Consider the following 72,089-nt stretch of genomic DNA (forward strand, 5'->3'; position numbering starts at 1 on the left):
GTACTAATTAGACTGTTCACTCCATTCAACAATTTTTGTAATTCTCGTTCTTTCATAGCAATGTCATCAGCGAATCTTATCATTGATCTCATTTCACCAGTATCTGTAATTCCACTCTCCGAACTTCCTTTTATATCCATCATTGCATCACTGGGTATAGTTTGAACCATAGGGGCGAAACACCACACCCCTGTGTGCAGAGCACTTCGTTCTTGATTTTCCATTCTTATTGTCTCCTCTTGGTTCTCGCACAATTGTCTGTCCCTACAGCTGACTTCATTTTTTATCACAGAATTTATAATATCTTGTATCATATTACATTGTCAAACGCTTTTTTCATTTCAATAAAATCTATGAACGTGCATCGGTTCTTGTTAATTCTGAACCTCATTAGCCGTCGCAACATCAGGACAGCCTCTTTGGTGGCTCTACCTTTCCGAAAGCCAAACTGATTGACAGATTTTCGGCTATCGTTTCTGTTCTCCTGTAAATTATTCTTGTCAGTTTGCTGTTCTTGTTAACAGTGAGTAATTGTACGAGTAATATTCTGAGCCAAGAGAATTAAATAAAATTTACAGTGAACCTCAAAAGTAATAAGCCGTACCTAAACGTGCAAAAAGCATGTCCAATAAAAATCATTCTCTGAAATTAAATACAGTTCTCACACGTATGTAATAAAACATGCGTGGAAACAGAAATAGATCCAGTTTTCGCAATGAAGTGATATTTCAATTCCACACAGCTCGCGTAGGATTATAAACAAACCAGCCACAATCAGGTGTAAGTCAACTGTTAATTTCAGATACCACGTGCGCTGCAAATTGCGTTCTCGCCCTATAATGGAGGTTGCCAAGCCTACTCATTTCAGAAAAATATTTTTATTATCTGAGCAATCAGAGTCTACAAAATGTGGTTCATGCACTGAATAAGTTGTAGCATGTATGAGTATACTTTTACAAATAATTATAAAAATTGCGGAAACGGATGTGGAGTAAACACTACATTTATTTGTTAATACCGCTGCTGTGACAGACTTCTTCTAGATCGATAAATTAAAATATTATGACTACTACAACATTTTATTCTAAAGCGGAAACAGGTAATACATTATATTTGCAATCTAGAGCCTGAAACTTATTTAAACTTTTTCAAAAATTTCCGCTTTGGATACACCTTTCTTTCACTGTAGGTTGTCAATGACGCGCTATGCTGGTATATGGAAATTCTACGTTGAAAATAATGTCAATAGGTACGTTACACAGCCGTACGGTCGCAGCTTCTTCGTGAGCTCCATGTCGTCTGAACCATTTGAAATAAACAACACTTACGTATTTACGAGATATATTTCTTTATACAGTGTTCTACTCCGAGGCATCCGCGAAGCAGTTTCAGTTCAGTGTGTGATATGAGACAGTTAAAGGCTTATTCATATCAAAGCGCAATCCCAGAAACGTTGAAACCTAAAATCATGCGCAGGTATTGTTTCACCGAGAAATGTAGCACATTTTCAAACATGTCAATTTAAACGAAGTAAATATAACAATTAGGATAGTTAACATAATATGCATGATGTAGTTAAGGAATCAGAGAGTTATGGTGCAAAACCGAAAGGATAGTATGAAATTTTAAGCAAATTTGTATTTAGTAACTCTATTACCTATTGTGCAATTTAATTTAAAATTTTTCACGTTACTCTCTGTGTGCAGAACATGTTTATGTATACAACACCCATTTTCTTGTTATATACATAATTTAAATAATGGATGTAGAAATCTAAGTTAGTACATTATATTACCTAGATAACAGTGCCAGTCGAAAACGATTCCTAAAATGCCAATGTTTGACTTAAAGATGCTCTGGGAACTCTATACATTATTATCACAACTTTTGAACATTGATTTCAGATGGGAGGCAGTAACTTCCAGTAACTACTCCATAATAAATGTGACTCAACACTAAGAAACGGATTAAAAAGTAGTATTATCCTGTCTTATTTCGATTTATGTCCCCCCACTCTTCTCTTCTCCATGCATTTCACATGGAAGATATTGAGCCCCAAATTTTTTTGTGAGAACGATAAATTCGAAATATAGACACATTTAATACTCCCAGAAAAGTTTTGACGGTTCAAAACATTTGATAGTATTTGACATTATGGTAATTTTGTGCCCTTAATTTGTTGACTCAGCACGTGGGTGTATACTGTCATAGAAAAAGTGTTTTTCATGAGTCATTATAAATGTTTACACGTATATTGTTATTAAAATGTATATCGAAGAGTGGCACTGCAAACTTATGAATCAATTACCTACAACATAGAACCAGATTTAGGGGCAAAGGCGCTACTGCAGGCGGTGGCTGGTCACTAGAAGATGAACTGACACCCACCCTTAGTAATTTTATTCTAATTGTTAATGGCAAGATAGTGTGTACGTTTGCTTGTTTTAACTATTCGAAAGACGTTTAACATGGGTCTTACTGGCAGTATCAGTCGTCACTGATCTTTCAGCATTCGCATTTGAGCTTTGGGTGCTCATGGTAGGTACTGGTTATATATGTGTAGAAGTCCATAGGTAGTCGGGAGCAAATTTGCAAGTGTGGTGAGTCACGCGTAAAGAGAGTGATTACCAGGAAACTGCGTAGCTTCTAGAGGTTAAAACCACCAAAATACGGTGGAGTGGTTCAGAGTATCTCTGTCGGAAATGATTTTAAATGTAGAATAGCACAGCCAGTATGGGAAATCTTGCTGACTTGCATTGAGCGAAGTATTGATTCAGTTGCAAGATAGTGTGTTAAACAGACACTGTAGAATTTAAAACTGAATTTCCCTTTGGTCAGACAGTGTGAGATACCTGATAATTCACAAAAAGCTTTACGTGAATTAATGAACAGTTGCACCCTATCAGAAACATTAAGCGAGCTTTGTGCAGAATTATCATTACTTGCAGAATTTTTGGTGTGAGTGACCATTTATCTGGAAACGTTAGTGGGACGTATTTTTAGACTCTTGAAGAAGCAGAATTTTGCTTTCAGTTGGTCTAAAATGGTGGTGGCGTGTAGGACCTTCGTTTGCATTTTTCTTATGATTCACTAACATTGTCATTTGAGAATCGGTTTTGCTGGCATTCGTTCACAGCGAAAGACAAGTTAATGTAACAAAATAAAAATCAAATGAAACCTTGATTAGTGAAAATTTAAAACAGGGATTCGGACTATTTATTCTGAAGCTAAGTACACTTTGTCATTTATTAATCTTGAACCCCAAGGAGAGAATGAATAAAAGAGAATATATCTTAGAATTACGTAAGGAATAGAGAATGCAATGACATTAATATTTTTCTGTTAGGTATATTAGAGAATAACAGTTCACAAACGCAATTCACTTGTATTATGTCTTTCTAGATGGTTATTATCTGTTAATCTCTATTTGAGAAAAAGAGATACATCTTAAATATAATCAGTCAGTATAGGAGATATGTTCGCAACTGCTAAATAACAGAGATGAAACTAAAATGATATCGCTGATCCGGCGCTAAATTTGACATTTCCTTGAAGTTAGAGAAAAAAAATACGACAAAAGAAGGAAGGTCTCTAGTTATTTCGTCCATGTCTAGTAACTACGGGTAATCTAAATATTGTAATCGAGACTTACTCGAATAATTCACATTTTTGCTTTTGAGACACGAGTGACGGATCATATTGCGAGTGTTAATAAGAGGTGATAATAGAAGCGCATGTCGGTGATATAGTTTGTATCGAACTGTACATGGTGTATAAATAATCTTCAAATAACTAAATATCAAATGTTACTGTGGCATTTCGCATAATTATTATTGTTGAGTCATAAGAAGTATAAGAAATTACGCTTCAGTGACTTGTTATTTGAAATAAGCATGAACGAAACTTGCATAACAGGTCGTTAATTTATAGCAATACTAGTCTTTACGGTGAGGTATTCATGTGTTAGAAGAATATATTTTGATATCTCAATTCCTACAAATAATTAAGCTGGAAAACTAAAGATATTTGCATAACTGTTTTTGAATATTAACTGAAAGATATATTACAGGTGTGACTAAGTATAAAGAAGAAGGAACAGTACGAATAATTCGCACTGGAGTCTAGGTTAAGAGAAATACGCAATTCAGTATCATAAATTCAAACACATACACGCAACGTCATAACGATATCTAGAACTTTGTACTAGGTATAAGTTAGTCAGATGCTAAACTGTGTAAGGTTGCGTGAAAACACATAACTAAACGTGTATGTGAAACAAATGATGTCGGCTCGATACTAGCAGGACTTCTAGTACCGTTTACGCATGTAATTGTTGTTTATTTACAGAAGTGCTCCAGACGCTGATATACACAAGAGATATTCAGTAAATGAGGTTTTGATTGAGGTCATGCTTTGCTTCATACATAGTCCTTGAAGTACTAGTCCATTCTACGGACTATTACTTCGTTTGTGACGGTATAAAGAATTTTGACTACTGTAGTAATTTATAATATATCTGCACCCCCTCTAATACTGACAAAGTTGGCAGGAGTATCTTGTAAATTGATTACAATTACAGTTAACAATCATATTATTACGTCACCGTACAAAATGTTTAAAAACTTTGAAACGTGTCTACTATTACGTGTTGGAATAGAAATATTATGTGTTTGGTCACATCTACAATGTTACGAGTGTTACATTTCTTATTTCTCTTTTATTTATAATACATGTTTTGCTGTACCCAGAATGTGATCGGCAGTGTCGGATATGCGGAAGTGTTGTTGTATCAGCTACCTCTACAAATAACGAGGATAAAAACGAGTAAGTACTAAATTTTTGTATTCATTCGATAATTAGGTGTTAACACTGAAAGTGCCAGCACCAAATGGATTATTAATGTGTGCATAAGACAGCTTACAACATTTTAAGATAAGAAAGCTTTTATCATTAATTAGTGATGGAGACGTTTTCTTAGTCAGTTTAAAAGTTTCATGCATTATTGTTGAAGGATCTAGAAGTGAAGAAGCAGTAGTTCTCTAAATTGTAAATCTCAGTTTAGATACGTTTTATGAAGCACATTTTTACCACAAGAAACAAATATTAAATAGCGTTGATCTGCGTCATTTTTGAAGTAAAGTTTTTTAAGCAAATTCTTAATATTTTTTGCACGCTTAATTCAGAAATTTAACTCATTTTGTTGAGTCATGTTTGGTTTTATTGCTGTTTGACTTTTTTAAATACTACCCTTAACTAACTCTTTTAACGCGTTATATATGTTGATTATGGTTTTACAACAGTCTTGCGTTTGGAGAACGTCTAAATTATAAGATCATACATTAACATCATTTTACGGAATAATAACCCCTTTTCAAGTACTTGAATGTGTTTTGGATCTGAAAGTCTCTCTTGAGGCGCAACAACAGTCCACAAGCGCTTTCACGAACCAACAAACCTGGTACCTCTCTTCCATCACTGTAATATCTCTGTGGAAACGCTCAACCTGTTTTTCAGTATAATCTTCAAAGTTGGTAGGGAAGTAATCTAAATCTGTGCTGAAAAAGTAAATCCTTACTAACAAACGAGCACAAAGAACCTTGAAGTTCGACAGAAGTTACTCGACAGAAGTTTCATATTGTGGGCTCCTATAGCTGCCAAGAAAGTTATTTATTATTGATGACAATGCTAACCAGGCATTCCTCTCCGTAGCCTCCAAACTCTCACCGAATTGCAGATCTTTGATAAACTCCCTGATCTGACCACCATGAAAAATAAATGCATTAAGTTGCGGCCTCACTGACACGTGGAAACTTCTGTTTTAAGAAAATAAAAGCACTATTTTACTTGTTCACTGCCTTTATAAGGGATTTCATTAAATCAAGTTTAGTGTGCACTGGTGGAAGTAGAATTTTCTCAGGATCGACGAGAACTTGTGGCTTAATGTTGGACGAATGCGGTGTCAGGACAGATCTTTCTTCCGAGAGGCGTTGTACATAATGTTTATTAATTGCCTGACTGCTCCATTACCATAGGAAGCGTGGGTATTTGGTGTAGCCATTTCGTAAACCCATTAGTATGGTCACGACCTGTAACGAACAGTGTTAATATGTACGTCTGTATTACAAAACTAACACATTAAGGATACCGTGCACGCAACTTAAAAATATACCACGTATCTTCCAGTTGTGACGTTCATGTTTCACAGCAATTAACAAACGTTTCATATTACTGTAGATTTTACTCATTTGTACTGAACGACCCCTAGAATAGAAACAATACGTTACAAATTTGGAGTAGTACGGTTATGGAAGTTCCACTTGATGAATCTATGAAAAGGTGCCATTCAGTAGATATATACGTTATACCGAAAGCTTCAGCAAGACGGCCAATGTTATGACGGTAAACGTGAGAATACCGCCATCCTTTCTGAAGAACTGTCGAAAGTCTTCTCCAAGACTAAGGGCCAATAGAAAGTTGTTCCAGGAGCATACAATCTATTTTCTGAAAGACGTGATTCTAGGAATCGGAAAAATTCTTTGAATAAGGACAAATCGCGCCTCTGAACATTCAGTTCAGTTTAGGTTAAGGGTTTTGATTCGAATGAATCTGAGTGGGCCTGTTGTATATTACCTGTATCCCCAGTATCACCTTTATGTATTTCATGATGTGGGTCAGAAAAGTCATTCTGGTTATCCAGGGGTAATTCCTGGCCCATGGTGCACTGACCTTATGGCAGACGCAGATGGAACATCTGGTTATTTTACACTCCCTTTGCTTTTTTTTAATTTACACCTAAAAGTAAAGGCAGGTACATTAATCGATTAATTCAACTAAGATACTAAGTCTAATTAATTTCTGAAGTTTTGATAAAGAGATATATTAAGTTCATGATAATCTAAGTCATTAACTTACCCCGTATATTTGTCATGCGGAAATAACAGTCGTAGTGTGATCGCTTCCTTCCCTCTAAATCACAGGTACACCAAAATCGAGACACTTTTGCTATATTATCTCCAGTAGCGCAGACTTTCAATACACGTTTTGAAATGTACGTATGGTACGAAGGTCAACATGACCAATGTTAACTCCAAAGCATGCATGGCACGTTTTCCTCACAAAAAGAATAATTTTTGATCTCCTCTTTGGCATGATGACTTTGACACAAGTCTAGCAAAATCGCTGATGATGATTCTTGCACTTTCGATTCATTTTGAAACAATTTTGCTTTCACTGAGACAGCTCAAGTAATACTAGCCAACAGGTTGCTACAAGGTAGAAGCAACGTCAGCTCAACCCCTGCCTCTCTCTCGTGCAGAGTTGCCACCCATATCCCTGCGTACAGAGCTACCAGCTGTGACTCTGCCTCTAGGGTAATTTTAAAGGTCTTAAAAATAACGCAGATTGTCAGAGGTATCTTTTATCCTTGTTAAATACTTTCATTTGAATAGCATATACACTACTGGCCATTAAAATTACTACACCAAGAAGAAATGCAGATGATGAACGGGTATTCAATGGACAAATATATTACACTAGAACTGACATGTGATTACATTTTCACGCAATTTGGGTGCATAGAACCTGAGAAATAAGTACCCAGAACAACCACCTCTGGCCGTAATAACGGCCTTGATACGCCTGGGCATTGAGTCAAACAGAGCTTGGATGGCGTGTACAGGCACAGCTGCCTACGCAGCTTCAACACGATACCACAGTTCATCAAGAGTTGTGACTGGCGTATTGTAACGAGCCAGTTGCTCGGCCACCATTGACCAGACGTTTTCAATTGGTGAGAGATCTGCAAAATGTGCTGGCCAGGGCAGCAGTCGAACATTTTCTGTATGCAGAATGGCCCGTACAGGACCTGCAACATGCGGTCGTGCATTATCCTGCTGAAATGTACGGTTTCGCAGGGATCGAATAAAGGGTAGAACCACGCGTCGTAACACATGTGAAATGTAACGTCCACTGTTCAAAGTGCCGTCAATGCGAACAGGAGGTGACCGAGACGTGTAACCAATGGCGCCCCATACCATTATGCTGGGTGATACGCAAGTATGGCGATGACGAATACACGCTTCCAATGTGCGTTCACCGCGAAGTCGCCAAACACGGATGCGACCATCATGATGCTGTAAACAGAACCTGGATTCATCCGAAAAAATGACGTTTTGCCATTAGTGCACCCACGTTCGTCGTTGAGTACCCCATCGGAGGCGCTCCTGTCTGTGATGCAGCGTCAAGGGTAACCGCAGCCATGGTTTCCGAGCTGATAGTCTATGCTGCTGAAAACATCGACGATCTGCTCGTGCAGATGGTTGTCTTGCAACCGTCCCTATCTGTTGACTCAGGGATCGAGACGTGGCTGCACGATCCGTTACAGCCATGCGGATAAGATGCCTGTCATCTCGAATGTTAGTGACACGAGGCCGTTGGGATCCAACACGGCGTTTCGTATTACCTTCCTGAACTCACCGATTCCATATTCTGCTAACAGTCATTGGATCTCCACCAACGCGAGCAGAAATGTCGCGATACGAATAACCGCAATTGCGATAGGCTACAATCCAATCTTTATCAAAGTCGGAAACGTGATGGTACACATTTCTCCTGCTTACACGAGACATCACAACAACGTTTCACCAGGCAACGCCAGTCAACTGCTTGTGTATGAGAAATCGGTTGGAATCTTTCCTCATGTCAACACGTTGTAGGTGTCGCCACCGGCGCGAACCTTGTATGAATACTCTGAAAGGTTAATCATTTGCATATCACAGCATCTTCTTCCTGGCGGTTAAATTTCCGCGTCTGTAGCACGTCATCTTTGTGGTGCAGCAATTTTAATGGCCAGAAGTGTATTTAATGTAACTATATGAGAAGGCCATAATTCGATTTTATGGTAATGAACATAAAAATTTCAATTACTTAAACGGGTTATATATGTAATAGGCTACTGCCTGAATGTTGAGGTAGCGAAGAAGCGTGCCCTGATTGGTCAAAATGTTTTACATTTCATAATTCAGCGTGCACTAAATATAAAAGATCGCTAAAAACACCTTGACCTCGGCTAAATGTTTTGATACGCCAACTGTTGTAGTGCTCTGCTGCTTATAGTTTCGGCCTAGCGCCAGTGTTGAATCTGCATTTGTGGCACATTGACTCACTATTAATACTCTTTAAGATTTAAGATTTCCCAGATTAAGATGCTAGTTTGGAAGTAGTTCCAACTGGGTAAAGTACTAAGTAATAGCTGCTTCTCTTATTAAAATTACGTCTTTTATGAAACAATAATTCCTGGAAAAATAGATTTTCGCTTGAGAACAGCTACGAGACAATGCAATGCCGGTGGAAGCGTGTGTGTCAGAAGGCAGTGGTTGGCATACAGTATAAGAACCAAGCGCCGAGGCTGGCGCTATTTTTAATGCTGCTATCTCCACCTCCAACAGCGCATTCTGTTATAGCAAGAGCTACGCACGCGGGAAACGCTGTCGTACGCACACACGGCGTACGTCAGATCGCTCTCGCCTATTCACCCGTAACGACTCTCTGTGAACGCTTCCAGGCGCGCGTAGCTCAGGGGCTGTTTGTGCGCCTGAAGAGAGTCGCGTACGCACGCAGTTCAGAGCGCTCCTTCCTTGTCGAGCACACAGCAGGTCTGCGTCTAATGCGGGCGCCGCTCCTCCACGCCAGATGTAAATTTCTGGTAATTTATACGCCGCAGGGAGCCTGAATCAGCAGGTCTGCTCTTGTGCTCTGCGCCTACTTCAAACGCTGCATTCCATATGCTCCAGAGTTATCGCGAAAGTTTCAGAGGTAATTTGGGAGATGGTCGTGTCTACGAAGAACAGTACCCAATCAGATGAGTGTAGCTTTGTAAAAAGTTTTATCAGATCACGTTGATGAATAATTATAACGATTTTACAGAATAGCTTCCATTCTGTTATTGCTTTGACGGGTCATTGATGGAAGCCGGCCGGAGTGGCCATGCGGTTCTAGGCGCTACAGTCTGGATCCGAGCGGCTGCTACGGTCGCAGGTTCGAATCCTGTCTCTGGCATGGATGTTTTTGATGTGCTTAGGTTAGTTAGGTTTAATTAGTTCTAAGTTCTAGGCGACTGATGACCTCAGAAATTAAGTCGCATAGTGCTCAGAGCCATTTGAACCTTTTTTTTTTTTTAACGGAAAGCAGAATGTCATGAGTGCGTTAGTGCAAAATAACTAAACTGCGATTGCTCGTCACTTAATGCATATTCTGTAACCAATAAATCTATGTCTCGGAACAATGTCACGTGCCACTCTTTCCGTTTCGGTACACAACATCTGAAGATGTTTTGCCACACCTCATATCCGTGGTTCTGTGCCAAATGTTAGAATACTCAATTTGTAGTCTCAAGTGTGATACTTGTTTGACCCTTAGGTTCAGAATTATAATGAAACCTAATTAAAAAGCTACTTTTACGTTCTAAAACTATTATTTGTAAAGCTAATAAATTTAAAGGGGAGAAAATATTGACTCTGTGATACACCCATCTACTTACACAATGCCCAGGATAAATGCATATCTTACAGGATACTGATTGGCAGCCGACGCAAAATATATATGATGTAGAATGCATTTCCTTTTTCATATTTTCTACCTCTTACGTCTACTGAATCTAAAATGATTTATTACTCTTAGTTAAAATTACTGAGACAGGTCGAATAGCACAGCGAGATTATGAACAGAGGATGAGAAAATAAAGTGAAATAACTTCCATATATATTAAACTTGAAAAAGGGGCGTTTGAACTAATATTGCTTGGTATTTTTAGAGGGCATAAAAATCAACCTATTCATGGTCGCCAGATGAGAAGTGTGTGTCTTTTTTAATATAACATTATTGAGACTACAGACGAGGAACGCCGGAAATCTGGGGAACAATTTAAAGCAGTTTATATCCGCATGACGTAGTCTCCATATTTTATAAAAAACATATATAGATCTGTATATACATACGCTATGTGATCAAAAGTGTCCGGACACCTGGCTGAAAATGTCTTACACGTTCGTGGCGACCTCCATCGGTAATTCTGGAATTCAATATGGTGTTGGCCCACCCTAGTCTTGATAACAGATTCCAATCTCACAGGCATACTTTCAGTCAGGAGCTGGAAGGTTTCTTGGGGAATGGCAGCCCATTCTTCACGGAGTGCTGCACTGAGGAGAGGTATCGATGTCGGGCGGTTAGGCCTGGCACGAAGTCGGCGTTCCAAAACATCGCAAAGGTGTTCTACAGGATTCAGGTCAGGACTCTGTGCCGGCCAGTCAATTACAGAGATGTTACTGTCATGTAAGCACTGCACCACAGTACTTGCATTATGAACAGGTGCTCGATTGTTTTTAAAGATGCAGTCACCATCGTCGAATTGCTCTTCAACAGTGAGAAGCAAGAAGGTGCTTAAAACGTCAATGTAGGCATATGCTGTGACAGTGCCACGCAAAACATTAACGGGTGGAAGCCCCCTCCATGAAAAACACGACCACGTCATAACACCACCGCCTCCGAATTTTACTATTGGCACTGCACGCACTAGCAGATGACGCTTACCGGTCATTCACCATACCCACACCCTGCCATCGGATCGCCACATTCTGTACCATGATTCGTCACTCCACACAATGTATTTCCACTGTTCAATAACGTTTACGCTCCTTACACGAATCGAGGCATTTACCGGCGCGATGTGTGGCCTATGAGCAGCCGCTCGACCATGAAATCCAACTTTTCTCACTCTACCACCTAACTGTCATAGTACCTGCAGTGGATCCTGATGCAGTTTGGAAGTCCTGTGTGATGGTCTGGGTAGATGTCTGCCTATTATACATTACGACCCTCTTCAACTGTCGGCTGTCTCTGTCGCTCAAAAGACGAGGTCGGCCTGTACGCTTTTGTGCTGTATGTGTCCCTTCACGTTTCCACTTCACTATGAGATCAGAAACAGTGGACCTATGGAGTGTGAAAATCTCGCGTACAGACATATGACACGAGTGACACCCAATCACCTGACCACGTTCGAAGTCCGTGAGTTACGCGGAGCGCGCCATTCTGCTCTCTCACGTTGTCTAATGACTACTGAGGACGCAGATATGGAGTACCTGGCGGTAGGTGAAAGCACAATCCACCTAACATGAAAACCGTATGTTTTTGGGGTGTCCGGATACTTTTGATCACATAGTGTACATGTTCAACATCTGCTCCTACACTATTGGGTCGATTCCTACCAAGCCTTGTATACATATCACTTCCTATGTAGAAAGAAGGATTGTGGTGCTAGAAACCACCACTCCGCTGACAATATGAAACATCCCTTCAGAAAAATTATGCATTACTTTGCTAGTAAACCCCTTACGTTATTTGATTTTTAAACAACTGAGCAGAACTGAACGTACTCAGACATTTCTCTCTTTACTTATTCTGATCAACAATAAACTGACACACAATAATTTTAGCCCAACGCAATCTACCTTTCAATAATCCCTACAAAAGAATGGCCCCGACTAACAACATGTCCTACAAAAGAATGGCCCTGACTAACAACATGTCGTTACCAACATAAAAATCTAAACAGCCTACTTAAAATATTCATATACAGAACTAAATGTGTGTGCAAAGTTATATCACTGTACGGCGCATAGCTCAGGAGACATGACATCATACACAATGAGATGTGTAAAATTCGGTCGTGCAACGCATGACGTTAATTTATTGCTCCTTTACTACTAATACCATTCACGGCACATTTCGCAGACAGTATCTGCTGGTAGTCTTGTAAGTAAATGCAAAACAGTACCATTGTATGACAAATAGATCAGGACATATGACGGTATAAACATTGAGATGTGTGGAAACACTGCTGCCATAATGCGCAACGGTTTAATTTATTACTGCTTTACTATTAACTGTACTCGCAACGCATTTTTAGCATACAGTATCTTCATATACCATTGAATAATGCCTAAAAATATACATCATGTAGCTATTTTATACAGAGGAGTCGGTGATTTACTAAAACCTGTTCCTACCCGAAAAAAGTACTGTAGGGTGAAGAAGGAGCAACATCCGATAGGGGTGATAATGAGAAAGGGGATGATACTGAAGTATAGCTCAGCGACGCCTGGAGTAAATTCAGCCAAATGTAGTATACAAAGAGTAAATTTTTGGTAGTTGGTTGTTTGATTTGGGGGAAGCGGCAAAACAGCGAGGTCATGGGTCTCATCGGATTGGGGAAGGATAGGGAAGAAAATCGGCCGTGTCGTTTGAATGGAAGCATCCCAGCATTTGCCTGAAGCTATTTTAGGAAAATCACGGAAAATCTAAATGAGGATGGCACGAATGCGAGGCCAGGGCGTTAACCATGCACCACCTTGCTCTTTCATTTTTTGTACAAAAATGCTGTGGGAGAAGGTTTCACTACTACTTCTAGGGGTCGGGATGTGCTTGAGAGGGGGTGACGCAAAAAATTTCGAAAGCAACTTGTTGGTCTTTATTTCCTGTATTGGCTTTACCTTGATGGTTTATTCATTCTTTTATTGAAAGTGTTCTCGCATGAACATGCTCCCCAGTTATATAGAGGATGCAGGGATTTAACAAAGCATAACTTACCATGAGTGATCTGCAGATGTTTGCTTAGTCAAATGAAACTAATCATCGCCTTTTAATGTTTTGTAATTATACGTGATCTAGACAGTGAAAAAATGATAATTCCTATATTTACTTGCCATGAAATGGAATACTTTCGAAAGTATGAAGTGTTATTTTTCTTTTATTTGTGTTTCTCAGTATGTCAATCAGGTTGCCAGAATGAGAACTTCAGTAAGGTAACAATTTCGCCAACGCGTTTCGGGACCTAAGCTTAAAACACGCGGCTGAATACCATGGGAGAAATTTATCCTCTCTCGAGTCCCAAGCTGAAAAACATCAGAGAATCAGACATATATGTATGCTTCACATACGCATATGTTCAAAATCTCCTTAGAATTTGTTGGATCGAGTTCATCCAAACTTGGTACAACTACTACATTCTAACGCGGAAGGAAATTCTGTGTGTGGGAGGGGGGAGGGGGGGAGGAACAAACGTTGCATTAGGGTGCGAGTGAGGGTGATAACGAGATGATGAACCGAGAAGGGGAAGGAGGATATGCACAGGGAGAAGGGGTGACGAGGTCACTGTGGTGTCACCGCCAGACACCACACTTGCTAGGTGGTAGCTTAAATCGGCCGCGGTCCATTTAGTACATGTCGGACCCGCGTGTCGCCACTGTGTGATCGCAGACCGAGCGCCACCACAAGGCAGGTCTCGAGATACGGAATAGCACTCGCCCCAGTTGTACGGACGACATTGCTAGCGACAATACGGACGAAGCCTTCCTCTCATTTGCCGAGAGACAGTTAGAATAGCCTTCTGCTAAGTCCATGGCTACGACCTAGCAAGGCGCCATTTAGCCTTACCTAGTTTGAGAGTTATCGTATAAATGTCTAAAGAAGAACGTTGTACACCAACAAAGAATAAAGTTAAGTATATTCCAAAGCTACGTATTTTCTTTATAGCAGTCATAACGTATCCTGTTCCAGACTTGACGCCAGTCGGCGTGTGTGTACGCGTGCCTTTCGGCTCCCTTCTCAGTGTGGCGTAGCTAGCTTGTTACGCCACAACAGTCACTGACATAAAACAGGGTGGAGATGGATACAAATGGGAAGGAAGAAATGGACAGTGCCGGGGGGTGGGGGGGGGGGGTGGGGGGGTGGATGGATAGAGGGGAGAAGTGGAGGTGAATGGAGAGAGGAGGAGAATGAGATAGAAAGGGCGGGGGAGGGAACGTACAGAGAGAACAGGGAGAAGGAGATAAATTATTAGAAGACTGGAATAAATAAATACCTTGACAACACTGGCATTCTCAGCTGGTACAAAACAGAACCGAAAAACTTGGATAGGGCTAAGCAGTTATTGCCTTGGAGTTGACAGTAGCAGAAACAGTCTCTCTCTCTATCTCTATCTCTCTCTGTCACTCTCACTTTTCCTCGATCCCTATTTGAAACCTATTCGAATGGAGAATAGTCAGATCATCGTCGGCTGACATGAAGTGTACGTTGTTTACCGTAAAATTATATCAGATATGTTAGATACGTTGAATATGAGCAAAAGTAAACCAGCACGTATAAATCAGGCGAGAAGGCGTCGCATTACAGTGCCTCATCTTCAGGTGGCCAATTGAATATTTGCAGTGGGGTTGTCAGAAACAAGAGATAAGACCATCCGGAAAAGGATGTGGAGGAGATGCGCATGAAATAGGACGCCGTCTTTATATCGAGAGCGTAAAAAGAAATCCAGAGGTCCTGCAATCTGTACAGATAGGCTGTAGCGGGACAGACACGTAGTTCCTCAGTTTACTGATTTGCCGCAATTTCCTAGCAGTGAGGTGAGCTTCTCAATAGTTCCGAGCCTCCAGTGGGCAGATACTGTTCCAACGTTAGATTTAGGCGATATAGCTTGATGTATCAAGGGATATGAGAATCACGTTTCTTTAACGGGACCGTGTATACTTTTCTGTCTTGTCTTGGCCAATGGATCTTGATTTTGACAAGACTTCAATCCTACCTGATTTTCATCACACAAATTACAAGAAAATCCCGACTCATTGTTTTTCACACGGTGTTTTCTAATAACTGATATGGTGTCTTCTTTGTCTTTCTTGGAGATTCAAACTAATATAAGAGTCTCTGGTACGCAGACGATCAAGTTCGTCGAAATGGTGCGACATTTGGTGACCATAAATCTCGTCATCGACTGACGAAGAGCCGAAACTGCCTCCTGGAATCCGAAGCTGTGCTTAAGTTAACTACGAAAACTATGAAAATTCGCCTGGAGAAGTATGTGTAAACAGATAAACAGACAGAGACGACTGTTTTACAGATTTATTACTGGTACAGATAGTAGGAAAGTCTTTCGAAGCGCAATAACTATAAAGGATATTGGCCAGAAAGTATACTCCACCAACGGCCTTGCATCAGTGGTAACACAAGTTCCTGTCAGACGGCCGAAGTTAAGTGCTGTCGGGCTTGGCTAACATTTGGATGGGTAACCATCCGGGTCTGCCGAGTGCTGCTGGTACGTGGTGTGCACTCACCCACTCACTGTGAGGCTAACTGAGGAGCTACATTGAAAAGTGGCAACACCAGTGACGAAAACTGACAACGGCTGGGGGAGCAATGTGCTGGCCACATGGACCTCCGTATACACACCCAGTGAGTCTAAGGGCCGAGGATGACACGGCGGCCAGTCGGTACCGTTGAGCCTTCAAGGCCTGTTGGAACCGTGTTCATCTGCTTTTCAAGGTATACTGCATTCTCTCTTGTAGAGAGAATGTGTGTGTGTCTATGTGTGTGTGTGTGTGTGTGTGTGTGTGTGTGTGTGCAGTTGATAAGTAGACTATATTTTTTGTATCCAAACACCTACTTGTAAGCTGCTTTATTCACAATAATCGCTGCCCATATATTAAAGAACAGGACGTGTCAGGAAGTTCTCAGGAGGTCTGATCTACTTGATACCTGTATGCGATGAAGGCAATACATTATACCAGGTATGTCGATGGGAGCTTGTCCAAATAAAATCAAAATGGTTCAAATGGCTCTGAGCACTATGGGACTTAACATCTGAGGTCATCAGTCCCCTAGAACTTACAACTACTTAAACCTAACTAACCTAAGGACATGACACATATTCATACCCGAGGCAGGATTCGAACCTGCGACCGTAGCGGTCTCGCGATTGTCCAAATAAAGATTCGACTTGAGATAGAAAGTGTTCAGTTAGTTCTGGTCGCATTAACTAAGGCCTTTGACAAAGGATGGGTTATAAAATGGAATTTGAGCATGAAAACCTGAAATTTATAAATGCCTTCGGGATTAAATATAATAGAAGAGGACTGGAACTCACCTTTGATTGATATTCAAGAAATAAACATGAAAATTTATTTAATGAAACTCCATACTTAATTTGTGACGCCACGTGGAACACAAGAACACAAATTATTATTATTTAAGTGGGACAGTAACCTGCACTATGACACATTAACGGATGAGTTAAGGAAAGTCCGATATTAGTCCTTTAACATGGAATAAAGACTCTAGATCAGAAGAACAGGTTTAGTTTTGATCCCAAAGAAAGCACATCTTTAAACTTGCAAATTATTTACCCTGAAATATCAAACCCAACTACAGTAGTAACCAATGTTCTCACCGTAAATTCCTGTGTTTTGCAGCGTAAAAATGGCCATCAAAATATAACGCCAGACAAAGTAGTCGAATATGAACGAACAGAATAATTAAAATTACAGGTAGCGTCCTCACGATATGACTACCCCAACTAGCGGTAAAATCACATAAGTGGTGGTGTGACTTGTGACTTATCAAGGACTCACGTTTCATATTTTTGATTTCAAAATTAATAAGAGCTTTGAGCAAATGCCTGCACCATCTCTATTGACGAAATCTAGTTAATGTTAACATTCTGAGTGGAAGTTACTTGAATTATGATTGTCATAATGTATTCACGAAAACCATTTATGTATCAGTATTTATTTCCTATAATTGTAAGTGTTTATTGTCATTGAATTATACTGTTGTTTACTCTGTTATTCACTATTGTGAACCAGTGTTTTCTAAATAGAGAGAGAGAGAGAGAGAGTATTCGACACATTGTTGTATTATATAAATGGATTACTAGTAGACGTACAATGCGCTATTTTACTGACAGGGAGTGGCTATCAGAAGAAGAAAGACTTTGGAGACACACACACACCCAAACTCACACACACACACACACACACAGAGAGAGAGAGAGAGAGAGAGAGAGAGGGGAGAGAGAGAGAGAGAGAGAGAGAGAGAGGGGAGAGAGAGAGAGAGAGAGAGAGAGAGAGAGAGATTACCCACAGCAGCATGGCGTGAGTTATAATTGCTTCCCAGTGTATATTTACTACTAGACGTCGTCATTTTTGTTGGGAACAAATGAACACACATTATAGAAAAATAATCTAACCAAACAATTCATTTAAAGTCATAACAGTCTGTAAACAGCTAGCAACTTACACTCCGGGAAATGGAAAAAAGAACACATTGACACCGGTGTGTCAGACCCACCATACTTGCTCCGGACACTGCGAGAGGGCTGTACAAGCAATGATCACACGCACGGCACAGTGGACACACCAGGAACCGCGGTGTTGGCCGTCGAATGGCGCTAGCTGCGCAGCATTTGTGCACCGCCGCCGTCAGTGTCAGCCAGTTTGCCGTGGCATACGGAGCTCCATCGCAGTCTTTAACACTGGTAGCATGCCGCGACAGCGTGGACGTGAACCGTATGTGCAGTTGACGGACTTTGAGCGAGGGCGTATAGTGGGCATGCGGGAGGCCGGGTGGACGTACCGCCGAATTGCTCAACACGTGGGGCGTGAGGTCGCCACAGTACATCGATGTTGTCGCCAGTGGTCGGCGGAAGGTGCACGTGCCCGTCGACCTGGGACCGGACCGCAGTGACGCATGGATTCACGCCAAGACCGTAGGATCCTACGCAGTGCCGTAGGGGACCGCACCGCCACTTCCCAGCAAATTAGGGACACTGTTGCTCCTGGGGTATCGGCGAGGACCATTCGCAACCGTCTCCATGAAGCTGGGCTACGGTCCCGCACACCGTTAGACCGTCTTCCGCTCACGCCCCAACATCGTGCAGCCTGCCTCCAGTGGTGTCGCGACAGGCGTGAATGGAGGGACGAATGGAGACGTGTCGTCTTCAGCGATGAGAGTCGCTTCTGCCTTGGTGCCAATGATGGTCGTATGCGTGTTTGGCGCCGTGCAGGTGAGCGCCACAATCAGGACTGCATACGACCGAGGCACACAGGGCCAACACCCGGCATCATGGTGTGGGGAGCGATCTCCTACACTGGCCGTACACCACTGGTGATCGTCGAGGGGACACTGAATAGTGCACGGTACATCCAAACCGTCATCGACCCCATCGTTCTACCATTCCTAGACCGGCAAGGGAACTTGCTGTTCCAACAGGACAATGCACGTCCGCATGTATCCCGTGCCACCCAACGTGCTCTAGAAGGTGCAAGTCAACTACCCTGGCCAGCAAGATCTCCGGATCTGTCCCCCATTGAGCATGTTTGGGACTGGATGAAACGTCGTCTCACGCGGTCTGCACGTCCAGCACGAACGCTGGTCCAACTGAGGCGCCAGGTGGAAATGGCATGGCAAGCCGTTCCACAGGACTACATCCAGCATCTCTACGATCGTCTCCATGGGAGAATAGCAGCCTGCATTGCTGCGAAAGGTGGATATACACTGTACTAGTGCCGACATTGTGCATGCTCTGTTGCCTGTGTCTATGTGCCTGTGGTTCTGTCAGTGTGATCATGTGATGTATCTGACCCCAGGAATGTGTCAATAAAGTTTCCCCTTCCTGGGACAATGAATTCACGGTGTTCTTATTTCAATTTCCAGGAGTGTAGTTGTCCTGTTTGTCTGGGACGGATTTTTTTTTGCTTTATGTGTTTTCTATTTCCTCTTTGTCTGTTATCTTACTGCAAGGAAAGATCATATGTTACTCTAGAGTTAGTAAATACGAATATAATATATAAAATTTTAACATACGTAATTTCAAACGAGTTAGTACAAGTAAGCATTATGTTGTTCAAGATTAAAAAATTCCATAAAATCCATAAAATAACTACTTCATAAAACAAAAACACCAACAATTTTACAAATTTACGTAATACTCATCTGGAGCACAGATTTCTGTTCTTCTGGAATCCAGAAGGCACAAGCTGCTCTACTGGTTCACTGTACTAAGCTTCATTTCTACATTACAAATTTTGTGGATTATAGTTCTAGACATCACTATACTACACAACACTACACAGCGCTGCACTGTACCTGATGTCAAAGCGAAACTTAATTCCTTCCGTTATCTTAATAGTCAGACCCCGCCACACCTCAGGATTGACAGAGGCTGTACTCAGAACTGAGACGCTACACAACGCTTAACGGACTGCGAGATGTCTGTCAGCGTCGCTGGAGAAAGCTCTGCCGTGTCGCCATGACGTATGGCCACTTCTTGGTTGTTTCTCGGCCATGTAGGCTTGTGACTCGTAAGCTGATATTTTGGCTGTCAGTAAATTTAGTAAGTGCCAACTCTGCTGATTCCTTATGACTTTGCACACACATGTATGGCCAAAGATGTACCTATACTGGTGTCTAACATCTTTTCTGATGGCACACTCCCAAATGATGTGGTCTGGAGCGCCGATTTCTACGTCTGAGGCGGGTTGCCGTATGTGTTAGATCATCAATTATGATTCGATGAACTTTTCAGCTGTGGACGGATTTGTCAGCAAACGCTTTTGTATATCTCTCTCAAGTGTATGAATGGAAAAAATAATAAGTACTGGCTTAGTGCATGTGACATATTTATGATATTTGCCCAGTAGTGAACGAAAATAATATCAGTTTAGCAACATATGTACATTAAAGTGTTGCTGCTAAAACTTAATAAAGGAAGGAGATGAACGTCGATAATAGAGAGGGTAAAATGTGCAGTCAACTCAACTATACGTCTTGTGCCAAGTATTATTTATTAATATATGGAGTGTATAGCATAGACATTTGTACTTAACCCGTGGATGTTTACAGTCAGGAAAGTATCCAGCATTAATAAGTGACCATTATTTGTGTCAACTAACTATTAACTTCAGAACTTGGTTTCTTATACGTTTTCGACTGTCTTTCAAATTGACGGCAGTTCTGCTGAATACAAATACTGGTATCACTCGTTTCACTAAATGCAAAGGTCTTGCTAACTGCTAGGTCTTGCTAACTGCTGCTATGGAACAGGCACTAAATGAACTTAGAAGTGGTTAAACGACAACAGTTAAGTACTCGTAACAAATTCCAGTTTTCAGAAATGAAACATTGGGCTTTCATACCACTTAGCCAAGTCCTTGCTTTCTCACTAAAGTGTTTCATGACTCTGACGTCAAAGAACATATAAATCACAAGGACTTAGAATTAATCTCAATTACTGTAAATATGAAGTTTAACAGTAATATCTGTTTCATACTAATGATTGTTATATCAACAAAAGGCAATTTTATTTTGGGATTTGTACACCGATTTGTGGAAAGGATATTTTAGGCCGTACATTGATACTGACTTCTTATGTCTCACAGATATTTCCTGTTATCTTGAAGTTATGTGGACGTAAGATTTCCTCACACCAGTCACCATATTGATGCTTTACGCTATAGGCATTACACAAGTCACCTTTATTTAGCAGTGAAATATTGTTTTTGGTCTACAAATATTATTAATCTGTTATGACATTCATTATCCATTGAATAATCTAAAAATAGGATCGTCTCCATCTCAGTTTTTTCCATATGCAAATAATGATCTTCAAGAATTATAATGGAACGGATGGAGCATTAAAGTCTCACCGTTCACATGGGCATACTAACTCAGATCTGAACTGTCACCAGGTAGGGTCAGTAGGGTACCGCTCCAAAGTACCGCAACGGATAAGATTTCGCTGTGCAGCCAACCACCTCGACTTTCCTAGAAGACTAAACAGTGCTTAGAGAATTGTTGCATCTCGCCAGCGACTTACAACTCGCATAAAGGCAAATAATGTGTAAGACGTTTTCGAACAGGATGCTTTCATGATCTACAGAAAGTTTTCACATTCAACAAACTGCATAAACGAAGACGGAATACATGAGAGTGGAGCATATCTATACTGGCTTTGTTTTGCTGATGGCAGAGTACTGTTCCACTCTAATACAAATATCGCAAGGTGTTTCACCTCCTGAATACGTTCTCCGTGCCGAAGTTCCCCTCACAGAGTCCTTGTCCTTGATTGAAAAGCTTTTAACGAAGAGGTTATAACCTTGTTTCAATACGCGCGCTCCTCATTTTTAGTTAATAAGGAATTTGTTGAACCAATTTACAGGGTTGCCAAGAGAAGTCATTTGTCTCACTATGTAGTCAACTATTTTATGGAAGATTTTGCAGGGAAGGTGAAGGATGCTGCATGTTATAGATCTTTCCTCTTTTCCTGTGTGTGGATGACACGTAATGGTGAGTCCAAGTGGTGGGGAGAAACATCGTAATGTCTTGGATTACCTTTGTGTCATTCATAGGAACATTTAATTTACCATAAAGCTGAAAAAGGATGAATGCTTCCATTTCTAGGATTCCTGGTTCATCCTAAAGCCGATGGCGCCCTGAGATATGGTGTCTTTCGCAGGCTAACGCACACGGACCTGTACCAGCAAGTGGATATCTGTCGTCACTTTGCGCAGATCAGTGGTGTCCTAAATCCACTAGGACACAGAGAACATATGACTACTGACATGGACTTTGTCTACAGAGGAATTTTGCTCACCTAAAAAAAAATTTTAGAAGATAATGACTATCCACCATGGAACCACCGCAAGGCTTCCGAATACAAACCGATGGTAGGTGCCCCTACTTCCCCATTCGTGGGGAAATTTTCGTCTGAAATAGATGGTATCTTCTCTGAACATAAAGTAAATGTTATTATTCTGCCGTCACCAACGACAGGCATATTGCCTGGCTCCGGACAGGGTGACATGTTGCTATAGAGGCAGGCGTGTGTACGATTTCTTATTGGCTTTGTCTGTCGTACTTCCGACATACTTCGCGCACAGTTGAACAAATTTAAACAGAATATTGATGCTTTACCCTCCTGTTACAGCCTGACCAATCTGCACTGCATGCAGGCAAGGGACCATAAGGACTAAGAGAACTTCCATACCTTACCACTGAGTTATCATCGTTAGCATTTGAGTTTTCAGGGGAGTTATTGGAATACGTTTGCCAAACGATTATTGAATCGTAATTATGGTTTTAACCCTGGCAAAATGAAAAACCCACAAACAACGTACTCTCCTTTATATACCAGTACTGAATCACTTACAAATGCGTACGCTTCTTACTCAGTTATGTACGAGCTGTGTGTGTGTGTGTGTGTGTGTGTGTGTGTGTGTGTGTATGTATGCTTCTGTGGTTTGAGAAATATTCCTATGTCTTGCAGTGTACAACATTTCTGCGTGCTAATACCCAGCGATATGTGTCTCGGATTTTACTTTTGAAAGGCGGAAACAAACAAAAAAATGCAACCCACACAAAGGTTACAAAAAAGATAAGAAATCTGTTACTTAATATGAAAGTCGGTAAGTAAAAAGTAACAGTCTCCTCACACCCTCCATATTTCCATAACCTTCATTTAAACATTACACCAGCACTTCTTGAGATCGCGTGAAAACTTTCTACAGATAACTCAATCTCATATTAATTCTATGTCTATTTTGTCGTCAGCTAACAATCAAAAGCCATTTCAATATCTCTTCTGTTTCGGTGCGACCCCAATTGACAAAACAACTGAACTGTGACAGCTTCGCAGATACAATAACCGCCTTTTGATTTGCGCCCTTTTACTGCATCAATTGATAAGCATCTGCTCTGACTGACGTCAAAAATTTAATTCATACAGACATTACACCATAATATGTGAAAAATAATCATTCTTCACGGAAGACTGACGGCAGCACGTATGTCTGCCACTTGTCAAGTATTTATTCCACTATAAATGTCCGTGTATTCATAAGCACTGTGTTCGCCTTAACGATTGGTGAGGTATGCGAGCACTTTGCTGTCAGTCTTTCTGCTCCATTCCTAAGATGGCAGAACGGTGTGAAGCCGAAACACTGGAATCATAGACAGCGTTATTATGGCTGAATTTTTGCATTTTTACGAATCACAATTAGGTAGCAACGAGTACCATAATTTGTCAGAGATTGTCAGAAAACCTGAGAATTAACTATGACAGATTAAAATAATATGTAACAGAAATACAGAAAGTAACACTGTAAAACTTAAGACATAGGGCCACGTGATGAAAATTTTATATATTGTATTGTTGTAAACGAAACCAGAGGATGATGATGTGAGGTGGGGATTTCAGTCTAAAAGCAGATTTATGCTTATGGCATTGATTCAAAGCCATGTCATTACGTTTTGGCGCCATCCGTGGTGGCTGAGCGGTTGTAGGCGCCTCAGTCCGGAACCACGCGACTGCTACGGTCGCAGATTCGAATCCTGCCTCGGGCATGGATGTTTGTGATGTCCTTAGGTTAGTTAGGTTTAAGTAGTTCTAAGTTCTGAGGGACTGATGACCTCAGCTGTTAAGTCCCATAGTGCTCAGAGCCATTTTTGCTACTGTCGTGAGCATTTACTAAAAGAGGTAGTAGAACCGTGAAACTATCATTAGGTGCTAAATGGTTGGACGTTCACGACTCTTCACAGAACGTGAGTTTCGGAGGCTTGTCTGCTCTGTAAAATAGGACAGATAGTGATCTGTGGCCTCTCTGCTGGAAGAGCACAATTCTGGTGCACGCACAAGTGTTTCAGAGCACATTGTTCATCATATATTGTTAAAGAAGGAGCTCTGCAGCAGACCACCACCACGTGTTAACATGTTGACCCAACGACGTCACAGATTACGATTTCAGTGGCCACAGGACCTTCGGGATTCGACGGTCGATCATTAATAACGGATGACTCACATTCTTGCTGCACTAGGTCGAGGGTCTTCTCCATAAACGCCGTTACCGACGTGAAAGGCGGCTCGAAACGTGCAGCCTGCCACGGACGCAGGCTGGTGGGAGCAGCATTATGCTATGGCAAGCATTCTCTTGGGCTTGCAGGGGCCCTGTCGTAGTAATCGAAGAGACGCTGACAGTTGTGATCCCTCAGCATCCTTTGATCTTGATGTCTTCCTCGACGACGACGTCATCTTTCAGCAGTATAATTGTCCATGTCTTGAAGCCAGTGCCGTGCATCAGTGGTCTGACGAGAGTTATAGCAAACTCGTGTTGATATTTTGGCGACCAAATGCGCCTGACGTAAAACCTATGATACCCATCTGGGGTGTTCCTTGGTGCCATCACAGCGAACGCAAATCAGCAGCCCGTTATTTACGCGAGTTACATGATCTCTGCTTAGACAGATAATGATACATACCTCCACTAACCTAACAATAAACTGTCGGAGGTTGCTACGCCGCCGCCGTTGGATAAGCAGCTGCCAGCAGAAAGTCGTATACTCCTAGCTCACTCATTTGTTACATAATTTAATTCTTAATTTCTTCGCGTGTTTTTGGTACTTGCATTGTTTAAATCACAAATTTCTGGCGTATTATAGTATTTGAGAGTTGTAACATCGCGTTTTGGTACCTGAATAGTGTAAAATCGCGTAGTCGTCTGTCTTCTGTTTTTGTTTTGAATGGCAAGTGTCGGTTGGTCACAGCCAGTGCGCTCCCTGCCGCCGTGGATAAGCAGCTGCCAGCAGAAAGTCGTATACTCCTAGCTCACTCATTTGTTACACAATTTAATTCTTAATTTCTTCGCGTGTTTTTGGTACTTGCATTGTTTAATTCCTAAATTTCGGGCGTATTATAGTATTTGAGAGTTGTAACATCGCGTTTTGGTACCTGAATAGTGTAAATTCGCGTAGTCGTCTGTCTTCTGTTTTTGTTTTGAATGGCAAGTGTCGGTTGGTCACAGCCAGTGCGCTCCCTGCCGCCGTGGATAAGCAGCTGCCAGCAGAAAGTCGTATACTCCTAGCTCACTCATTTGTTACATAATTTAATTCATAATTTCTTCGCGTGTTTTTGGTACTTGCATTGTTTAATTCCTAAATTTCGGGCGTATTATAGTATTTGAGAGTTGTAACATCGCGTTTTGGTACCTGAATAGTGTAAATTCGCGTAGTCGTCTGTCTTCTGTTTTGTTTTGAATGGCAAGTGTCGGTTGGTCACAGCCAGTGCGCTCCCTGCCGCCGTGGATAAGCAGCTGCCAGCAGAAAGACGTATACTCCTAGCTCACTCATTTGTTACATAATTTAATTCATAATTTCTTCGCGTGTTTTTGGTACTTGCATTGTTTAATTCCTAAATTTCGGGCGTATTATAGTATTTGAGAGTTGTAGCATCGCGTTTTAGTACCTGAATAGTGTAAAATCGCGTAGTCTCCTTCCGCCGCCAAGCAGTGTGTCAGCAGTGCGCAAGTAGCAGCGTTACTGCATTTACTAGGCAATCTTGTATTTTAATAACCGTTTAAATTTTATGTCGATTTGTTTGCGCTCTCTGTAGATTAATTCAGACGTTCTTTGCACAACAGTTTCTAGCATGGATAGGGACTGCAACTGCTGTGTTCGGATGCAGGCTGAGTTGGCATCCCTTCGCTCCCAGCTTCAAGCAGTGTTCGCTTCGGTCACACAGCTTCAGCTTGAGGCTGTTGCCAATGGGCATCACTGTGGGGGTGCGGATGGGGGTTTTTCGGGAACGGCCAGCTCGTCCCACGCATCCCCCGATCGGACTACGGCTGGGGCTGCCCGGGATACTGCCCACATTGAGGCTGATCCCTCACCTGTGGTAGAGTGGGAGGTCGTCTCGAGGTGTGGCGGGGGGCGAAAGACATTCCGGAGGGCTGAACGGAAGGCCTCTCCAGTTTGTCTGACGAACCGGTTTCAGGCTCTGTCTCAGGCTGATACTGATCTTCGGCCTGACATGGCTGCTTGTCCTGTTCCAGAGGTTGCCCCTCAGTCTGCAAGATCCAGGCAGTCGCAGAGGGTGGGCTTACTGGTAGTTGGGAGCTCCAACGTCAGGCACGTAATGGGGCCCCTTAGGGATATGGCAGCAAGAGAGGGGAAGAAAACCAATGTGCACTCCGTGTGCATATCGGGGGGGTGCCATGAAGGGTACAGGGTGCACCCATCTGCAGGTGGTCGCTCATGTCGCCACCAATGATGTGTGTCGCTATGGATCGGAGGAAATCCTCTCTGGCTTCCGGCGGCTATCTGATTTGATGAAGACTGCCAGTCTCGCTAGTGGGATGAAAGCAGAGCTCACCATCTGCAGCATCGTCGACAGGACTGACTGCGGACCTTTGGTACAGAGCCTCGACTTGTGCCATAGGGTGGTGGGGTTTCGGGTTCCGCTGGATAGGTCAGGAGTCCACTACACGCAGCAAGCGGCTACACGGGTAGCAGGGGTTGTGTGGCGTGGACTGGGCGGTTTTTTAGGTTAGATGGCCTCGGGCAAGTACAGAAAGGGCAACAGCCTCAAAGGGTGCAGGGCAAAGTCAGGAAATGCGGGGACCAAGCAGCAATCGGTATTGTAATTGTAAACTGTCGAAGCTGCATTGGTAAAGTACCGGAACTTAAAGCGCTGATAGAAAGCACCGAAGCTGCAATCGTTATAGGTACAGAAAGCTGGCTGAAGCCAGAGATAAATTCAGCCGAAATTTTTACAAAGGGACAGACGGTGTTTAGAAAGGATAGATTGCATGCAACCGGTGGTGGCGTGTTTGTCGCTGTTAGTAGTAGTTTATCCTGTAGTGAAGTAGAAGTGGATAAAAAATTGGCTCTGAGCACTATGGGACTTAACATCTATGGTCATCAGTCCCCTAGAACTTAGAACTATTTAAACGTATCTAACCTAAGGACATCACACAACACCCAGTCATCACGAGGCAGAGAAAATCCCTGACCCCACCGGGAATCGAACCCGGGCGTGGGAAGCTAGAAGTGGATAGTTCTTGTGAAATATTATGGATGGAGGTTACACTCAACAACCGAGCTAGGTTAATAATTGGCTCCTTTTACCGACCTCCTGACTCAGCAGCATTAGTGGCAAAACAACTGAGAGAAAATTTGGAATACATTTCACATAAATTTTCTCAGCATATTATAGTCTTAGGTGGAGATTTCAATTTACCAGATATAGACACTCAGATGTTTAGGACTTGTGGTAGGGACAGAGCACCGAGTGACATTATACTGAGTGCTCTATCCGAAAATTACCTTGAGCAATTAAACAGAGAACCAACTCGAGGAGATAACATCTTGGACCTACTGATAAGTGCAGAACAGGCAATCAGTGATCATAAGGTCGTTGCAGCATCCCTGAATACTGAAGTTAATAGGAACATAAAAATGGGAGGAAGGTGTATCTGTTTAGCAAGAGTAATAGAAGGCAGATTTCAGACTACCTAACAGATCAAAACGAAAATTTCTGTTCCGACACTGACAATGTTGAGTGTTTATGGAAAAAGTTTAAGGCAATTGTAAAATGCGTTTTAGACAGGTACGTGCCGAGTAAAACTGTGAGGGATGGGAAAAACCCACCAAGGTTCAACAACAAAGTTAGGAAACTACTGCGAAAGCAAAGAGAGCTTCACTCCAAGTTTAAACGCAGCCAAAAGCTCTCAGACAAACAGAACCTAAACGATGTAAAAGTTAGCGTAAGGAGGGCTATGCGTGAAGCGTTCAGTGAATTCGAAAGTAAAATTCGATATACCGACTTGACAGAAAATCCTAGGAAGTTCTGGTCTTACGTTAAATCAGTAAGTGGCTCGAAACAGCATATCCAGACACTCCGGGATGTTGATGGCATTGAAACAGAGGATGACACGAGTAAAGCTGAAATACTAAACACCTTTTTCCAAAGCTGTTTCACAGAGGAAGACCGCACTGCAGTTCCTTCTCTAAATCCTCGCACAAACGAAAAAATGGCTGACATCGAAATAAGTGTCCAAGGAATAGAAAAGCAACTGGAATCACTCAACAGAGGAAAGTCCACTGGACCTGACGGGATACCAGTTCGATTCTACACGGAGTACGCGAAAGAACTGGCCCCCCTTCTAACAGCCGTGTACCGCAAGTCTCTAGAGAAACGGAATGTTCCAAATGATTGGAAAAGAGCACAGGTAGTCCCAGTCTTCAAGAAGGGTCGTCGAACAGATGCGCAAAACTATAGACCTATATCTCTGGCGTCGATCTGTTGTAGAATTTTAGAACATGTTTTTTGCTCGAGTATCATGTCGTTTTTGGAAACCCAGAATCTACTCTGTAGGAATCAACATGGATTCTGGAAACAGCGATCGTGTGAGACCCAACTCGCTTTATTTGTTCATGAGACCCAGAAAATATTAGATACAGGCTCCCAGGAAGATGCTATTTTCCTTGACTTCCGGAAGGCGTTCGATACAGTTCCGCAATGTCGCCTGATAAACATAGTAAGAGCCTACGGAATTTCAGACCAGCTGTGTGGCTGAATTGAAGAGTTTTTAGCAAACAGAACACAGCATGTTGTTATCAATGGAGAGACGTCTACAGACGTTAAAGTAACCTCTGGCGTGCCACAGGGGACTGTTATGGGACCATTGCTTTTCACAATATATATAAATGACCTAGTAGATAGTGTCGGAAGTTCCATGCGGCTTTTCGCAGATGATGCTGTAGTATACAGAGAAGTTGCAGCATTAGAAAATTGTAGTGAAATGCAGGGAGATCTGCAGCGGATAGGCACTTGGTGCAGGGAGTGGCAACTGACCCTTAACATAGACAAATGTAATGTATTGCGAATACATAGAAAGAAGGATCCTTTATTGTATAATTATATGATAGCAGAAGAAACACTGGTAGCAGTTACTTCTGTGAAATATCTGGGAGAATGCGTGCGGAGCGATTTGAAGTGGAATGATCATATAAAATTAATTGTTGGTAAGGCGGGTACCAGGTTGAGATTCATTGGGAGAGTCCTTCGAAAATGTAGTCCATCAACAAAGGAGGTGGCTTACAAAACACTCGTTCGACCTATACTTGCGTATTGCTCATCAGTGTGGGATCCGTACCAGATCGGGCTGACGGAGGAGATACAGAAGATCCATAGAAGAGCGGCACGTTTCGTCACAGGGCTATTTGGTAACCGTGATAGCGTTACGGTGATGTTTAGCAAACTCAAGTGGCAGACTCTCCAAGAGAGGCGCTCTGCATCGCGGTGTAGCTTGCTGTCCAGGTTTCGAGAGGGTGCGTTTCTGGATGAGGTATCGAATATATTGCTTCCCCCTACTTATACCTCCCGAGGAGATCACGAATGTAAAATTAGAGAGATTCGAGCGTGCACGGAGGCTTTCAGACAGTCGTTCTTCCCGCGAACCATACGCGACTGGAACAGAAAAGGGAGGTAATGACAGTGGCACGTAAAGTGCCCTCCGCCACACACCGTTGGGTGGCTTGCGGAGTATAAATGTAGATGTAGATGTACATGTAGAATCAGTGATGTATTTCGTTCCAAAGACAGACAAACAAGCTATTAAGCAGGTGGTCATACTGTTTAGGCTCATCGGTGTATGTTAAGAATTCAAAACAAATGGACCGAGGATCAATACCGAGAAGAAAATGAAACTAAAATGCAAGTGGGCTGTATCTGTAACCCCAACAAATTGAAGCTAAATGCACCAAGGAAGTTCTTTGTTGGATTCTAAGATACAGGAAAAGTCGGAAAAGTGTACGCAATAAAGGCATAAAAAGATGTAGCTAACAATGCAATTATGCATGCGCCACATAGATCGTTAAAAAACTTGATTAAGCTTTCATCGGATAATAATTCTAACCTGATTCATTGTGATGATGGTGGCAGATTAATGGCTACAATCCCGCCACATGACTCGGCGATTAGATTTGCACACCTGCCAGTGGATCGGCACCATCTATCACCTACATAAAGGGTTTAGTACTGGTCGTAGCATCTCCTCGCCAGTTACGAACACACACAATCAAACAACAAATATTTGTCAAGCTAGAAATGGCACATCTGCGCTTTATTACTATCAGAACACTACCCTGGAAAAAGTTCCTGTCTGTTGAACAAATCCCTAAGGTAACACTGAAAATCGAGAAACTCTAAATTATTTACTTGAAGATGTATTTAATCTGGAAACAACAGGATTACCAAATCGAACGAGGCACTTCACATATTTTGCATCACATTTACGTACGGTCGCAGGTTCGAATCCTGCCTCGGGCTTGGATGTGTGTGATGTCCTTAGGTTAGTTAGGTTTAAGTAGTTCTAAGTTCTAGGGGACTGATGACCACAGAAGTTGAGACCCATAGTGCTCAGAGCCATTTGAACCATCACATTTATGGTATCGTCCAGAGATTGCGCTGCCACACCAAAGTCGGCAGCGTAGATCGCTAATACAGACCTCAGATAGGTCTCTCTGTAATCCGAAACGACGCATTGGAGGCGCTACTGAATACCATGGCTCCCCTATCTACACAGCAGCCCCCTCGTGCTGAGATCAGTATAGTGTCCATCGCGTAAGAGTTCGCCTAGTGTGAGATCTCAGTACAACAGTCAACATCATCGTGTAAGACAGTGACAGTTAAAGTTCCTGATCAAACGTACTTTCATAAAAGCTGAATTCTGTACTGCAAAAGATCAGTTTGCTTATAATTACATCAAATAATGATTTCTTAGTAAGTGACAGTGTAAATTTTCAAGCAATCCTGTGTCAACAAAGTGTGTCTGGGTTAAATAAATCTTTTATCCTTTTATGTAATAACATAAACTAAAATTTCATCTGTTCTTGTCTGATGGGCCTTCGCCCAGAGCAATCAAAGAACCGACAGTTGTGGCAGTACGAAAGTAGTTTCGCCTGGTCACAGCAGCATTGATTGCGAAAAGCCTGCTGTAACTTACATCTAATTTAAAACATTTATTAATTACTATAGTACAGAAAGAGAAAAAAGTATTCGTTCATGACAAGAACATCAATAACGACAAGCTAGAGGAAGATAGCTTTAAATTATGAGTTATGTTGGCGATGGACAGGAGAGAAGGGGTGGAAGAGGGAAAAAAACGAGAACTTGATAAAAGACCTCAACTAATACAAGGAAAAAGAAAGCGCCGTGACTGGTGGGGAAAAAAGTGTAAATGGGACAAGACAGGAGCATCTACTTTACTGTTTGACAGAAGGAAAACTGGCCACATACGTTATTTTTCCGCAAAACGTTATAAGGCGGGCAGAAGTTAGAAATTCAGTTCTTCCTTAAAGCAGCATGACATTTAATAGTGCGCAGAGTGCAGGGTGGCCCGTTCTGTAGCGGATGACAGCAACAGAGGAGGAATTTGCGAAGATTTTTGTTTTATGGATGTACATAGGTATGATGCTAGATGGAGACCTTGTGATTCAGATGTGATGACGTAACAGAGCCTTATTCCGTGATGTGAGGTACTGGGGTGCATGTGTGCTGAGGAGCTGCTGAAGTAAAATAGTATGGATGTCATGTAACTTTCGTGGCCCGAAAACCGTCTAGCTATGTGGGTGAAGTACTGACGTGTTCGAATGGACGAATGTTGCAGGTGTAACGCACACAGCCGTCCATAGATAGTTATAATCGTTTAGTGCTCTCACTACTCGTGACATTTTGCACTACACTGCAATAGTGGAGAATCGGTAGTGCGAGTGATTACAAAAGTTCACGTTTCAGATACGTGGAAATACGTTCCGACACATTTTAGGCTTATAGAGCCAAGCAGAAGTCTTCCTGCACATTGTGAAAGTATTTTATGTCCAGCTGCGATGCCCATTCAGAGTTATACCCAGATTCTTCACTGCTTTTTGATAACGTACTGGGGTACCATTGAGAAAAATAGGATGCAAATATTCGATAAATTCGCCACTGATTGATTTTTGTTTGAATACTGAAATTACGTGATCTTCCCTTCATGAGGGACCGCATCCACATAGAATTTTGTGAAAGAAATTTTCTCCATTTGACTGTTAATTACCCGTTTATTGAACACAACCACGATTTCGGCTTTTTAGCCATTCTCAAGTGCATGATGAAATGTTAAAATATATCTTACCTGCCTCTGACACATCATCGTCGAAAATACATATTTCTGGGCTTATAGACCAGTTGTCTTATTACAAGATTCGAGTACATATCCAAGATACAAAATATAGCTGACATTGCGCACAATTAACATACAACATTAAATACAGTGCGGCACATTTAGCAGCTAACATTTTCTGTTGTAATATATAATATGTTAGCTGCTAAATACGCCTCACTGTATGTTAACGGTTTAGAAGACATATCACCGACAAATCAGAGATATTTCAACAACTCAACATGCACTAGAGGATGGCTACAAAGACGGAATCATGACTGTGTACAATAAATGAACAGTTAACAGTTAAACGGCGGAAATTACTTTAAAAAAATTAAATTACTTGGGACATTTTCATATTTAGTTTAAGTTCTATGATATCCGCTGATCTTATCACTGATAGCAGAAAATCGTTCATCTGAACTATCGTGGTATTGTCTTCATGTCTACGATCTAGGTAAAGAAGGAGTTCACAGCATAGCAATGATTCTTGCACAAGGACAGAACCGATGAGGTATCACTGACATACGAAAAAATAATGAAGAAATAGGGGGCCCAGGATTGACCCCTATCGCATTTCTGAGAGCATGCCTCCAGGACAACTCTTCATTCCCACAGACAACGACATTACTGTCTATTTTGCAAATAGCTTTCAAACAACTTCAACTAACTCTCTTTAAACATTAGCTGCGACAGTTATCTAAGCAGGATGTCAAAGTTGGTGATAACGGGTGCTTTCTTGAAGTCTGGCAGTGTTAATACTGTGGCCTCACGGTCGTCCATTGCGTATCTCGGGTGATAATTTACCTTAGCTAAAGCCGTCTTTGTGGCATGGTATTCAAGAAAGATGGAGTGTTATTACTTATTTTTCAAGTGATTATGATGTTTGGATATTTTAATATAAGACTTCCTAGTTTGTTATGTCAATAAACCGCGCTGAAGGTAGATGTGATGAACTTGGAATTACTCTGTGGGAGCGACGCTCATAAAGAAAATTTGTTCACGCCCTGGAGCGTACCGGACTGTGGGATGCAGCTGTGCGTGCACGCTTCAGTGCGAATAAAACGTATGAGGGAGTGTATGGAGGCGGGAAACCAGCACTGCAGATGAAACCGATTCGCGGCATATCTGGCCGCTCTGCCGCTATGACGCGACCGTCGCATAAAGGCCGCTGCCACCGTCGCCGCCTTTCTGATCGCGCTTTAGTCCACAGGCGTGGAGTGGGAGTGTCAGAGCCTCTGTTCTGCGTTATTTCGCCGCTGGCGCTGCGTCCAATGCAGAACAGCCAGTTCACTTCTAAACGCATCTCTCTAGATTGCGTTGTCCATATGCACTACTGGCCATTAAAATTGCTACACCACCAAGATGACGTGATACAGACACGAAACTCAACCGACAGGAAGAAGATGCTGTGATATGCAAATGATTAGCTTTTCGGAGCATTCACACATGGCTGGCGCCGGCGGCGACACCTACAACGTGCTGACATGAGGAAAGTTTCCAACCTATTTCTCATACTCAAACAGCAGTTGACCGGCGTTGCCTGGTGAAACGTTGTTGTGATGCCTCGTGTAAGGAGGAGAAATGCTTACCATCACGTTTCCGACTTTGATAAAGGTCGGATTGTAGCCTATCGCGATTGCGGTTTATCGTATCACGACACTGCTGCTCTCGTTGGTCAAGATGCAATGACTGTTAGCAGAATAAGGAATCGGTGGGTTCAGGAGGGTAATACGGAACGCCGTGCTGGTTGCCAATGGCCTCGTATCACTAGCAGCCGAGATGACAGGCATCTTATCCGCATGGCAGTAACGAATCGTGCAGCCACGTCTCGATCCCTGAGTCAACAGATGCGGACCTTTGCAAGACAACAACCATCTGCACGAACAGTTCGACGAAGATTGCAGCAGCATGAACTTTCAGCTCGGAGACCATGGCTGCGGTAACCGTTGACGCTACATCACAGACAGGAGCCCCTGCGATGGTGTACTCAACGACGAACCTGGGTGCACGAATGGCAAAACGTTATTTTTTCGGATGCATCCAAGTTCTGGTTACAGCGTCATGATGGTCGCATCCGTGTTTGGCGACATCGCGGTGAACGCACATTGGAAGCGTGTATTCGTCATCCCCATACTGGCGTATCACTCGGCGTGATGGTAAGGGGTGCCATTGGTTACACGTCTCGGTCACCTCTCCTTTGCATCGACGACACCTTGAACCGTGGACGTTACATTTAGGATGTGTTAGACCCCATGGCTGTACACTTCATGCGATCCCTGCGAAACCCTACATTTCAGCAGGATAATGCACGAACGTGTGTTGCAGGTACTGTACGGGCCATTCTGGATACAGAAAATGTTCGACTGCTGCCCTGGCCAGCACATTCTGCAGATCTCTCACCAATTGAAAACGTCTGGTCAATGGTGGCCGAGCAACTAGCTCGTCGCAATACGCCAGTCACTACTCTTGATGAACTGTGGTACCGTGTTGAAGCTGCATGGGCAGCTGTACCTGTACACGCCATCCAAGCTCTGATTCACTCAATGCCCAGGCGTATCTAGGCCGTTATTACGGCCAGAGATGGTTGTTCTGGATACTGATCTCTCAGGGTCTATGAACCCAAATGGCGTGAAAATGTAATCACTTGTCAGTTCTAGTATAATATATTTGTCCATTGAATACCCGTTTATCATCTGCATTTCTTCTTAATGTAGTAATTTTAATGGCCAGGAGTGTAGGTACCATAGCACGACAGAGTACACATTCCTTACACCCAACGCGCCGGCCGTAGTGACCGTGCGGTTCTAGGCGCTACAGTCTGGAGCCGGGCGACCGCTACAGTCTCAGGTTGGAATCCTGCCTCGGGCATGAATGTGTGTGATGTCCTTAGGTTAGTTAGGTTTAATTAGTTCTAAGTTCTAGGCGACTGATGACCTCAGAAGTTAAGTTGCATAGTGCTCAGAGCCATTTGAACCATTTCACATTAGACGATAGCACTTTATTGTAGTAAACAGAAGTGAGTATTCGATAACGGCATGTAGGGAAAATCGTGATAACTAGCGAAAACTGAAACGGCCGAAGTAAACTGATCAGGCGCAGAAACGTTCCAGGAAACATGGATCCCTAAAAGTCCTGTTTGCGAGATAATTACTAGTAGGGCTTGAAAAGTACGAGGATTAAATTGTTCCTTATGTTTTCGGTATTGTTGAGACACATTCTTGTTACAAAGCATTCATCACTCGTTTGTTCCATTACTGAATGTTACTGCGTATAAACGATTGTTTGAAAATCGTTATATATAATAATCTATATAATCTATATAATTATCGACGAAAACCACACTTTTATATCCTATTTTTCTATCTCTTCTCTGAAAGAAAATAGAAACAAATCTTTTGCATCTTTACTGCTACATGATGACTGAACTACACAATAAGAACATGTGAATAGTATAACGCTGTAGAATAGAACGAAACTCTCAACTAATCTCAGTTCACTATTTAATTTCGCAGTATCACTGCAAATGTAGTTAGGTCGATGTAACTGGAATCGGAGACATGTAGTTACCGCACAAGGCATTTACTCCATCTATTGCTCGTTCAAGGCAGTTGAATACACAGGAGTAATGAAACGTATTTGGCTGTTAGGAACTGGAGACTTACAAACGCAGCCAACTCAGGGCGAGCCGGACATGAAAAGCATGCAGAGAAGAAAACATGGCAAGTGCCAAAATTTATTAGTTTCTCTGTGTCGCTACTGAAAAGGCCCACTGGAAATATTGAAGTGGAAGAAGTCGGTACGACAAACTGAGTGTGGGGAAGAAGACATGCGTCCAAGGAGAGGTGTCCATCACCCTTAGTCCGCTGTGAGTAACTATCTGGAGGAACATCATCATCATAATCATCAACATAATTATTATGAACATGATTCGTAATGCACATACATTGAATATATAATATATAATATGTAGTGAATAGATCGAGTAAACATTACGATCTATGTTTCTAATACATTCCACTGATGTTGCATTGGCATTCATAAAATGATTCCATGCCCCTTTAAAGCATCGTATGCAAACTCCTCTCTTATATGTCTCATTGACTGTTTCAGCACAACACACTCGCAACTTTGACACTGCACAACACCCCATTTATAGAGTGAGTCAGAGCATCAATATCATCAACTGCGAATTTTATTTAATTTGATCCTCAGTTTCCCATCAAGTACGACACCTACAGCATCACAGTTATATTTCTCGACCATTCCTGTTCTTAGTAATTTCCGATGTGTTGGCAGTTCTCGTTACCTTGGTGTTATCTGTAGCAGGCTGTCCTGCCTATAGGAGTAGTGGCTGTTTAGAACGAAGCCTATTTCTTCATAAGACAAGTATATCGTGTTGAACGGGTAGTCCCTTATTCTCCTGTACATTTCAGTAATCTCTAAGCAGCGTCTTAGTTCTGCAAATCTGTGGTGGGTAGATATTGCTTAACAGTGGGAGCCAGCAGACGGGAGTTGGTTTGATTGTATCATTGATCGTGCGCCATTGTGTTGTTGAGCTGCTCATTGATGAGGCTGGTGTGACAACTATTACACCACTGTGAAGCACAATACTCTGAGGCTGATGAAAACAGTTCAAAGGACGTCGTACACAAAGTCTCCATTGTTGTGCCACAAGGCCTATGAGTGATGTTGTTGCGTGTTTTTATTTTGGTTAATGTCTTTTCCCGCGGTTGTTAATAATATAGAATATGATCGAGTGTGATGCCAGGATAGTTGCGCTAGTTATTGGAGAATATTGCCATCAAACTATACCTTGAGCTTGGTGTTAGTTTTTTTGTTGTTAAGGTGAAAAGCAAAAAACTCGCTCTCACTCGTACGTTAACCACCTTTTAGTACCGCGATTTTTTCAGTCAGAGTATAATCTATCACGAAGTTACTAGGGCAATGTTAGTTACACGTTGTCACGTAATGAGTACAATCTATTTAATAAGGCAAATGACTATGGAAGAAATACGTAACAGTATACTGTTTTCAGTTAGAACGATTTAACATCTCCAGAAAGTGAAACAACATATCTATGAAGGAAATCGAAGCAACTCCCGTAGTTCCTTCACACAGTAATGTAGACTATGTAGACTCATTGGGTAAAAAGCTGAAACGACATGTTAATTAATACTTCAGTACGAATAGGACAAATGCCGCCTAAATGAATTCCGAGAATTAAATATTCCAGATGGGACGCACTGCCGCAGCTCGTATTAAAATTCCTTCCGGTTTTATGCTTCCTCTGAATAAAAGAACTTCATTAACGGTGAGGCAGCAAATACGTTTCGTGGCCAGTCCTGTCCATTATGGAAGGCAGAAATGGCGCTTTCCTCTTTTAATTACTTTTTTCGCCTCGGACTTCCGCTCACGTAATGAAATGAGAGTTTCACTGGATAAAGGCTGAGGAAGACGCTTGTAAACAGCACAGATTGTAACAAGCCATTTGGAATCACTGTATTCAGTGGTCCGTACCTACGAAGGTACGTTCAGCGAGACAAAGACTCCATTTTTGTTTTATGTTCCATCGAATTTGAGAATACATTAACGGAATTTTAGCGACCTTTTTCCAACTCACATCAGAACCACCTTCTAAACGTCAACTGCGCACAGCGCCCTAGTTGTTAGTTTTGACGTCCACAGTTGATTTTTCAGCGAGTTTCACTAAATCGTGCCAATTACTGTGAAGTGAAAAGCTCATTTTTTCAGACGCTGAAATAGTAGGAGAGATGCACATCGAAATAATTCTCTTCTTCGTTTCTTCGACTTATTTATTTCTCGTGATGTTACACGGTGCATGTACTTGTAACAGTAGGTAAAGAATTGTACAAGTGAGCCTTTGTTGCTTAGCTAAAGGCAAGCTTTTCACACTGAAATGTTAGAGTCAGTATTGTTACGACTAGACGAAACCACAATTGCCCGGCCGTAATGTCGTTCCTTTGATTGCTACGGGAGGCGGCACATTCGGACTGTAGCTCATGAAAGATTAATTAACTTTATCACATTAAGGAATAAAAGATTTACTGAACTTAGACATACTTCTATTCTACTGGTTTTCTGGATAGTTTACGGCTGACTAGCGACGCTGGCACACTAATTAACAAACTTTTCTCTTGAGGTACAATGTTCAACATTTATAAAGTACAAATTCATCAGAAAACTAACAACTAGTTAGTCCTGTCTTCGTGTAGCAATGTCAGTTTCCTCGAACTGTGTAGGAGTCCTAATGGCAGCAAATAAACCATTCGGGTTCTCCATTCTGAACGTACTTGACATATCAGCAGAAATGATTCTTAGAAACACCTTCGGAGCCCTGTTCTCGGCTTCATGCAGAATCACTCTGTCGGCCTCCGTGTTCTGTGTTACATCATACGTTCGCGAGTTAAGTTTCCTAATCCTACCACAGATGGATTCCGCTGATTCCCCATGTTTCTGCAATAGTCCATTGAATTCTTCCCTAAAGAACATCGCGATGTTCTGTTCCCGATAGCGCTTTATTAGACCGTTAGCCAGTTCATCAAACGTTTGTGCCTTATGAGGGTCTCGTGGTGCATAACGCGCGTTTCCGCCCGCGTTTTACTAACCAAAATCTGGCCATATTCAAAGTCTTTCCTTCTGACCATTTTCCCCAATTTGGAGGCAGCGTAGAAAGAGATATATTCTCGGTTGCATTCCATGAGAATGGCGTTATAAGATTAGTTGTTGCGGGATCGACGAAATGGGAGGACACTATCAACGGGATCTAATTTTTTCCTCAATCAAGGAGTCCTTGGGTCCCAACGGCTTCCCATTGCTGTCTCCTTCTCCTCAATGCTTCATTGTTTTGCCATGTTGCATTGTAGCTTGCAACAATGAGCCCCCTTAGAGCTTCCACCTCTTCATTCGGAGTCATTACTCGTGTATCTGCTATTTATGTTTACGTCAATACTGTTGCATCGGAAAAGAAGGAAACTGCACACACAAATTGTAAAAAAAGGTAGTAATTAAACTATACCTATCTTTACGTCTCTTCATAGCCTAACGATATTCTGTGCACAAGTGTGTTTCGTGACCAAGCCATTTGCATTTACATCTTCTACAGTTAGCTCACACGGCTTGAACAGAGGGCAAAAAGAGTAAGTCACGCCCAGATAAGTTACATTACATACACCTCTCTGGCTGCAAGTAAAATTCTGCAGTGCTCCCTGTAGGTTTCTGCTGTCTAAGAAACGACACTTTTAAGGTATTTTAAAGGTTCCTAACGCTCTGCAGAGCAATAAAAACTACAGAAGAAGGAAGAAATGAGTATCAGTCACTCACCACACCGCAATGTTACGAACATCAATTTATAGCTGATGATCTCACGTCAGAGCTGGGAAGGCAGTCGCATGGTGTTGTCCTAGATGTGTGGGTGTAACCCCAGGCATAGACATCTCAACCAATGGTAACCACTTTTTGCACTTTTTGACACCATATATAGGCGGTCGAATTGTAGTACTGCCAACATACCAAATAGTCGAGTAGCGCCTATTACGTCAACGGGCGCTCTTTAACCTCTAGACTCCAGCAGCCTCAAGCTCTATACATCGATCTCGGAAGTGCACTGAGCGTTAAACTTTTGTACTCAGGATTCTGGCCCCAGGCCCACCTGGCTCGCAAGGGTTGGCTCTCAGTCCCCGTTTAGGAGACAGGAGCTGGCATCATCGCTGTCAGCTTCTGGAACGGGATGAGCAGTTGCAGTGCCCCCCCCCCCCCCCACCTCCCTCTGTCACGAAGATGGATGAAGGTGGACAGCATCCAGGTCACTCAGGTCAAGAATCCAGCAGGGCTGCAGGGTGATGGCAGCTTCCGTACCCGTCAGTGTTGCTTCGGAAGTTAGCAGTGCAGCTCGTAACAGAGGCGTCCTTCCACCTGCACTCGTGGTTCCATAAACGATCGAAGGCCGGTAGGTGTGCTGAGGGTCAATAGCCGTAGCTTCCCTTCTCCCTGGATAGCTGCAACTGAAACAAAGGCTGAGACTACGCACTGGGCAATCGGCGATCAATATTCAGCAATGAGACGTTTGATAAGAATGGTGGGGTATTTATGTTGGAGCTTCTCGTGTGCTCTGCGGCGGTGGGGATTACTATGACATCATGTTCCTGGCTTTCCCTCGCTGTCGGCTCCCCAGAGAATTTAGACTTTCGCAGCTCTTTTCTGCTGCCTCTGCACCTGAATACCTAATTTTGCGTTTTACATGGGCTTGCTTACGACGCTCTGCTTTGTCAGTAGTATGACGGTATCTCTCGGCATCCATGATGTCATTATGCTTTGGTAGCAGACCTAACCGTTCGGTCACTCCCTCTGTGGTGCGATAGCTTTCGCGTTTATCGCAACTCGCCCAGTATTTCCCCAATTCGCAGTCTACTGGACACTGACACGGGTGGAAGCTGCCAAGGTACAACTTGGGCGAACTTTTAGTGTCCGCCAGGGATACGGGCCTGGGGCATAAAAGTAGTTCCAATTTAACCTACGCTTCTTAGCTGTCTTCAGCGTCTGTTCTCCTTTCTTTTTCAAGCGACTTAATCAGGTGTTTGTCACATAATTATCATAAATCGTTCTTATACGACTCATGAATAATTGCACTAGCCTAGTGTTCAGCATGAAGGCAGCTCAGCGTTCACAAATTGTAAAATACAGAAACACAGAAAGCAGTAAAGTTGATCTCTCACAGGGGGAAGTAACTTAATATTCCCTATATTAAGCCTCTGTTGTGATTTCCATTTCACCCGAACAAAAATTATTCATATAAGTAGAGAACTATTTTTTGTTAACTTCCCTTATACAGTATAGGGAAGAAGAAGAAATGAATTCATACCAACAATATCTTCGCCGTAACTGAAACTCCTTTCATCAGAAATCTGAATCTACAAAATAGTCATACTCCGTATCTCACGGATGTCCCCTACAAGCGGCATAAATATTATACATTTATTAATCCTCAAGTCGAAACATTGCATCTTTAATGAAATAAACTGCATTTTAAGATGTGACATGAAAACATATAGCCGGCCGCGGTGGCCGAGCGGTTGTAGGGCCTAAGACCGGAGCAACGCGACTGCTACGGTCAAAGGTTCGCATAATGCCTCGGGCATGGATAAGTGTGATGTCCTTAGGTTAGTTAGGTTTAAGTAGATCTAAGTTCTAGGGGTCCGATGACCTCAGATGCTAAGTTCCATAGTGCTCAGAGACATTATGAAAATATATAACGCACAGTGATGTTGCAGATTAAAGTTGGAACCCCTATAATCTCACATAATTGTTGATTATATGTTAAATAAGTTGAGGTTTCACACACACACTCTCGTTCCTTCGGCAGTACTTTCACCATGGAGTAGACATTGGTGAATGATTTCGCAAACCATGTTATGGATTAATTTGTGTTGCAGTATAAAAGATTCTCTATCAGTGTTGTTAATATTAACATACACCTTTCTTGTGTTAATATTAACAAATACTTTTTTTTGAGGGAACGCTAGTTTCGGTTTGCACGAATCACCGTAAAATTTCTATTAAAAACCATTATATGACACTGAAATAGAAAAATTTTTCTACGTTATATTACAGTGAATGAAGATAACGATGTTTTAGGACTGCTTCATATAAAAAGAACCTTTCACAGAATGTTTTAAAGACAACCTAAATGATAGCTGACTTAAAGGTTAATGTTCGTGTTTCAGAAAACTCTGCCCAGTCAAACCAAGAACGGCAGAAGGACTGGACTGGATTGATTTGGGGTAAAAGACTAAAGAGAGAGGTCATAGGTGTATCTGGATAAAGAAGGATGGGGAAGAAAATCGCAGGACCCCGTCAAAGTAACAATCCCGACATTGGCCTGAAGCGATTTAGAGAAATCACGGAAAACCTAAATCAGGATAGTCAGACGCAGGATTGAACCGTCGCTCTCCCGAATGCGAGTCCAGTGTGCTAACCACTGCGCCACCTCGCTCGATAATGGGAGAAGGAATCGGCATGAAGCTTAACGGGTTGTAATGGTACGTGGTATTACTTCAGTGATTAACAAATAGAGTCAACTTTACAAAGGACTCGGTAGTACAATTCTGCTTATAACTATGACACTACACCGCCTCTCATCTAGATGCATGCAGTGATTCGGTTCGTAAAGGGGATCATAAAGCAGCTGTATTCTGCCCTGAGACTCGCCAACAAGAGTTGTAAATGGTCCTTGATATCCTGGGACGTAGTTAGCGTCAGTGCTGGTCCCACACATGTTCTTTCGGAGACAGATCTGTCAAGCTTTCTGACCACGAGTGACCTCGACATCAAGGGGATGTTTCACAGAAACAAGTTTCAGGCGCGGGAGAGCATTTTCCTATTGATAAATGGCACCACGGTACTGTCGGATGAGAGCCAACGCATGACAACTCAGGATGTCTATGACGTGTTGTTGCGCCGTCAGAATTCCCTCAGTCATTATCAGGTGTGGCCTAATGGCACACTCAGTGGTTGCTCACACCGCGACACCAGGAGTAACTCCGTTGTACCTCTCCAAAGCATTTGAAGGAAGAGACCTCTCACCAGGTCGCTGCCTTAATTGCCGACGATGGTCATTTGTGATAGTGCAGAAGCGCGATTCACACTGTGACGCCATTCATCAGCACTTCATGCATCTCGTTTACGGCACCACTACCCATGCAACCGTTTGTATTGTGGTGTTGATGATAGCCCACCTATAGGGCGAAAATCCCAGTCGCTGCTAGTCTCATACCAAAGGTATGGAATGACACAGAATGTTCCAGGGTGTCCATTAGTTGTTCTTGGATGGCAGGAGCAGGTGTGAACGGGTTACGATGGGTGGACATGTTCGACCGGAAACTTGACGGCAAATATACCTGCCCTAACGCTCCCATCGAGCCAGTGTCACGTATGAATACCCCTCAAATGCGGGTATTCCAGCCGGCTAAATCGAGACAAACAATGAAGCCCCTTTCAAACTCTAGCAGGTATAGACAACGCTGTCTCATACGAGTTTGCACCATCTCATTTCTTAGTGATCTGACGCTCTTCAAAACCCCGTCCTCACACACGTTTTATTACGTCTGATAACGACACTGAACACTAAGATCATTGATACACCCTAGTGGCTGTTTTTCCTGCCACAGAGAAACGCACTCGAATCTTTTACATAGACCCAAAGGTGTGTACGTGTACGAAATTACATTGATGTCAAATCAAGTTCTCTGAGAACTCCACATTCTTGTCTGGCAGTGTAGAGTGTTTGTATTAATTACTTTTGCACGTTTATTGACTTTGGTACGAATGTTTCTAAGACATTCATTCTGTAAATACACGCCATTGATCTGTGCGAAAGTATTTTAATGGACTTTATAAAGAAATTTTTCTGATAGTACTAGGTGCAATAGGAATGATAGTAAAATAATTATATAGCGCTAAATGTAAGTGTAAACAAGTGTAAACACAGTGACCGTAGTAAGTACTACATTATCTTGTCATCATGCTGTTCAAGAGAAATTACACCGTTTCCCCGTCGCGGCAGTGATTTAGGTGTTGTTTTGCAGTCTTGAGAAATGTGAGCCATTAAAGAACATTTTCGAAACAAAATGTCAAATATTTTCTCCGTCACTTGCTTGTAGTGCTCTTAACGAGCTGTAGCAAGCAGGAGGACCAACACCCAACACAGTATAAATGCGAGTGGAACGTACCTGTCCGAGATTGCTTGTTTGTAGTGCTCTTAACGAGCTGTAGCAAGCAGGAGGACCAACACCGAACACAGTATAAATGCGAGTGGAACGTACCTGTCCGAGATCCGAATCCAGTCCCCCCAAGAACAGCCCCTTCGCCTGCTGCACAATTTAATGTGAAGAGTATGAAGAACACGTTCGTGCCGTTCTGTAGCTCGTATTCATCCACCGCATACTTCATCTGTGGACCCAAATGTAGAAGAATTACCAATTTCTGTGCAAAAGATGAGAAAAATGGTGCAATATGAGGTGTTATAGGTGTTTGAGCTGTCTTAAACTATATCGTTCTTAACCCTAGCAATATCAATGCATTTTCCAAAGCATGCATACCAAAGCAGGGAGCGAGAGTATGCCCACCCCAAAAATTGAAAAAATAAATAAAATTGGTTTTTATTATTGACTTACTATAACACCACAAGACTGTGAATGATCATAAGTTTTCTACGTGTTTTGTGAAGTTTGTTTTATTAGTTGTGCTGAATATTATTCTTGTAAATATGTTGTCAAGTTACAAATGCTATTTATTATTTAAGAAAGAGAACACGCATGGAATGTTAACATCTTGTAAGTAGACATGCTGATCTAGTCAGGGAAAAGATATTGTCAAAGAGTGCAATAAATTGTACATGCATTGTCGCTGGACGGGCGAGCGCGCATAAAAAGTAGCAGGTCGGAGTCGCGAGGAGACGATTGATGTCGTTGGTTGTGTGGGTTCGCTGGTGTGGCTATGCAGAAGTGCGAAGATAGTGGTTGGTTTGACGGATGTTTAATGTGGGCAAGCTGTGGCATTTATTGGGTACAGTACAAATGCAGCAAGAATAATTCACGTAACATCATGAATACTGCGGGACCTTGTTATTAGCTATGGTATGGCAAGAAGATGAACCTGTACCCTATTTTACCGCTAAATGAAGCCAGTCGACAAACCAACGGCATCATAGAATGAAGTAAGATTTATAACTAGAAGTGTAATAGGCTGACCAACATAGCTGGAATTTTATTGCTTAAATAACATTGTTTTCGTGCATATTGTCATGTAAATAAAAATTACTAAGTCATTATACAGGCAATATCCATCCTATCGTTTTGTATGAACCGAGATAATCAGAAAATAAACTGAAGTGAACATTCATTTATTAAATTATCAAAACAATTTTTCCAACTTTTGGACAGTTATGTTATAATGAAATCTTTCGCTGCAGTAGGAATAATATCAGAAACAGAATGATGAAAAAGTCAGTATTAATTTATTTGCTAAAAACAGAGTAACTTTCATAATAAAATGTTGATAGTAAAACTTTAATTAACTTGGACATAGAATTTCATTGTCAAAGCACAGTTCTAATTTATAGCTTGTGGCATAACATAGAACTTTTATTACGAAAAAATATCAGAGTAACATCTATATAAATGACTGTACTTACCAATGAGTAAATTTAAACAATCTTTCTACTTGCTACAAACAGTCTTACTTTAATACTTGAAAATTAATATACTATGTTGTATTTGTTTGATATTTGATTATTATCTGATTACTGTGATATGTGTGGCGTGAAGTACTTGAAAGTGTGTGTTAGGCACTTAAGTCATAACGCCAATAACTATTCTTACATAAGATTGCTTACGAGTATAAAGTTCAGTTTCATTATCCTTGTTCCGGTGACGAACTGGCGACCGTTGGTTATTTTCATTAATGACGTACTTTACAAGCCTCTTTTTTCAAATTTTCTACTAACTGCTGTTAATTAAAAATTAGTTTATGTAGTAAAAATATATAAAATTAACCGAACTTCGTTTCTAATCGTCATTGCTAAATTACTGAGCAATGGCGATTCGGTCATAACTTCATCTACTTCTCTCGGTTTGGCATTATTCTTCGGAATAGATGCCTTTTTCCCACAAATTAGGGACTTTAGATCATATAGAATAGCCTAATTAGCAGGAGAGGTGGAGGTTTATATTGCATCAACGACAGAGTTTTTAAAGACCTACTGATGCGTAAATGCGGTCGAGAAATTGAAAATATGTTTTAGCACGCTGAACGATACTAATACTCTTTCAGTACGGTGTACTACCGACAGGGCGGACTTCATGCCCACCGAAAAAAGTTACAAACGCAAATTACGTTAATTGATGTTGACTTTTTGTCACAATATACAATTCGAAAGAGATACTACTGCATAAGTGAGGTACTGAAAATGAAAATATTGATCATGTCATTCAGCAGGAAAGTGATATCTATTCGTAAAACTTAAATTTTTGGGTTAAAACTAACTGAAAGATTTTAGAGAATATTATTTTATGTGGTAGAAGAATTCACTAAAAAAATTAATATGTTTTTCAAAATTTTAAAGAATGTAGTAAACGACTAGTTAACATTATTTTTCAAAGGTGGGACTATACTCCCCCCACCCCCCACCCCGTCGTCTTGATATTGCGACGATTAAACAATACAGCTCTGCGTGACATGCAGCCACGTACTGTAGTTATGAATTCTGCATTGCAGGTGCCCTAGCTACACAGTAACGTGCCAGACCAGGGAGAGGTTCAGTCCTAGGGTGTTAACATTTGGTTCTGCCGATCAGTTTGATTGTTGTTCTGAACTTTTCCCACGTACGTATTCATATCACTAACATAAAAAGACTCACTTTGGAAACAGTAATGAAATATACTTACCTATAAACTGTAACAGTAATCTACCTTCGAGTGGAAAACTATCCAAAGTTTAGGACACGATAAGCTTTGTGTATCTCCTGTACTAGTCGTCTACTGGGGCAGGACACCTTCTTAAACTCATCTAATACAGAAATGGCACGTTTACAATTTTGCCCCCCTCCCCCCCCTGGATAAATTTCTGCGGACGCTCGTGCTAGTAACTTGAACGTTACAGTACGCTCACTCAAGGCAACGACAACTGGGAAAACTTCAGCGCTATTCACAACGTAGTTAGTGAATTTAAATGGGTAATTATGTGTTGCAACAAAGCGAATAGATGTACCTACAACGATTAATGAAAAATTTTACGTTTCAGAAACAGTTTTTACTGTTACATTAGTAGTGTTTCCTAAGAGCACAACTAAATGAGTAAATGCGGAAGACTCTGTATCCAGGGCAGCCACAGCGTTCGTCTCAGAGTATTTTATTTATAAGCTCGACCGGTTTCATGTAATTTAGCTGCATAATCAGGAACAATAAAATAAAGTCATGTTCTGATCGAGAAAAGAGAATGCGGGGACCCGGCGTTCATAGCCGCCAATTTTTCGCTAAGTAGCGGATGTTAGTTACAAAACAGCATAAAGTGTCATAGAACGTTCCCTTACATGCTCCCGTGATACCATGATTACCAGTATCTGGTGAGCTAACGGGTGCTCATACACCGAAAAAGTGATCAAAAACCAACGGCATATCATCGTCTATGGGGTTATGTAAAATTACAGTACATATCCAGTGCGTGCGCCTAAGGAGGTAAATCCAGTCTGGCTTTGTAATGTATTCCTTTCTGCAGAATGAACTGTTTAGGTAAATATGGGACCGGTGCTGCTTGATTTTACATAATCCCATAGATGATCGACGGTCGGTTTTTGACCACTTTTTCCGTGTTAGCTCAATAGTTACTGGTAGTCATGATAACACGGGACGCGTCGTTTTACGCTGTTTTACAATTGATGTCTTCTGCTTAGGGAAAACTTGCTCACTACGAACGTTGGGTCGTCGCATTCTCTTTTCTCGATCAGAATATGGCTTGATTTTATTACTTTTGGTAAAGCAGTTAAGATGATGCGAAGGCAGTCGTGCTTATAAATAACACACTTACAGCTGAAGCCGTTTTAGCTTCAAAATGAATAAACGATTACTGCAGTTTTAGGTGTGCTTTACTAAGCAGTATATAACGTTTAAAAAACCCCATGAAATATCAACCTGCATGTAAACAAATTATCGTTAAAATAAACTTCACACGTCATTAGAGCTTTACACTGCCAGTTTCAGTTGTACATATTCTCTCTGCCTTTCAGGAGTACAGTGTGATGTGGAAGACTAACGTCTTTGCATCTACTTGAGTCATATCCAGTATCGTCTTTTTCAGAGTCCCTCGATCAAAAGTGCTCAGAAAAGCAATTGTTGTATTTAACACAGGTAACAAAATGCTTCAAAGAAATGTTGCAAACCGTAACAAGTGCAGGGAATGAATAATGAATTTACAGATTGATCATTATCTATGAAAATGTGAACTGTATGGCCTATTTTAGCATCAAAGATACCAGGCTGTAATTGTAAAGAATAAATAAATATCGAACTACAAGATTTTATGAAGCATTTGGTACGTTCCTGTGGAGGGATTAATTCTCTGTCTTCTGATCGTCCATAAGTACAATAACACTGAAACACCGAAAGCATTCGAGAACAGTATTACAGGAGCATTTAGGATACTACAGTATCTCTCACTACTGTCGCAATGCGTAACGTTTTAGGCAATGCAATTAAGGTAAAATAAGCTTTTACAGAAGCATGCAGTAAGAATATTATGTAAAACTGACAAGCGAACAGCTTGCAGTACCTTCTGTCGGAACCCTGTGATTCTTCAACTTACTTGCTAGTACGTGGACCGTCTACTTCCTAATGGCATTTGTCGTTAATAACAAAAGTGAATTTAAGGTTGACAGTGAAATTCACTACCAGAACTAAAAATAATTTTCATATTGACCATGGATCACTGTGATGGGTTCAGAATATAGATTTTTATTGTAATGTGAAAATGCATAATAGACTGCCGTTAGATATTATGTAGTAAACAGATATGGCCAAATATTCCAAACATTAGGAAAAGAGTACGTTGTTAGCCAATCCCATAATTTGACAAAATATCTGGACTCTTCGATGTAGTTCTCAGGTGAAAATAATGTTCACATTAAACCTGATATACAGAAGACATGGGTTTGTTTCACGTTTCGATCTTGCAACTACCGTATAAATGGGACGACGAAAGCGGAGACCTCACAGCTGAATGTGCCGTTACCAGTTTTCCATCGAAAAGCGTAAAAAAGGCTTCTGGCAATACCGAAGCTAAGTGTCAGGAATAAAAGTTGGTCAAGTGCGAGCAGCACTCGCTCACTGAGGGTTCCGTACAAAGTATTTGTGAAAATAGATACTTGACTCATCCTGGCAATCGAGAATCTCCACGACTTTTGGCTGTTATCAGTATCGATACTGGGAAGATATCGGTCCTTGGAATACAAAGACCGTATCGAAGTCACTGCAGTAGTTCCTGAGACTTGCCAGGACAGATGAAAAGAGTGAGTAGGAGACTTCAGTTCATACACTGAAGCGCCAAAGAAAGTGGTATAGGCATGCGTATTCGAATATAGAGATATGTAAACAGGCAGAATACGGCGCTGCCATCCGCAATGCCTATATAAGACAAAAAGTGTCTGGTGCAGTTCTTAGATCGGTTACTGCTGCTACAATGGCAGATTATCAAGATTTAAGTGAGTCTGATAGTGGTGTTATAATCGACGAACGAGCGATGGGACACAGAATCTCCGAGGTAGCGATGAAGTCGAGATTTTCGCGTACGACCATTTCACGAGTGTACCGTGAATATCCAGTAAAACGTCAAATCTCAGACACTGCTACGGCCAGAAAAAGATCCTGCAAGAACGGGATCAACGACGACTGAAGAGAATCGTTCAACATAAAGGAATACATCACTTCCGCAAATAGTTGCAGAATTCAATGCTGGCCATCAAGAAGTGTCAGCGTGCGAACCATTCAACGCAATATCATCTATACGGGCTTTCGGAGCCGAAGACCCACTCGTGTACCCTCGATGACTGCACGACACGAAGCTTTAAGCCTCATCTAGGCCCGTCAACACCGACAATGGACTGTTGATGACTGGAAACATGTTGCCCGGTCGGACGAGTCTCGTTTCAAATTGTATCTAGCAGATGAACATGTACGGTTATGGAGGTAGCCTCATGAATCCATGGACCTTGCTTGTCAGCAGGGACTCTTCAAACTGGTGAAGGCTCCGTAATGGAATGGGGCGTGTGCAGCTGGAGTGACGTGGGACCCCTGATACGTCTAGATACGACTCTGACAGGTTACACGTACGTAAGCATCCCTTCTGATCACCTGCATCCACTCATATCCATTGCACATTCCGACGGACTTGGGCAATGCGACACCCCACATGTCTAGAATTGCTACAGAGTGGCTCCAGGAACACTCTTCTGAGTTTAAACACTTTCACTGGCCACCAGAATCCCCAGACATGGACATTATTCAGCATATCTGAGATGCCTTGCAACATACTGTTCAGAAGGGATCTCCACCACCTCGTACTCTTAGCTTTTGACGTTTAATGAATGCAGTGGAAGTTCTAAAGACAAAAAGAAATTTTTTGTGTGATGTAACTACAGTTTAATAATTTTCCGATTTTTTCCCTTTACTTGTATTGTAAAACCTTGATTTTTGCCAAATTTTGTTTTTTTAGGTTAACGAGATATACCTTATAGTTTTTGCTGAGTCAGTTTGCGAGTATCAAAACATGTGACATAAATGGTCGTATCTTTTAACTACATTGACTCCGAAGCTTAAATTTTTTACACCCCAAGAAATGACAGACCTTAATATGTGACGTAAATCTGAACTTAACACAACTACTTTTTCCAGAGAAAAAGGAGTTTTACTGACAGACAGACGGATAAAAAATGACTAAAAATATTTTTCCGTTTGATATAATTACGTATTAACAATTTTCAAATTTTTCCTTTACGTGTACTGTGAAACCTTGTTTCTTGCCCAATTTCATGATTCTAGATCAATAGGGATAACTTTTGGTGAGTAAGTTCGCGAGTATGAAAATATGTAAGATAAATGGCCGTATCTCTTGAGTGATTTCACTCAGAAGCTTAAACTTTTTACACCGCTTAGCAGCCGTAGACCTTTGTATGTAATGTAAACTTCAAATTGATACGTCTACCCGTTCCCGAGAAGAAGTGTTCTTAACAGTCGGACAGTCAGACAGAGAGAGGGACATAAGGGTTCCGTTTTTACCGATTAAGGCACGGAACTCTGTAAACCTCTTTTTATAGAGCTGCGGCAACAATGAGGCGTTGCCCTGGAAATGTATTCTAAATAGCGTTACCTGATTGGTTGCAGAGGATGTACGAAGCACCCGCGCAAGTCGACGTTAAGTGACAGAACTTTTCTTTCGTTGGCGGAATATAGTCTCCCATGGCATGTTATTTTGTTCACTTACTGAAAAATTAAGTCGTGACAGCAAGAGCAGCCAGAGCTGCCAACTTCGAATGAAGATATTTAATCGTGTGGGAGCTCTGTCAGCCTGTTCATCAGTGCGTACAACTTTTGGCGACAAAGGTAAGTAACAGTTCTTCATGTATTTTTACAGACCTGTATACAAAATATTTTGACCTGGTTCCACAAGTTTGATAAGCCTTACAACTGAAAACATGTAAAATTCTACGGTCCTCTTTTTCTGTTTGGGATTACATGAATGTAAGTATCCTGAAACATGCTCTTAACACAATGCTGTCTTCTATACAAAGTTTAGACCCATAAAATAACTGAATAATGTTATCTGAACACACTGTTTTTAAAGAAACAGAACAAGAGAGAAACTGGAATAATGTATTACAAACACCGTCAATAATGATGTGTATAAACAGATGCTTAACTGAGTTATATGAAGGCAATTGTCTGTGATGAGCACATGGAATAACATTAATAACCTGCAAGTAACCCAGCTTGTAGCCAAGTTACTTGCAGTGGGTAAGAGTCAGGCTAACTTCCTATTTAGAAATCTGAAATTCAAAGACACAAAGTAATAACGTCGTACGTAAAGTGACGGACTGCCAGTTCTCTCTGCAACTCCAACTGATGACTTCGGTTCACTGTAATTTTGAAAACTATTTGTTGATTGCAATTACAGTTCATGATCGTTGATATCTCATTTGAAGGAAAAAAGCCTATAATATTAAGTGAAATAGCTCTATGCCGACTGCAAAGAGCAGGTAAGTCGTAAAGACATTAAAATTGTAAAGTAGTGGCAAAGGAATAATCATTACAGTCTTTGAATAACAATACATGTAACTGCACTTTAGCGTACTTATCCCACGACGATTCTCACGATATCCATGTTTGAAACTCGGGAAGCAATGAATGACTAAAACTAAACTATTTGTGAGAGAATTCTGTATGCATTCCAAAGTACTGAAAAAGGCTCATTTAACGAGATTGTGATGAATTCAAACACCCTAATACTCGGATGGTCAAATTCAAATCCGCTCTGTTAACTAACTTAAACTCTATGAAATATAAACAACTTCCAAGTACAAGAACAATAATTATTAACAGGCACTTATTAGAAATGTAGGAAATAAGTCTCCATCTTCGTCTATATGGCATGAGACCGGAGATATATGCACATTGATACTCTGCAGGCGACGTTGGGGAGTGTACTCTGCATACAACTGTCACTTATCTCCTTTCCTTTTCTAGTTGGGAATAGTGTGCATGAAGAGCTATTGGTGGTGAGTCTCCGTGTTGCTTCGAATCTCTCTAATTTTATCTTCACAGTCTTTTCGCGACATGCACGTAGGAGCATTAATAACATTAATAATACCGGCAAACTACAGAGACCGGTTCCTGATTGAAAATGAGGGAAAAAGGTCCACTGAACATGTGTCGGAAATGCATCGTTGCTACGGTAGATGGCACAGACGAATGAAAGGTCCTCTGACCATGTACTTTGTTTTCCTTGTGTTTTGAAGGCTGTGTGACTGACGCAGTGAACTGTAAGCAACGGAGAGGTCTGGTATTCTTGTCGGAAACAAGCCGAGATGGTGTCTGTGTACGGCCAAGCAGATGGAAACGGTCTAAAACAGCATGGCTGTCCCAAAACAGCAGCCCTTACAGACACCAACCACATCACACAATATCTGAAGTCCTTTTTGGGCATTTGTGTGATGACGGGTCGTTTCACACAGACGAACGTGCAGGGATGTGGTGGACTGTGCATACGCCAGATTTGGAGGACCGGGTTCGACTGTTTAAATCGACTGTTTAAATCTGCTTGGCTTGTTCCCGACATGAATACCAAAGCATTCTGCTGTTTACAGTACGCTGCGTTAGTCACACAGCCTGAAACACGCAAGGAACACACGGCACGTGTTCAGAGAAACTTTCATGCCAGCGCTATCTACTGTGGCAATGATGCATTCCCGGACTTTTATGTATGGGACCTTCTCCTCTTCTTTCACAGTCAGAAATCCCTTTCTGCTGATTGTCAGTCTTATTAATGTTCAACATGTATTTATTGATTCTTCTAGGCACGTACTCCCTTGGAACTTTAACAATAAATCCCACCGTGATGCAGAACAACTCACTTTCGGCATCTGTCCTTGGAATTGGTAGATCATCTCTCTGACGCTTTCGTGCTTATTAAATAAACATTAAACGAAATAAGCCGCTCTTCTTTGGATATTCTGTATTGCCTCTGTGAGTCCTACCTGGTTCGCATCCCGCTCTGAGAAGCAGTATCCAAATATTGACCGACAAGTAATTCCTTTGTTGATGAATTATATTTTCTGAGGATTCTTCAGAATAAACCTCAGTGTGTCATCTACCTTACTGTCACTTACTGTCAATTAATTTTATGTAGTCCTTCCGTTTCAAATCACTCTGACAGCATACTCCAGGGTATATTGTGGAAGTAACTGCTTCCACTGATTGTTCAGCATTTGCGTAATCATACCACAAAGGGTTTTTCTGTCTGTCTATTTCCAATACATCATATATGCTTACGTTGAGGGTCAGTTATCAGTCCCTGCACCAAGCGTCGATACACTGCAGATCTTCCTGTATTTCCGAACGATTTTCTAATGTCATAACTTATCCGTATACAATAGCTTCATTCACAAAAAACCTCATGGAACTTCAGATCTTATTTTCTAGATCAATTATATATACTGCGAATAGTAGTGGTTCTGTAACACACCCCTGGACCACGGCGAAATTACTTTTACGCCTGAAAACTTCTGTGTGTTTCTAATGACATGCTGTGCTCCGTTTATTAGGAACTGTTTAGTCGAGCCACACAGTCGGTCTGATATACCGTACGCTCGTATTTTAGTCGTTAGTTGGCAGTGCGGAACTGTAACGAATGCCTTCCGGAAGTTAAGGAGTACTGCATTTACCTGGCCGCCTGTATCTACAGTTTTCCCGGTCTCGTGCATTAACAGAGCGAGCTGAGTTTCACGCAGTCGTTGTTTTCGGAACCATGTTGCCTTCCCACAGAGGAGGTTTTTGGTCTCTAGAAATGTCATAATCCGCTCTGTTTTTTGCTCTATTTACAAAAGAGTTGTAGTCGTCACAAAAGGAAAAGAGGAAACAGCATGAGAAGAATATTAGGAATTCCATATTCTGCATATTAAGAAGTGGCAGAAATCTGCTTAAACAGATAATTTCATATTTGAAACGAGACTAAAATATCAGAAATATGTTCACAAAACTTTTTAAAAACTCACATACTGCAACAGCTTTTAAATATTTCACTTTGTAGCAAACGGAGGGAAATTATTGTCAAAAATTTTACGAGGTAGCTAGTAAAGTTTTTATCCGGAGGCAGCGAAACATTTTGAGATCATCAGTTAAAACAAGTGACTGTATACAAATAGGTTACAACAGTGTCGATAAGAAAGGACTGATTAACAATTTACTCGAAGATATTTTCTTACTTTCCATTGGTTATCAACGATTCGACGGTCGTTACCTCCACACCTCATTTGTTAGTATTTAAATATGTGATAAGCTATGTCTTAAACATATCACTAAAGTCATGGTTTCAACAATTAATATCATATTGCCTCGTAGTCTTGATCTCAGACAGAAAAAAATATTTCTTAAATACATTGACAGTGAGTACGGTGACCTGATTTTTCACACAGATATAAGATGGATAATTGAAGCAGTTTCTGAATTTAACTGGCGAAATTGAAATTTTCACGACTCAAAACAACAGAAATATCCCGGAATTTAAAAATTCGGATTGGTTATGTGACTGACGTTACAGATCATTTTACTATGTTCATTGCGTGATTGCGGTGCAATTTTCTGTGTACGTTAAATCTGTTTCAAACACATTAAAGTCAGTCAATTCAATAGTTTTCCCTAATTCCAAGAAAGTGTCAGGAAAGTCAAGTCAATAGCCCAGAGATTGTAACAGTTATCCTCTGACTGTTGTCGGTATGTTACTTTAATTTCTCATTTAAATGACAGATGTTGGGGAATATACGACATTCACAGATGGGAAAAAAGTCACAATACGAAGAAGGAGTTATGCGACATACACGAATATTTTTGGCAAGGAAAATCGCCAAAATATCCCCATGTTTTGAGATGTTATTTTATTTAGACTTGACAACAAGCCCTCGAGGTAAACACTCCAAAAACAAATTTACGGAATACAGATAAGGAGGACTTCAAGTTATGCTATTAAAGATCTATCTGGCTGTCTATACATGGAGTACATATGGGCGTGAACATAACATTATTGAGATGCCGAAACTGGTTGCCTAAACAAAATGACTTCTCAAAACATACGGTTGTTTTGGCGATTTTCCTTGGTAAATATTTGACCGGCCGCTGACCCTTGTCCACAACAGCTCAACAGAGATTAAACGAAAAATGATAGGCGTATCTTTACGTCTTAAAGACAATGCCTATTCAAATTTCTGGCCGGTCGCAAAAGACAGGTTTGTTTTAAATACACGCTATAACAGTCGTGAGTGTTAGTTACATTTGAGAATAGACGTGGTGAGTTGATGCTAGTAAACACTACCGTTAACGTTATAAAAATGCATTATCAGTACCTCAGTGAGTTTTGACTAGGTGTTGTAATGGGGCTACAGGAAGATGGATGTTCCTTCTGTGATATTTCAGAAAGACTTGGCAGGAATGTAGCCACGGTACATGATTACATCGTCACGGGACTGTGCGGTCGTAAGCAGACCCAACAGCGGAAAGTCACGTGGCGCTACAAACAAGAAAAACCATCGTGTACGACGTATGGCTCTAGCCAGCGCATCGTACTGCTTCTGAGCAGCATCTAGCACCTCAGCAACGCAACGAAATGTTACAATTTGGTTACTTCAAGGACAGTTCTGAGCCATACGCCCTATAGCGTGCATTCCACTGAGTCCAAACCACCGCTATTTGCGACTTCAGTGGTATCACGGAGGACGGGGCGATGATCTGTTGTGTTTTATGACGATAGTCGATGATTCGACCTGTTGTGTCATTCACGAACAGCATCCGATGGCGTGTTTTCCAGCAGAGTGACGCTCGTTCACAAACCACTGTTGTAATCCAACGGGCTCTACATAGCGTCGACATGTTGCCTTGTCCTGCTCGAACACCAGATCTGTCTCCATTCGAGCATATATGGGACATTATCGGACAACAACTCATCCACAAACAGCATTCATTAACCGACTCTGTTTTGACTGACCAAGTGCAACGGGCCTTCGAACCCCATCTCACAAACTGGCTTCCGGTACCCGTACAATACAATGCATGCATGGCGTGCTTGCATTCAACATTCTGGCGGCTACACCGGTTGTTAATGTATCAACTCTTCATGTTGGCAATGCCTTATCTCGCGCTTACATTGACCTGGGTTCTTACAGTGTTAATCACTTGAATATTTTATCTTGACAAACATATTCCCAAAATTTCGTTATTCTACATTAATTATTTGATACTGAAATGTAGACGGAACGGTCAGCTGTTGCTTTCAAACCAGGTAACCACCATATTCGTTTTGAGGAGACGCAAGTACTAGCGTCCACAAGCGGATATTACTAAAGGCTCTGCAGGGAGGCAATCGAAATCGCCAAACACCCAAATAATTTCAATCCAAAGGAGGAGGGCCTGAAATTAAACGGTATATGGATGCCGGTGTTGAAGAAGATGTCTGCCACCCGTCCACCACTGGGTGATGGCAACGGCGATCGACGGCAGCAGACAACGGCCAATTGCACTGACGTTTTCAAAATACGTTACGTCACGCCTCGGCGCGGGAGAGCGCGGACACGGAATTTAGCGGCATTCAGTAGCGAGCCAGTGGGTGTGTTGGACCTTCCATCGAGCTACAGACCCCCTTGAAGATGTCCTCCGCAGACGGGGACGAAACGTTGGGAATTGACTTGAATTCATCAACCGACCACGGCATAACAGCCCGCGTAATTATAATGGACATTAGTTATTTGGTAGTCTTGCAGCCTCTTTCCGTTCTTGTATATTGCTGAGTGGCCAGACAATCACAAACATGGCGATTTATCATACGCTCATCCATTATAAAACTGTTGTAAAAAGGATATATGTGACGCTGTGCAGATACAAAAAATGGTTCAAATGGCTCTGAGCACTACGGGACTTAACATCTATGGTCATCAATCGCCTAGAACTTAGAACTACTTAAACCTAACTAACCTAAGGACATCACACAACACCCAGTCATCACGAGGCAGAGAAAATCCCTGACCCCGCCGGGATGTGCAGATACAAAAACATTGGAGTAGATATAATACGTGGCCAGGACTGCGTGTGAGCCAGCTGCAGGACGAAAGTACTCCGGCCTCGAGAAGCCAAAATTGCTTCCAACACAATATGAAACAATACTCTGTGTAGTCAGCCTTTCCGTTGTACAACCGTCTGACTGACGTAATCCGCCATGTTGCGCCTTTCCAAGCTTTTATCACCTTAATGCTGAATTTTAATTGAATTGAATTATCTAAAGAAGAAACGTGGAAAAACGAGGAATTGTAAATAATTTTTTTCTTGCAGATTATACGTGAAGTGATTCTTAGTTTGAATCACAAGCTGCGACACCGCCGCGAAAAAGCAGTGACCCGTATATGTAATAAGTTTCCTTTAATTTACGTCTATGAACACAAACTTTTTGTTAACAGATTATCGGTTTCGGTTTTTAATGACCATCATCAGATCTGCAGCAAAAATGGGAAAAACATAAATAAACTCGCAAACTGCATACAGCTTAAAAACAATACATAGACCGCGATGAAAAGCAGTACTGACAAAATTTACATTTGTGCGATTTAAAGGCCGGCCGAAGTGGCCGAGCGGTTCTAGGCGCTTCAGTCTGGAACCGCGGGACCGCTATGGTCGCAGGTTCGAATCCTGCCTCGGGCATGGATGTGTATGATGTCCTTAGGTTAGTTAGGTTTAAGTAGTTTTAAGTAGTCCTAACTTCTAGGGGACTGATGACTTCAGATGTTCCATAATGCTCAGAGCCATTTGAACCATTTTTGCGATTTAAATTTGAAGAGGCATACCTGTTTCATAAAAACAAAGTCCTAATGTACTGCAGCCATAGTGGCACCGTCAAATGTTAAATGCGGAATCAGCACCAGAATCGTCAAATACATATAAATAACATCACATGCACGAGTCATGTTGTCAGTAGTACTACTGTTCAAAACAACCTGCCGTACAGTAGCCATAAGATGTTTGTGTTGTAAGTTCACCAGATGTCGCTAATGTCGGCATACACTGTAACGTGCGCGCGGGGCACGCAATACTCATTAAAGCGTGTACTATGGTAAGTGAGTGGGGTTTACCTTACGAGACCCGATTTTTGTATAGATATTGACCGCGTGTACTTGAATGGAGGCAAATCAGACTTACACCCACTCTGTGATAACAATGATACGTAAAGTAAGTCCGAAATGCAACTACACGTCAGGACGGACAAGAAACAACACAGAAGATGCTACCAATTTGTTAATAATACGGCCGCCAGCCTAATTAGGCATTAACTGAGTTGCTTTCCTGTACAAGTTGGTCTATATTCATGCAAACCAACACATAATAACACTGCATAATATAGTAAATTTTAGAACCAGAAAATCTATTGAACTGATAGTTTCACGTTCTGTACTGATATGTAAAAACCATAAATACATAACACTACACTATAATGTATACTACAAAACTTCGCACTGTCTATTGATCTGATTAAAATCGGGCATAGGTTACCCTGTTGTTGTTGTTGTGGTCCTCAGTCCTGAGACTGGTTTGATGCAGCTCTCCATGCTACTCTATCCTGTGCAAGCTTCTTCATCTCCCAGTACCTACTGCAACCTACATCCTTCTGAATCTGCTTAGTGTATTCATCTCTTGGTCGCCCCCTATGATTTTTACCCTCCACGCTGCCCTCCAGTACTAAATTGGTGATCCCTTCATGCCTCAGAACATGTCCTACCAACCGATCCCTTCTTCTGGTCAAGTTGTGCCACAAACTTCTCTTCTCCCCAATCCTATTCAATACTTCCTCATTAGTTATGTGATCTACCCATCTAATCTTCAGCATTCTTCTGTAGCACCACATTTCAAAAGCTTCTATTTTCTTCTTGTCCAAACTATTTACCGTCCATGTTTCACTTCCATACATGGCTACACTCCATACAAATACTTTCAGAAATAACTTCCTGACACTTAAATCTATACTCGATGTTAACAAATTTCTCTTCTTCAGAAACGCATTCCTTACCATTGCCAGTCTACATTTTATATCCTCTCTACTTCGTCCATCATCAGTTATTTTGCTCCCCAAACAGCAAAACTCCTTTACTACTTTAAGTGTCTCATTTCCTAATCTAATACCCTCAGCATCACCCGACTTAACTCGACTACATTACATTATCCTCGTTTTGCTTTTGTTGATGTTCATCTTATATCCTCCCTTCAAGACACCATCCATTCCGTTTAACTGCTCTTCCAAGTCCTTTGCTGTCTCTGACAGAATTACAATGTCATCGGCGAACCTCAAAGTTTTTACTTCTTCTCCATGAATTTTAATACCTACTCCAAATTTTTCTTTTGTTTCCTTTACTGCTTGCTCAATATACAGATTGAATAACATCGGGGAGAGGCTACAACCCTGTCTCACTCCTTTCCCAACCACTGCTTCCCTTTCATGCCCCTCGACTCTTATAACTGCCATCTGGTTTCTGTACAAGTTGTAAATAGCCTTTCGCTCCCTGTATTTTACCCCTGCCACCTTTAGAATTTGAAAGAGAGTATTCCAGTCAACATTGTCAAAAGCTTTCTCTAAGTTTACAAATGCTAGAAACGTAGGTTTGCCTTTCCTTAATCTTTCTTCTAAGATAAGTCGTAAGGTCAGTATTGCCTCACGTGTTCCAGTATTTCTACGGAATCCAAACTGATCTTCCCAGAGGTCGGCTTTTACTAGGTTACCCTAGAAATAGTAATTTCAAGCCACAAAGAATTGACATTTAAAAAAAATAAAACACTGATAAATTTTGGCTTTTATATTGACTTTAACTTTTGCTGGTCAAATCAATTTAGAGCACTTCAGAATTCAAATGAATAAAAAAAAGGGGGGGACCCTGAAACTGTTATGATCACTGTATAAAAAAAATTAATTACTGACACCATTATGCGCTCAAGATTTCCAATATATGAGTTACTACTCTCTTTATCTTATTTCCTACTCATTTAAATACCTTTATATCTGTCTCGAAATAATTAAACTTCATTACTAAATCAATATTAAAGTTATCTTCCAACTTTATCAGACCTTCGTTATTCATTTACTGGTTCATTAACAAAACAGTTCTCTAAACACCATTCTAACATAGGTCTGCAAGTAATTATTATTAACACAAAATTTAATTTTTCATTTCGGGACATTCGGATTGCACAACATTTGGAAAGGACCCTTTCTAGGTTAGTTGTGAGGATAATTAAATGATAGGGAAGTTCTGCTAAAATTTAAGTTGTTATTGAACAGTATGGAACGAAAGTAACACTGGTCCATACGAATACAGTACTAAAAGTTTCAACCTGTTTGTATCGATGCGGCGGTTGGCAGGCGGCGAGATGGCGAGGCACAAAGCACACATACAAACACAGCTATGGCTCTTGACGTATCGGCACTTTATTTCTTCATAGCGTCGCAATACTTTTCCATTTAGTGCCTATGGAATTTTGCCATGCTGTATGGGCGTTGGAACGGCATACCCAAGGCTCAATGAAACTACATCTTCCAGGAGAGCCTCCTCGCTCCAGAACGTGTTGCTGAGACCAATTCCAAACTCCAACTACTACTGCTGAGCCCGTTATGCCGTACAACGCCCGCGTGCATTTTCCTGCGCTCGCCTGCCATCCACCTTTTACCGCTCCCTTACAGACGGGGTATTCACCCGAGGTTTTGCATTCTACATATCCTAACACACTGCCTACGTATGGACCAAACGCACAATTACAATTTTAACATCTTACAACAGCCTCAACATATGTTACACTTCAATTCTATTACAATATTGTTTGACATTTGACATAAACATTAATATTCACATTGAAAATTGATAACAGTTTTCTTAACACAATGGCATGAAACAAGAAAACAAATGAAATCAGAACATCAATTACTCAAGTTTAACGAAAAATCAGATGGAAAAAAAAAATTATTTATATGTACAATAGTACAACGTCGTTGTTGTTACAACACTAGTTTTCAATAATTAATTGAAACAGCGAAAATGAAGGGGGATACAATAGTTGAAATCTGTAATAAACTTACATCGTATAAAAGCCATTACAGTAATAAAAAGCAATAAAAAGACGAACACGACAAAAGTAATATTGTTAATAAGAGGAAATGTTAAGAAGCAGTGGTTGACATGTGCTCTAGTGCCAATATTCTAGATAATGACATAAGTATTCAACACCGTTGATAGTGCACCGGGTAATATTAAACAACCATAAAACAAATCGCTAAAGGAGCCACAAATGAAAAAAAAAAAAACGCCAGAATTCCACACAGGCGGGAATTGGTTGGAGGAACGTGACCGGCAGAGGTCCCCCGCACCCTGCGGCACTCCGTTGCAAGATAGAACAGTGGATCCGTTGCAAGATAGAACAGTGGATGATCCACATTATCTCATTAATGCAGTCTATGAAATGACAGAGAAGGAACAAGAACATATTAGAGTCATGCGTAGTACGTATGGAAACGAAGGAAGTATGTGATGCACTCAATGCTAGGTGAAATTACCAACACACTACATATAACGGAGGTGTGCAGTGATTAAAGTAAAACATTGTCAAATAAAGCAAAGTAGGCACTGGGCACAAAGTCATTTTGCAAGTTAAGTAGTTTAGTTGGTTCTCTGTTTTTTTGGTTTATAAGTTTCAAGCTCCTCTAACGCACTTGGAGCAGGGTCTTTTTCCACTCTTTGAAGATTTTTTCCCGTTTTTGCTGCAGATATGATCATGGTCATTAAAGACCGAAACCGGTGATCTATTAACAAAAAGTTTGTGATCATAGACGTAAATTAAAGGAAATCTTAGTTCGAAGTTGGTTTTGTGAAAGTAAGGAAATGTGTGAAACGAAGTGAGGGTTACTAATGGTTGAATTATTTCAATTCATATGAATGTATATTCGTAAAGTGGTGGAAAAAAAATTTCTTTTGAAATTATAAATGGACTGAGAGAATTTGAACTTTAGATTTTACGTAGTCAGATCAACACATAGAGATAAAATATAACATTTTAATTTAATAAAATATTGAGTGTATGCTGGAAATTTAATATTAGGCACGTATTGCGAGGCATCTCATCTGAAAAAGAATTTGACGTTCTTCGAACATGTAGGATCGGGAGTGTGGGCAGACAGACATTTTTAAAAGCATTTTTACCACCTCTTCAGATGGTTCAAATGGCTCTGAGCACTATGCGACTTAACTTCTGAGGTCATCAGTCGCCTAGAACTTAGAACTAATTAAACCTAACTAACCTAAGGACATCACACACATCCATGCCCGAGGCAGGATTCGAACGTGCGACCGTAGCGGTCGCCTGGCTCCAGACTGTAGCGCTTAGAACCGCATCGCTACTCCGGCTGGCTACCACCTCTTGACAGTTCAAACTCCACATGGGTAACCCTGACAGTATAATACTGACAAGTGGCTGATTTCTGGGAGAATTTATAATTGTAGTAGGTGAGTAAGTGACCGGCAGAGTAGCGAACTCAACTGTTCTTTCAAATGGTTCTAAGCACTATGGGACTTAACTTAGAACTACTTAAACCAAACTAACCTAAGGACATGACACACATCCATGCCCGAGGCAGGATTCGAACATACGACCACAGCAGCCGCGTGGTTCCGAACTGAAGCGCCTAGAACAGCTCGTCCACAGCGGCCGGCAACTCTTCTTTGCGTGGGGTGCCGTCCAGCTCATTCGTTACGACTCTTATTTAGACACTTGTCTAATTTGGGGTGGACAGCGTAGCACTAGCTACCTAGACAATGGTTGCAGGCTCGGAGAAGCGGCCTTCGCAGTAGCAAGGGCAACGCAACTACCGATAAGTTCACAGAGTGAGTTTTGAGCAAATTAGCTCGCTTGCCTCGTAGCGGCAGTACGAGCGAGTTCGTGTTCTTTCCGCTGGATACACAGCCTACCAGGAAGGGGAACGGTAATGTTGCTCAACCTCACTGGGTTGTCACTCACATGCTTCACAGGTGGCTGCAGTGGACGGTTGCACCACGTGCGCATCCTGTGGCTGTTCAATTAAAGGCCCGCAGCTACAGACTCAACATCATGGGTCCACAGCCAGCGCACACAAACTAGTTAATAGCTGATCTAAGCACCGGCAGCATATTAAACACCTTGAGGCTATATTTAAGGTAAGTCTACATTTTTATTTTGTAATAATTTACAGACAAATTGAGAAAACTTTATGGTAAGTATGAACGTGCAAGACTATTGGCACTCTAGGAGAGTTGAAATGAAATACGATAGACGAAAGTGGGAACAGAAGTTAGGAATATTAAAGTGAAAGAAATGAAAGCTAAGTATGAAGCACAAAAGGAAGCTAGTTAACGTGAAATAAAAGAAATCTTCGCTAAATGTGAAGCAGAATGCGAAGCTACACATAACGACGGGGTGAGGGGGGGGGGGGGGGAATGGAAAGCTAAATGTAAATGTATGGTATGTAGATTTTGTGGAGAGAGAAATGCTGAAGTTTGAATTTAGCCAAGCAAGGGAGGTTTTAAAAAACTGAAACTGCTGATAAAGAACTGTCAAAGAAACTTAAAAGGTAAAGAAGTTGCTGTAAGTCAAGCTGTAGTACCTAAGAAAGTAGATAATTAATTGATAAGATTTAAAATCTGTTCCTCACCGTAGCAGAGCTTTAAATGTTGGAAGCGCATCACAATTAACACATGCAACAAAGCTGAGGTACATTTTTGCGAAGTATGCAAAAGTAGATAGAATAAAGTTTATAAGAGTATGTCAAGATCTCTACAGCTATTGTGTTGTAGTAACTAGCAAAGATGTTATAAAATGTACTCAACGTTGACACGATACTTAGTTACACGGAAAGATTTTATTTATTCAGCGTGTAAAAGAGCTAGCTTCCAATGTATTTAAAAACACTAATCCCATGGTTATGCTTACATGTATTGTCTCAGTTGTTTACGTATGATCCAGTTGGCAATATACATCCAGTTACATTTTGAAAATAATTTAAGTGACTGTTTCCCAAATGTTGGCCAAAAATTAAGAGGATAAGAATTGTTGTCAGACATTTCAGAAGTCGAGCTGTTGAATGTGATTTCAAATACCAAAAAATACATTTAGAACCATGGATAAGTTCCAAGTAGCATTCAAGAAAGACCTTCCGTGTCGTAGCAAGTACATTGGGGTGTATTACAACAGTCAATCTAAATTTGAAAAATATTTGAATCATAATGACTATACAAATGAGGATTTAAATTTTGAATGTAGAGTCTCTCTCTCTCTCTCTCTCTCTCTCTCTCTCTCTCTCTGTGTGTGTGTGTGTGTGTGTGTGTGTGTGTGTGTGTGTGTGTGTGGTGTCAGGAAAGTTGACCACTAGTGGTGATATTAACTTGTGTAGTGGCTTTAAGTGTTACGGTAATAATCATATGAAAATGAAAGGGTAAATGAATGGAACATTGAGCTATGAATATTACATAAGGTACTATATCATAGTTTAAAGAGGAACGTTTATTAATAATTCACTATATGTCACGTCAGGCATGTTATGTTAGGTAGATGCATTTCGTTTTCTAGTAAAAAATATATTATTTAAAAGGAAGGCAGGAAGCATAGCTTTTAGGTGTATTTATTGTCCAAATCTATATGGATCCTATGTTATTTGATGTGGAGGACCACATGAGTCATTGGAAATGTGGTTTTCCTCACGTTAAACACTGACAGAACTATGAAAATACTATTATTTATTTCAAAGAGAATTAGTAAACTTTATATACTCACATTTATTTTATTTACTTACCTGAGGCGAAGTAACCTTATCTAGCCATTTATTTATTTTTGTTTTGTTTGTAACTGCTGTGGCAGAGACGTAGCTGTTATAAAAGACTCGTTGGTTTCATACAGCAGAGGATATACCTGAAGTCAAACAAATTCTTGAGGTTTATTTCGAGTAGTTGCAGCACAGCTCTTGTAGTCACTCTGGTGAAACATCTTACTGAAGGAAATAGGATAGCTAGGAAATTACGAAACAGGTACTGACCACCGCTTTGTGAAGTTGTTTAGTAAACGAATACTGAATGAAAGCTTTGGAAAATGGGCTAAAAGGTCTAATTAAATATTAATAGTAAATAAGAGAAATTGCACGTAACCGTCAATGTATTTCACGGTTACTTTTCATTAAAAAGTATCCCGTTATCGTAAGGTTTCGTGAGTATTACCTCTGAAGGAAGTCGGAATTAAGTTACTTTCACATTTTTACAAATGCAGAATTTTCTACCACTAATGATATCTGAAATTAATTGTATAATGCGGAAGTAATATATATTATTCTGTATGAATAAGTAAGTCATGTATATTCATATACTCAGATTGGGAGAGTTTATCATATCACCACCCTATAATAACATAATGTAAAATGACATCATTTAATGAATAGATCGCCAGCATGGGCAGAACATAAAGAAATAGATAAATCAATTAACTTTTAAAGAAAAGCAACTATGTGTATGTGAACCTAATTTTAGTCTGTATGGAGATTAAGATGGAATGTTACCTGTCTGCAGAGTGGGAAACTAACATCACTGATATTAGTGTTTAGAATGAAGTCAAGGAAAGGTATTTAGGATATTTTTGCTTAAGATGAAGAAATGATTGAGGTTACTACATAGTATGTAGTTGAAGTTAAGATGTGTAAATTGCGGGAGGGGTGAGAATGTATATTAATATAAAACCTCATTACAGTCACTGTGTGGAGCCGTTAAGCAGATACCGCAATGTATGTGCTTAGAATTTATGTAGCACCCATGCTGCCACAGCGGTCAAGATGATTACTGCAGTTCGCAGATGCAGCTGTTCAACCATATACATACCTGGGTGGAGCTGTTAGGTAAAGGTTTGGCCACTAGTGGAAATGGATGAGGAATCATGTATTTACTTATTATAGTTAAAGTAGAATGGAAGGGAAGGTGCAGTAAGAGCGAGAGAATTTATATAGGGAAGGAAATATTTGAGATGGTGATTAGGATTAATAACAGCTTATGGTGATAATAGGTAACATAAGAAAGGTAAATGGATACTCATTAATTAACGAATAACTACACCCACATGCACGCTGAAAGAGGATTTGCTTAACTGCACTTTATATAGTTAATAATATTGGGAATGTATGGCCATTTTACCCTGAAAAGTAATGACCCAGTGAGACCCGATTCTACCGTAATAATACAGGAAAAATACTCCTATTGCTAATATAATCTCCTCATTTTGAAGACGCAGATTTTCAGTTAACTCAGCTGGCGGTTTATCTAACTCAGCGAATTATAAGGTACTGCTTCATCAACAGTTCGCCTATGACGACCGTTACTATGTTAATTTTACTTCCCTTGTAAAAGATAATGATAGGAGTGTGCACGAAATATTCTGATGTTCGTTAAGATATAATCTCAAGTATGGGGACGTGTCTTGTTCTAATCCCTTAAAAAACTGTTGTGAAAAGAGCATTTGTGACCCTATGTGGTTCTGGAAGTGCTGAAAGACATATTGTACCAGACCAGAACTACTTGTATGGCGACAGCAGGGCGACAGATCTGGCCGCCAGCGAGCATCGGGGTACTGCTGTGAAGATGATATGAAACTGAACACTGTGTGGTCAGTCCGGCCTATATAAAACTGAGTGATGTAACACCGTTACGTTGCGCCATGCCAATCTTTCACAACTTTAAAGTTGATTTGAGTTATGAGTATTGCAGCAAATCATTTCATTTCAAGTAGCCACACTGGCTGAATCTGACAGAATCTGACAATGAAAGTAAGAACAAATCGCTGATGATAAGTGTCATAACGTCATTTTGTATATATTTTATCTGTAAAAGTCATTCTGATTATTTAATAGAATATAATGAAGCTCTCTTCCTCACTAAGCCCTGCTGCTAGAATGTTGTGCTATTGCTGTATCTTGAATTCTGTTGTGAAATAATAATGCTACTTGAATTATCTCATATTTATTTTGCTGTGTAGTGCATAACGCTGTAATCTTGTAATAATGTACTTTTTGTATATTTTTGGTCTTTTAAATTAGTTGGAGTAATGAGTTTGGTGACGCGACGATAGCTGTCTTTAAGCGCACTATCGTCCACTCACTTCAATATTTGTGAGTCAAACCAACAATCTTTGTTTTTAAACAAAGTCCGATTCTTGTTATGCAGACTATTTCTTTGCATTGACAACAATTACAACACGGTTTCTTGTCACCAAGCTCGCTGCATTACTGCGACGACTTCTTGGCCTGCTGCTAATTGTTTTAATTGTTTCATGGTAATGAAACCAACTCGCAAGAGTAAAGAAAAAATTTATTACAGATCACTTAGGCAGTAAGAAAAGAGAAAAAGAACAACACCTTCTTTCTAGTTTTATGATGGTGTGTTTTCTTTTCTCAACGCCAATATGATGCATCCTTCCTTCGATACCCTTCTAGGCTCGTGAACAAATTTGAAATGATAGGGAAGAACAGAGATATATTACAGTATTAAAGGATCTTTGAGCGCTCAGGAAAGGGAGTGTGAGAAACATACTATTTCTAAAACATATTTGATCAACACTGGCCAGGAGAGATGTCACAAGAGACATCCGATGAAAAAAACGATCAGTTACTGTATGTCCTTCAAGGCATGTTTCGCAGAGTTTCATAAGGTAAAGCTGTTGTTAGATTTATTTGTCAGTCCTTTTCCCGATAGTTGGTTTAATTCATCTTGAAGGCTTAACAAAAGTGAGTGGCGGACATACAAAGCGTACTGGTAGAGCTAAACTGAAACCTGTACAAGGGATGACCTCCTTATGCTCCAAGAAATACTTACTCCTGAAGACGAGTAGACCTATTTTGTCCTTACCTGTCACACTTACCATCGGCGCAGCATACAATATGGATACGACATTAGTTCTGATCCGTGTCGCATTCGCCATATAATTAGAAAAAACAGTTCGTCTGATGATGCAGTCCGAGCGTGAATCTGTGTGCAGTTACTAGTGGGGCTATTTCGACAAGGACGTGTACCTACCTCATACTGAAAATTAAGAACACGCTACACGTAGAGTCCCAGTGTGGGGCTATATTTCGGAATGTCAGTCAGTTTGCGATTGGCCTTACATCAAAAGAAGAAATTTTTCAGCAAGCCAACTTGTGGCGTGCGTACTGTAACCTTCGGTACACACACCATCAGATTATTTGACTTGTCGCTCTAACGAAGTAGGCGAGTGTCAGCAATATGTCTCGTGGTCTCATCATGCCCTGTTTATCTTCTGCCGTTAGGTCAGACGATAGAAATGCCACGCTTAGAATAGCAGATTGACGGTGACCAACTTTAAACAGAACTTGATTAATTTTCACACACATTTATTAAAATAATAAAAAACATAAATATTACGTAACTTGATTCTGGATGCTGTTTACTATTGACAATCTGAAGTTCCTTTGGTTTTGGTACGTTAATCTTATTCTGACATATCTCTGATACTTGACAAAGTGTCTATACATTTCTCTTCATGGTTAGGTACAGGAATATGATAATCTTATTAGATGCAGACTGAAACTTGACTACAGACTAATGGAGACATGCAGACTAATGCAGACTGATTAATCGGAGGTCTGTACACTCGTTATAATACCTCGCGCGTTCAGGTATCACTGCGCGAGTGTGATCCGCGAGGAGAAAAGGTTTTACGTTAGCAGAAATCTCATTGGCTGCTGAGATCATAGCAACACATCACCAGGTAGCTTCAGTGCTAAGAGACATGCAGAACATATTGAACAAAGTAAAACTCAAGTACCCTTTGTGTCGAGTTAGATCAGGACACCAGAGGAAATATTTAGCCTTGTGTTATATTTCTGGAAGATAAAGTCACGAAGTCCTCGAAGATTGAGCATAGCTACAGGTTTTAACACGTCAGAAATATAACGCCAGCTCTCCACTTTACAGGCTGTGCAAGCAGGAGACAATCTTGTTGTGTATCCAATGGCAGGCCATACCCTGAAACCAAAGATGAGATGACGACTACAGTCTGGCAACGTGTTTTGTCCTTGGTGCCGGCCCGCACGGATCTGTCCACCATGATGGTGTGCGCAGAACCTGGAATCGTCTGAAAAGACGACGTAACGCCTGTCCTTTGCCCAGTGTTCTCGATGGCCGTAGCACTGTCTGTGTGCCTCTCTTTGCTCCCGCTTTAAGGATAGCTGCAAAAGTGATCGCTATGCTGATAGTCCGTGGTGCCCTAGAGGCCATCACACTGTCCGTGTCAATATATGTCCAGCTGTAAACTCGTCCATTTCTGGTTCAAGGTAAATGACGGGACTGTACGATCCTAAAGTGCACAGCGAACAATGTATTTATCGCCTCGGGTGTTAGTTATGTAAGGCTGTTGGGATACTACATTACGTTGAATCTATTCTTCCTGTTTCGCAGAAATCAGATTGTGTTAATCCTCTCTGCTTTGTAAGGTTTCGCTGAAACGCCGATCATTTGCTTATGCAAGGTTGTAGTACATTTGATGCCAGTTTCACGTTTGTTACATGCCGCCTTTTTGCTGCTGGAATTTTGGCACCATGGCACAGTGGCGTGCAAAACTTAAGGACGAAAGTATGTTTCAGACAATGTGTCACTGCCAAGCAACACAGCTGAATGATGTTGCACCCCACATAGAAAGAATTGCTGCAGTATGGTACAGAATATAACTCAATCAAATACGCAATGAGACAAACAGAAATTATGTTTTTATTCAAATACAGACGTCCCCTGAACGTAGAAAAGTCAGGACGTGGTTTTAAATAGGGTGAGTGATCGGCACGGACGGCAGTTCATGCTCCACAATGTGCTCCCATTTGGAAGTCAGTCCATGCAACATCATGCCTCTCAACTGGTGAGTGGACCGTGTTCAAAGATTTCGTAGTAAGTGCATCCATGCCACATTACTCTTCCCCACACAATAAAATCTGGGCCAAAGAAAGGATCGTGTTCGACAATGTTCCTCGCTGCACTACGTGCCCTCATATGGTGCGTGATAGGCACATACAGGGAACCAAGCAAAGTTTAGAAACATTGTTGTTTGGTGGCCCAGATGTTACGGTGCCCAGAAATATGATGTTGCATGGAAGTTCTGTCCTCCAAATCTTTGAACACGGTGCACTCACCAGTCAGTGTCATTGTGATCCTTTCTCATGTGCCTTTTCTCAGGGGAACATTGGGCTTCAACTTCCTTCCTGGTGGTATGTTGGGGCTTATGGGCGCTCAACATCGAGTCATCAGCGCCCTGACACGCATTAAAAGGAACGAATGTGGACAGACCTAATAAAACTGAAGCACACACTCAAAGAAAGCAGGAAAAGAAGGAAAATGCTACATAAGAAAGTAAAACCTAAGGAGAGGGAAAACATAGCAACCAGAAATCGATGACAGTGCGCGGCCGCATCGAAGAGCGATGGTGGAGGTGACTTTTGTACAAGAAGAGAAAATATTTGGATAATGCGCTGTCTTACCCCGTTCCCTCGATAAACCCCATCTAGCACGTCAGGGATGTGTTAGCAAGACCTATTGCAGCACTTCCACACTCACGAACGAGCGTCCAGCAGTTAGCTACGGCGTTGGCGAAGGGAACGAACGCCCTGCCACAAGAAATCCCCGCCAATCTTGTGGCCAACATGGGAGCACTTACAGAGCTTACATTGCCGCCCATGTGATCACACACCCTATTATGTATCATGTTTCGCCTTACAGAATGTCCGAGAAAACAACATAAATCCCGGTTACTTCACTGTCATTATTGTCTATGACAAAAACTGTCATTTCTGTTTGTCTCATTGTGTATTTCTTTC

This window comes from Schistocerca piceifrons, chromosome 1, assembly GCF_021461385.2.
Source record: "Schistocerca piceifrons isolate TAMUIC-IGC-003096 chromosome 1, iqSchPice1.1, whole genome shotgun sequence".
Classification (NCBI taxonomy): Eukaryota; Metazoa; Arthropoda; class Insecta; order Orthoptera; family Acrididae; genus Schistocerca; species Schistocerca piceifrons.